Source organism: Triticum aestivum, chromosome 5D, assembly GCF_018294505.1.
Source record: "Triticum aestivum cultivar Chinese Spring chromosome 5D, IWGSC CS RefSeq v2.1, whole genome shotgun sequence".
NCBI classification, from domain to species: Eukaryota; Viridiplantae; Streptophyta; class Magnoliopsida; order Poales; family Poaceae; genus Triticum; species Triticum aestivum.
The window spans coordinates 43,571,231-43,643,035 of record NC_057808.1 but is presented as its reverse complement, the minus strand read 5'-3'; the positions used below and the strand labels follow the sequence as shown (position 1 = coordinate 43,643,035).

Here is a 71,805-nt window from a genome sequence, read left to right as displayed (position 1 = left end):
CTCTTGATCGGCGTAATGCCACAGCATCACTTGGGGGCTTGGTCGAACCCGAACCATAGCTACGCCTCTTGATCGGCGTAATGCCACAACATCACTTGGGGGCTTGGTCGAACCCGAACCATAGCTACGCCTCTTGATCGGCGTAATGCCACAGCATCACTTGGGGGCTTGGTCGAACCCGAACCATAGCAACACCTCTTGATCGGCGTAATGCCACAACATCACTTGGGGGCTTGGTCGAACCCGAACCATAGCAACACCTCTTGGTCGGCGTAATGCCACAGCATCACTTGGGGGCTTGGTCGAACCCGAACCACAGCAACACCTCTTGATCAAATTTGGGGCCTGGCAGCCCGTGAAAAGCCTCGACTACAACGGTTTTATTTGCCTTTTGCTAAGTTTCTTTTTCTTTTGCTAAGATTTGTGATGTTTTCAAATCGGTGTTTATCAACCCGGTTAGGCTGTCAACTACAAGTTGTCAGTACATGACCAATTTATAATCCGGAGACTATCAACCCGGTCTAGTTTTGACTCATAGTCACCAGTATGGAATAAACCGGTATTTATCACAACCCGGAACGGTTTTATTGTAAACCGGCATTATATAACAGGAGATACTTTTACTCCGGATTAGGGTTATTACCCTCATTACAAGGTTGGTCAGCCAACACTATGCCTAAAGGTCATAGGTATCATATATTTCCATATTTGGTTATCTTTTACAACCTTGGTCATATATATAGTTGGGTATCATGACCTGCCCGATGGTAAACCGCCAGGGCGCTTTAAGCTCCTTATCTGCAGGAACAGCTTGAATAAATAGCTATGGATTATGAACATCATATCTCAAGCATGGCGGATTAACACGCATCAGTTGCAGATAAATATGCACGAAGGCATAACAGACCAAGTGTTTTAACTAGCCTATTACAAGGCGTTTCAGTGCTCAAAGGAATAATTGTTTCTCAATAAACATTGCAGTATGGAAGATTAAACCGGCCCCCGGGTTATGATCGCTGAGCAGCTTGACCTGATGGCTGCGGATCATCTTGCGCCGGTTCATCTTCTTCGTCCCTACCCGGCGGCTAGAAGTCAACAGTTGTCCAGTCGATCCCAGTTAAAGCTTGGAACACAACTTCGTCGCTTATAAGGGTGGACGGTTCAATATCAGGGGCATAAGTGTGCTTACGGATTGGAGGGATCAGGTTTTGAGCCTCAGGAGTTGGTGCAGCAACCCGCTTGTTATTGGTATCATAGCTTGCCTGGTAAAATGAAAGATCAGCCTCTTCAGCAAGTTGACAAGCCAGTGGACGTACTTCCCGGTTTATGGCGCGAAGATCATTAGTGCCAAACTCTGATCCGTCTTCTTTTAAGCTTGGGTAGCCTTTAGCCACGTCCGTCGGATCAAGATCAGGCACCCATGCTTTTGCCCGGGTTAGTGCGGTCAGTGCGCCAGCCCTTGCAGCAGACCTCTTCAGCTCTTCTATCCGGGCAGGCAGCATAGATAGCCTGTCTAAGGTATCCTTGATCAACATCCGGGTCGGCTTATTGTGAGAAGTGGTGCAGATAATTCGTTGAGCGTCGGTATACAGTTGTTCTATCAGCGTGTAGGCAGCCTTCAGCTTCTTCTGAACATCAGAGCCCAGATGACTGATGCGAGTTCCTGCATCATTGCAAACATCAGTAAACCGGCATCGCATGGGAAGATATGTTAACAGTATTAAGGAAAAGATGCTTACCAAACACAGCAGCGGTCATCGCATGTACATGTCGCTTTACCCCAGTCAGCTCGTCTACCACCGGTTTGAGAGATGCTTCTGCGTCTTCGGCTCTTTTCCGCAAAGCGGATTTCTCTGTGTTCCAATCCGCCCGCTCCTTGGCAAAGCTCTCCTTTAGCTTTTACATAGCGGCTAAGGCGCTCGTCAGCTCATCTTTTGCTTTGGAAGTTTCGGCCTGTTGGGACTTGATGTTCTCTTGCAGATCAGCGGTTTGGCTTTCCTTCTTGCTCAGTTCAGCCTATAAAGAGACAGATACATAGTGAGTTGACAGTACATATTTGAAGTACCAAGCACATAACAAGTTATCCCCTTGATACTTGGGGGCTAATGTGTGTTTGCTCAAAAACTATTGGTATGAGAGTTCTTCTACAGTCCCGGTTCATCTTTATGAAGTTAAACTGGCCCTTGGGGGCTATACCGGCGAAAGAGCAGTATGGCAAAATTTACGGAACCGGTTCATCTTAAAAAGGTAATCCGGTCCCTGGAGGCTAAATATCAAAGTTAAGTTATGACGAAAGTCCCGGTTTAGGTTGGTATCATAAACCGTCACTTGGGGGCTACTAGGAGTTGATAAACTGCAATTGGACAAAAGAGAAAAACAGTAGTTACCTCATATCGCTCCTTCATCAAGTTTACCAAACTAGCTTCATAGTCACGGCTGGTATACAGACGGTTCAAGAAGCTAGAGTGAATATCTTGAGCATTGAGATGAGCGTAGCTTGATAAATCGGCATTCCATTTGCTTTTGCCGATAGCAGAGAGATCATCCTTGGCAGTATGCTTTGACAAAGCTACAGGATTGCCAGGAGTGGTGTGGCCAGTACCAGTAATCATAACGTCATCTTCTTGTTCATCAGCAGCCTTCACCGGAGTTGGCGGTTTATCAGTGTCCTTAGCTGGACTGACCGGTTTGTCATCAGTTCGGACAGGGCTGGTCGGCCGGTCTGCATGGCTTGTAGTGTCAACTTGCACTTGTTCAGCAAGGAAATCATGGTCTTGAAGCGGCGGATCGTGAAGCATGGCGTCAGCATCGGTTTCTTCCAGATCTGGAGTTTTCTCCGGTTCAGCAGCTACATTATCATCAGCCGGTTTGTTTAACCAAGCTTTCTTGCTGGGTCTTGGCTTGGCGCTGAGAAAAGATAGATATAAGGATCAAGTACAGTATGTAAAGATAACACATCAAGAATAAAGACATGTGCATAACTCACCCAGGAACTGTTTTGAGGGGTGGAAGCTGTGTGGCCGATGACTCGCCAGAGGATGAGTGAGAAGTGCCCTGATAATTTGAATCAGACGGGTTAAGAGGCTGGCGAAAACAACCTGCTTTTGGGCATGAAGTATCAATGGGATAAGAGACCTCTGATCGGTGTTTCCGAACCGGACTGTTCGGTAAACCGGCGGAGGTAACTACCTGGCCGCTGTGCCGGGTTGTACGGCGAGCTTTGTGCTGCTGCATCTTCAAAAGAAAGTTTGGGTCCAAGTAAGCAAGAGGGTGAGAAAAATTTACTTTCCGGTTTGCTTGACGGATTTTTGATGTTGGCAGAGGATCTGAATCGGAGGAAAGAATGGTTACCTCTACGTCCTCAGCATGACTGCCCTCATCGTCGTCCTGATAATAATCATTGTCAATGAGATGTATGAAAAATGAACCAAGAGAGTCAAGTTCTACCTCTGGTTCCGGATTACGCACATCGTCATCAGCTGGTAGATCGGAGGATGCGGTGGTCCTTTGTAACACCCTGAGAATCATGCTACAGTAACCCCCTGTGATTAAGCTAATCATATTGCTAAACAGGGCTAGATCACATTTGAACCACACCCTTGTCAAACTCCTAGTTCAAACTTCAATTAAATTTAAAAGTGGAAAATAAAAGTTTTCAAAAATTCAAACAAAAATGTTCAGTGGGTTCTAAATAATACACTGGTAATTATGGTGGAGAAATCACATTTTTATAAAATGTCTAAATACTCTTAAATGAAATAAAACAAATAAGGAAATAAACAAATAAGAGAAAACAGAAAACAAAACAGAAAAAGAAAGCAAAGGAAAAAAGGCCCGCTCCCCCCCCCACTGGAACCGCGGCCCACACCCCCCCCCCCTGGCCCAAGCTGGGCCGCCACCCGCAGCCGCGCCCCGGCCCAGCCCACCTCCCCCCCCCCCCCGCGTCCCCTTCCTGTTCCCCCGACCGGGTCGGAACGGGGCGCGTCGCCGCCGAACCCCCTCGCCGGCGGTGAACCCCGCGGGAGGATAAGGGCGCCAGCGGCCCCCCGCTCCCTCGGGCCTCTCTCCCACTCGCCCCCGCTCTCCCTCGGCCTCTGCGCCTTCTCCCCCGCCAGATCCCCCTCCCTCTCCCCTCCGTTCCCCTCTGCCCGAGCGCGCTCGCCGCCGTTCACCGTAGTTCCCGCGGCCACCGTGCCCAGATCGCCCCGACGACGTGCCCGAACGACTCCCCGCCGTCGACTACGCCGACTGCGCCATCGGGAACGAGCCGAGCGCCACTGCATCGACCTCCCCGAGCTCGTCTTCCCCGCACGTCCGCCGTCGATCGTCGCCGACTCCGGCTACCCCGCGCCCTCCCCGAGCTCGCTGCCACTCCCTACGGCTCCACTGTGAGCTCCTCTACCTCCTCCCCCTCTCCGCTAGCTCGCCCGCGCTCCGTAGCTGCTCCCCCACGCGCGCCCGAACGCCGCGCCGCGGAGCTCGCCGCCGGCGGGTCTCCGGTGACCAATTGGTCACGGGGTTAAGCCCGTTGCACTCCCCGCCGTACGTAGATGCCCCCCAGCCCATACGCTTGCCCGTTCGCGCGCTCTAGCGTAGCTTCCGTCGGGCACCCGTAGCACCTCGCCGCCGGCGAGCTCATAGCGGTCGACTCCGGCCGTTCCAGCCCCTCCGACCACCGCCGTTGGACGCGCGACGTCGAGCCGCGTCGAACGCGCCCAGCCACGCCTCCGGAGACCCCCTGTACGCGAAACCCGTACCCCTCCCGAGCCGCGCCGCCGTGCGTCTGGTCGCCGGCGTTGCTCCGGCGCCGGCCGCCGACGTGGCACACCTGGGGCCACCCCCTGGGTCACTGCCAGTGGCCCCCACGGGCCCTAGTTGACTGGGTTGACCCAGTCAACTGCTGACTGGGCAGGCCCAGTCACTGACATGCGGGCCCCGCCGCAATAATTAAAAAAGAAAAGAAAAAGAAAATGTTTTATAAATAAAATTAATTAGTTTAAATAATCTCTCACTGACAGGTGGGCCCAGTAGTTAATTAACTAAAAACTAATTAGTTTAATCCTCTGTTAACCCACTGTCTATGACAGGTGGGTCCCCCTTGTCAGTTTGACCAGTCAACCCGGACTGTTGACCGCTGACGTCACTCCTACGTCATGCTGACGTCATATCCCTTTTTCTGTTAATTAAATAATTCCAGAAATTCAAATAAACTTTGAAAATTCATATCTTTTAAACCGTAACTCGGATGAAAATGTTTTCTATATGAAAGTTGCTCAGAACGACGAGACGAATCCGATTACGCAGTCCGTTCGTCCACCACACCTCCCTAACCTATCGAACTAGCAACTTTCCCCCCTCCGGTCCGTCTGTCCGAAAACGCGAAACATCGGGAATACCTCCCGGATGTTCCCCCCCTTCACCGGTAACACCTACTGTCGCGTTAGGACACCCCTAGCACCGCTCATTGTCATGTCACGCATCGTCATGCTTATGTTTGCATTGTATTTACTGTTTCTTCCCCCTCTTCTCTCCGGTAGACTACGAGACCGACACTGCTGCTGCCCAGTTCGACTACGGAGTCGACGACCCCTCCTACTTGCCAGAGCAACCAGGCAAGCCCCCCCCTTTGATCACCAGATATCGCCTACTCTAATCTCTACTGCTTGCATTAGAGTAGTGTAGCATGTTACTGCTTTTCGATATCCTATTCTGATGCATAGCCTATCCTTGCTACTATTGTTACTACCTTTACCTGCAATCCTACATGCTTAGTATAGGATGCTAGATTTCCATCAGTGGCCCTACATTCTTGTCCGTCTGCTGTGCTATACTATCGGGCCGTGATCACCTGGGCGGTGATCACGGGCATATACTTATATACTATATACATGACACATGTGATGACTAAAGTCGGGTCGGCTCGTAGGAGTACCCGCAAGTGGATCTTTGTGGCGGAGCGACAGGGCAGGTTGAGACCGCCTAGGTGAGAGGTGGGCCTGGCCCTGGTCGGCGTTCGCGGATACTTAACACGCTTAACGAGATCTTGGTATTTGATCTGAGTCTGGCCATTTGGTCTATACGCACTAACCATCTACGTGGGAGTAGTTATGGGTATCCCAACGTCGTGGTATCAGCCGAAGCTCTTTTGACGTCAGCGACTGAGTGGCGCGCGCCGGATTGGACTGGAACGCCACTAGGCTAGGTCTGCTTCCGGCCGCGTACGCAACGTGCAGGTGTGCATAGGGCGATGGGCCCAGACCCCTGCGCGCATAGGGTTAGACCGGCGTGCTGACCTCTCTGTTGAGCCTAGGTGGGGCTGCGACGTGTTGATCTTACGAGGCCGGGCATGACCCAGAAAAGTGTGTCCGGCCAAATGGGATCGAGCGTGTTGGGTTATGTGGTGCACCCCTGCAGGGAAGTTTATCTATTCGAATAGCCGTGTCCCTCGGTAAAAGGACGACCCGGAGTTGTGCCTTGACCTTATGACAACTAGAACTGGATACTGAATAAAATACACCCTTCCAAGTGCCAGATACAACCCGGTGGTCGCTCTCTAACAGGGCGTCGAGGAGGGGATTGCCGGGTAGGATTATGCTATGCGATGCTACTTGGAGGACTTCAATCTACTCTCTTCTACCTGCTGCAAGATGGAGATGACCAGAAGCGTAGTCTTCGACAGGACTAGCTATCCCCCTTTTATTCTGGCATTCTGCAGTTCAGTCCACTGATATGCCCCTTTACACATATACCCATGCATATGTAGTGTAGCTCCTTGCTTGCGAGTACTTTGGATGAGTACTCACGGTTGCTTCTTTCCCTCTTTCCCCCCTTTTCTTTTCTATCTGGTTGTCACAACCAGATGTTGGAGTCCAGGAGCCAGACGCCACCGTCGACGACGACACCTACGACACTGGAGGTGCCTACTACTACGTGCAGCCCGCTGACGACGATCAGGAGTAGTTAGGAGGATCCCAGGCAGGAGGCCTGCGCCTCGTTCGATCTGTATCCCTGTTTGTGCTAGCCTTCTTAAGGCAAACTTGTTTAACTTATGTCTGTACTCAGATATCGTTGCTTCCGCTGACTCGTCTGTGATCGAGCACTTGTATTCGAGCCCTCGAGGCCCCTGGCTTGTATTATGATGCTTGTATGACTTATTTATGTTTTAGAGTTGTGTTGTGATATCTTCCCGTGAGTCCCTGATCTTGGTCGTACACATTTGCGTGCATGATTAGTGTACGGTCAAATCGGGGGCGTCACATCCTTCTTTTGGCAGGTTTCTTAACAACTTTGGTCTTTGGACGAACTGGCTTGACCGGTTTGTCTTGCGGCTTCGCCGGTTTGTCTTGTGATGGTTTCTTGTTCCAGAACGGATCATCACCCTGTCAGAAAATAATCACACTTTCAGAGAATATTTGGACAGAAGCAAATTCAGATACAAAGGATTATATAATTCTTACAGCTGGTGGTTTCTTGAAGGTGCAGAAGGAGAGTAGTCCAGTTTGGGCACAGACGGCCTCCGGTTCGTTCAATATTTTCTTTACAGCCTCAGTGACTTCTTCGTCTATAAGCTGAATGTCAATGTGCCGCTGAGCATCCTTCAAACTCCCCGTGTATTCACACATCAAACCGGGGCGCCAGCTTAAGGGCAGAATGTTCCAGCTTATCCAGCAACGAGCAAGATCAACTCCTGTCAAACCGTTCGCCATGAAGGCTCTAAGCTTTGATAATTGGGGAGCATAGTTGGCCCGTTCTCTTGCTGTCAACCTCTGAGGAAAAGGGTGTGTGTTGCTAACACGTTCAGGGCGGTAACCCGGCAAAGGATTTTCATCAGATGGAGATGTATCCATGCAGTAAAACCAAGTCTGGTTCCACTCTTTGGGGTGACTATGGAGTTTGGGATGAGGGAAGGTGACTTCCTTCCTTTTCTGAACCGCCATTCCGCCCAGTTCCGTATTGGGTCCATCTGAGAACTCTGTGCGACGGTTTAAGTGAAAGAAATCCCGAAACAGTTCAACTGAAGGTTCCTCTTGCAGATAAACCTCACAAAAGACTTGAAAGTGGCAGATGTTGGTTACAGAGTTAGGACCAATGTCTTGAGGGCGCAGTTGAAAATTAGCCAGTACATCCCGGAAATTTTTTGAACCAGGAGGGCTAAAACCTTGTCCGAGATGATCAGCGAACACGACTACCTCTCCATCCTTGGGTGTAGGAGGATTTTCCGGGCCAGGGACCGTCCAGTGGATGACATCTTTCTTGGCTAAAGCGCCCATTTTAACAAGGTTGTTTAACTGCTCCTCGGTTACTCGAGAGGGAGCCCAATTGCACTCATAGACTTGCTTAGCCATGACAAGGGAAATTTGAAACATGATTATTACCGGTTTAAGATTTACAGTGGACAACTATACAGCGGTATGAGGATACAATCATATTGGTAAACCGGATTTGGTTATTCGTAAACCGGAGTCTGACAATGGAACGGTGTAATGCATTGACGGTTCAACAGGGGACTAATGGTATCTACCGGGTCATCATTTTTTCTGTGAAGTTAAACCGGCCAATCTGGTATTCAAAGTGTGTAAGTGAAGGAAGAAACAAGTTTCACATCTTGCTATGGTAATTTCAGATCTACCGCGTGTAGGAAAAACAAAATATATTCTGACCTAAATTCCAGTGTACTAAAAGTTCACTAAGTTGAGATGAGTTGGATATCAAACAGGTGCTGAAACTACTACCGCGTGAGATCTATGTGGTTTAAACTACTACCGCGCGAGATCTATGTGGTTTCTGGATCTAATCCATGGATATAAATAAGGAAAAAGAAGGGCGGCGACGAACACTGATGAACGACAGAAACCCTAAGTGCAGATCTATGGTAAGAGAAGGGGGAAACTTACAGAGGCTGTTGAGCAGCGGCGACACGTGGAGGAGTTCTGGTACGTTCAGGTTGATGCAGCGGCCAAGGTTGGTGCAGCAGTCGGAGGTTGACGGCGGCGACCGAGGTCGAAGGGTCGGGCGTCGCGAGGATGACGATGAAGCAAAGAGGCACGAGGGGGAAAATGGAAAGACCCCCTGGCCCTATTTATAAGGGAGATAAACGACAGACGCGAAAATCGAGGAGCAAAATTTTTGGATATGAGGCGATGCTGTCTCCTCGATTGTCGGAGGCTCGTTAATGACAGGTGATGTCACGACGGTTTACCATGATCCTAGAAGATGATGTCATGGCGGTTTACAAGATTGTGTGAAGATGTTGAAGAAGAAATTTTCTTAAGTATTGAGGATTGACATGAACCAGTTCAAATCAATCTGGGGCCTAATGTTGGGGATATTACCACTGGGCGTAAACCGGCCAGGAGAGGCCGGGTTAACTTCATAAGTAGTTCATCTGTATCTGAAGCCCATGAAGACATGACGGTGACGCTTCATGAAGGCCCAGGTCCCAAATCCGGTTTAAGGCCCAGGTCCCAAACCGGTTTAAGGCCTCGGAGTCTGTAAACCGACGGGCGTCAACCCATGTATGTAAGGGGACGACCCGGCGGCGGTTCAGGGACAACAAACAACAACTCGAGACTCAGGCAAAGCGTATTCGCTCCCTGGTCATCGAAACCCCATCAATTCCATCACAACTAGACATAGGCTTTTACCTTCATCGTAAGGAGCCGAACTAGTATAAAACTCTCTTGCGTCGCTTGTCCGCTTTAACCCCTTTAAGCTAACCCGTAGCGATGGCTCCACGACTAAGTCCTTTCTCTAGGACATCTGCCGTGACAAAACCATGACAGTAGCGGTACTACTGCTTGCGAGCGGTACTAAAAAAATACATCCGTGCCTACCACCGCTGGACTTGTGACGAGTTTTTGGTCCGGAGCGGTACTACCGCTGTAGTAGCCATGGTAGTACCGCTCTAGAGCGGTAGTAAAAAAATTACATCCGCTCCTGTCCGCGGTAGTACCGCTGCAGCCTTTTCAGAACACCAAAACTGCCACAACTTCTGCAAACGGACTCCGAATTCAACGAAACCAAGTTTGTTGGAAAGCTAGCGACAAGGGCTAACACAATCTTGATAGAACTAACAATAAGAAGGAAATTAGAAAAGGCCCAAGAGAAAATGGTGAGAACCCTTCCTTAGAAAAGACCGGTAAAACCTCCAACACCGAAAACGCGATAGAAGAAGCATATGAAATCCGTTTTCGATGTACTAGAGCTTGTCATGAAGATAACCACAAGATCTAAAACCTCAAAATAAAATACAAATGAGAATCAAGAAATATGATGCAAGGATGCAATGGTTTGAGCTCTCGACAAACGATACGATCACACTACTCACTTGAGAGCCCCCCTTGATAGTACGGCTATCGATCCTATAACCCAGTCTCCAAACTATCACCATGAGACCGGTAAAATACAAAACCTATCAAGGGCAAACCTTTGCCTTGCATGAAGTCCACTTGAGCTAGATGATGACGATCTTGACTCCCTCAAGTTGGACCACCTGTCTTGGTTGCGTTGGGTCGATGAAGACTAGATGGTTGCTCCCCCATACTCCACTATGGGTGAGCCACTCTTCAGCACATCTTCACAAGTCCATTTACACCACAATGGATAGCAAGCATCAAGCACTTGATCTCTTTGTGATGCTCCACTTGAACTTGCGCACGGAATTCTTGATGACGATCCCACTTGATGTCATTGATGTCTACTACGCAACCTTCTTCTTGTAGACGTTGTTGGGCCTCCAAGTGCAGAGGTTTGTAGGACAGTAGCAAATTTCTCTCAAGTGGATGGCCTAAGGTTTATCAATCCGTGGGAGGCGTAGGTTGAAGATGGTCTCTCTCAAACAACCCTGCAACCAAATAACAAAGAGTCTCTTGTGTCCCCAACACACCCAATACAATGGTAAATTGTATAGGTGCACTAGTTCGGCGAAGAGATGGTGATACAAGTGCAATATGGATGGTAGATATAGGTTTTTGTAATCTGAAAATATAAAAACAGCAAGGTAACTAATGATAAAAGTGAGCGTAAACGGTATTGCAATGCATTGAAACAAGGCCTAGGGTTCATACTTTCACTAGTGCAAGTTCTCTCAACAATAATAACATAATTGGATCATATAACTATCCCTCAACATGCAACAAAGAGTCACTCCAAAGTCACTAATAGCGGAGAACAAACGAAGAGATTATTGTAGGGTACGAAACCACCTCAAAGTTATTCTTTTTGATCAATCCATTGGGCTATTCCTATAAGTGTCACAAACAGCCCTAGAGTTCGTAGTAAAATAACACCTTAAGACACACATCAACCAAAACCCTAATGTCACCTAGATACTCCAATGTCACCTCAAGTATCCGTGCGTATGATTATACGATACGCATCACACAATCTCAAATTCATCTATTCAACCAACACATAGAACCTCAAAGAGTGCCCAAAAGTTTCTACCGGAGAGTCAAGACGAAAACGTGTGCCAACCCCTATGCATAGGTTCATGGGCAGAACCCGCAAGTTGATCACCAAAACATACATCAAGTGGATCAATAGAATACCCCATTGTCACCATGGGTATCCCACCCAAGACATACATCAAGTGTTCTCAAATCCTTAAAGACTCAATCTGATAAGATAACTTCAAAGGGAAAACTCAATCCATTACAAGAGAGTAGAGGGGGGAGAAACATCATAAGATCCAACTATAATAGCAAAGCTCGCGATACATCAAGATCGTGCCGAATCAAGAACACGAGAGAGAGAGAGAGAGAGAGATCAAACACATAGCTACTGGTACATACCCTCAGCCCCGAGGGTGAACTAATCCCTCCTCGTCATGGAGATCGCCGGGATGATGAAGATGGCCACCGGTGATGGATCCCCCCTCCGGCAGGGTGCCGGAACAGGGTCCCGATTGGTTTTTGGTGGCTATAGAGGCTTGCGGCGGCGGAACTCCTGATCTATTATGTTCCCCGAAGGTTTTAGGGTATATGGGAATATATAGGCGAAAGAAGTCGGTAAGGGGAGCCACGAGGGGCCCACGAGGGTGGAGGGCGCGCCCAGGGGGGTGGGCGCGCCCCCCTGCCTCGTGCTCTCCTCGTTGACCCGCTGACGTGCACTCCAAATCTCCCGTATTGCTTTCTTTCCAAAAATAACTTTTCCGAAGGTTTCATTCCGTTTGGACTCCGTTTGATATTCCTTTTCCGCGAAACACTGAAACAAGGGAAAAAACAGAAACTGGCACTGAGCTCTGGGTCAATAGGTTAGTCCCAAATGTAATATAAAAGTGCATAGTAAAGCCCATAAAACATCCAAGATGGATAATATAATAGCATGAATACTTCATAAATTATAGATACGTTGGAGACGTATCAGCATCCCCAAGCTTAATTCCTGCTCGTCCTCGAGTAGGTAAATGATAAAAGAAATAATTTATGAAGTGTGAATGCTAGCAGGTGCACAAGTTTGATCAATGATAATTTCAATCACCTTTTCTGGCAGCATTCGATATCATAACAGTAACTCATCTCATAAAGCTTCTCATGATCAAGTAACAAGCTATTCACATGTTAAAGTATAGATCATAAAATTTCTTGAAAACTAACAAACCGTGTTATTAGTCATCAAACAATTACAATTCATCTTATTTTCAGGAAGAGTCTATGTCAGAGCTTTGATTTAGCAAACTCCACATACTCAACTATCATTTAGTCTTTCACAATTGCTAACACTCACGCGATATTTATGGGTTCAAAGTTTTAATCAGACACAGAGAAAGATAGGGTCTTATAGATTCGCCTCCCAACCTTTTACCTCAAGGGTAATGTCAACAATAATAGTTCATGATGCCTTACATCCAATTGGATATATATATCAGAATCTTTCCAACACGAGGTGCTTGCCAAAGGATAAAATGAAAAAAAGGAAAGGTGAAGATCACCATGACTCTTGCATAGAAGTAAAAGATAGGCCCTTCGCAGAGGGAAGCAGAGGTTGCCATGCGCTTTTATAGTTGGATGCACAAAATCTTAATGCGAGGGAACATCACTTTATATTGCCACTTGTGATAGGGACCTTTATTATGCAGTCCGTCGCTTTTATTTCTTCCATATCACAATGATCGTATAAAGCTTATTCTCTCCACATTGAAAGATCATACATATTCAGAGAGCAATTTTTATTGCATGCACCGATGACAACTTACTTGAAGGATCTTACTCAATCCATAGGTAGGTATGGTGGACTCTCATGGCAATACTGGTTTAAGGGATGTTTGGAAGCACAAGTAGTATCTCTACTTGGTGCAAGGAATTTGGCTAGCATGAGGGGGAAAGGCAAGCTCAATGTGTTAGGCGATCCATGACAATATACTTTATTTCAAATATAAGAAAACATAACCCATTACGTTGTGTTCCTTGTCCAACGTCAACATTTTATCATGTCATATTTTAATGAGTGCTCACAATTACAAAAGATGTCCATGATAGTATATTTATATGTGAAATCTCTCTTCCTTCAATATTCTTTCATGAATTGTTCAAGTGACCAATACAATGTTTGCTAACCTTCAATAAATTTACCACCTCTACTTATTATATGTGAAGTCATTACTCCCCATGGGATAAGCATATGAAACATATATAATTTCAGATTTATGATATTCAAACCATTCAACCATTTCCTCATAGGATATAAGTGAAGCACACGAGTAAATGACAAACTACTCCAAAAAGATATAAGTGAAGATCAATGAGTAGTTAAATAATTACGTAGCTATGTGAGGACTCTCTCTCATTTAAGAATTTCAGATCTTGGTATTTTATTCAAACAGCAAGCAAGGCTAAAGAAAATAAAATGACGCTCCAAGCAAAACACATATCATGTGGTGAATAAAAATATAGCTCCAAGTAAATTTACCGATGAACGAAGATGAAAGAGGGGATGCCTTCCGGGGCATCCCCAAGCTTAGGCTCTTGGTTATCCTTGAATATTACCTTGGGGTGCCTTGGGCATCCCAAAGCTTAGGCTCTTGCCACTCCTTATTCCATAGTCCATCGAATCTTTACCCAAAACTTGAAAACTTCACAACACAAAACTTAACAGAAAATCTCGTGAGCTCCGTTAGCGAAAGAAAACAAAACACCACTTCATGGTACTGTAATGAACTCATTCTTTATTTATATTGGTGTTAAACCTACTGTATTCCAACTTATCTATGGTTTATAAACTATTTTACTAGCCATAGAGTCATCAAAATAAGCAAACAACACACGAAAAACAGAATCTGTCAAAAATAGAACAGTCTGTAGTAATCTGTAACTAACGCAAACTTCTGGAACTCCAAAAATTCTAAAATAAATTGGTGGACCTGAGGAATTTGTCTAGTAATCATCTGCAAAAAGAATCAACTAAATATCACTCTCCAGTAAAAAAAATTATCTAATCTCGTGAGCGCTAATGTTTCTGTTTTTTACAGCATGATCATAAAGACTTCACCCAAGTCTTCCCAAAGGTTCTACTTGGCACAAACACTAATTAAAACATAAAACCACATCTAAACAGAAGCTAGATAGATTATTTATTTCTAAACAGGAGAAAAAAGCAAGGAACAAAAATAAGATAGGGTTGCCTCCCAACAAGCGCTAACGTTTAACGCCCCTTGCTAGGCATGATGATTTCAATGATGCTCACATAAAAGATAAGAATTAAAACATAAAGAGAGCATCATGAAGAATATGATTAGCACATTTAAGTCTAACCCACTTCCTATGCATAGGGATTTTGTGATAAAACAACTTATGGGAACAATAATCAACTAGCATAGGAAGGCAGAACAAGCATAGCTTCAAGATTTTAAGCACATAGAGAGGAAACTTGATATTATTGCAACTCCTACAAGCATATATTCCTCCCTCATAATAATTTTCAGTAGCATCATGAATGAATTAAACAATATAACCAGCACCTAAAGCATTCTTTTCATGATCTACTTGCATAGAAATTTTACTACTCTCCACATAAGCAAATTTCTTCTCAACAATAGTAGTGGGAGCAAACTCAACAAAATAACTATCATGTGATTGAAAATTAAGATCAAGATGACAAGTTTCATGGTTATCATTGTTCTTTAAAGCATACGTGTCATCACAATAATCATCATAGATAGGAGGCATGCTTTCATCATAGTAAATTTGCTCATCAAAGCTTGGGGGACAAAAAATATCATCTTCATAAAACATAGCTTTCCCAAGCTTGTGGCTTTGCATATCATTAGCATCATGGATATTCATAGAATTCATACTAACAACATTGCAATCATGCTCATCATTCAAAGATTTAGTGCCAAACTTAATGCATTCTTCTTCTAACACTTTGGCACAATTTTCCTTTCCATCATACTCACGAAAGATATTAAAAAGATGAAGCATATGAGGCACCCTTAATTCCATTTTTTTGTAGTTTTCTTTTATAAACTAAACTAGTGCTAAAACAACAAACAAAAAGATTCAATTGCAAGATCTAAAGATATACCTTCAAGCACTCACCTCCCCGGCAACGGCGCCAGAAAAGAGCTTAGTTAACGGGGTGTGAGTGCCGCTTACCTAGCCTCCCCGTCAATGGCGCCAGAAAAGAGCTTAGTTGACGGGGTGTGAGTGCCGCTTACCTAGCCTCCCCGCCCAAAAAAAACCCTTCTTTCTACCTCTTGAGCACTGCGTTGGTTTCCCCTTGAAGAGGAAAGGGTGATGCAGCAAAGTAGCGTAAGTATTTCCCTCAGTTTTTGAGAACCAAGGTATCAATCCAGTAGGAGGCCACGCACGAGTCCCTCGCACCTACACAAACAAATAAATCCTCGCAACCAACACGATAAGGGGTTGTCAATCCCTACACGGTCACTTACGAGAGTGAGATCTGATAGATATGATAAGACAATATTTTTGGTATTTTTATGATAAAGATGCAAAGTAAAATAAAAGCAAAATAAAAGGTAACGGAAATAGCTTGTTGATGGAAGATTAATATGATGTAAAATAGACCCGGGGGCCATAGGTTTCACTAGTGGCTTCTCTCATGAGCATAAGTATTTACGGTGGGTGAACAAATTACTGTTGAGCAATTGACAGAATTGAGCATAGTTATGAGAATATCTAGGTATGATCATGTATATAGGCATCACGTCCGAGACAAGTAGACTGACTTCTGCCTGCATCTACTACTATTACTCCACACATCAACCGCTATCCAGCATGCATCTAGAGTATTAAGTTCATAAGAACAGAGTAACGCTTTAAGCAAGATGACATGATGTAGAGGGATAAACTCATGCAATATGATATAAACCCCATCTTGTTATCCTCGATGGCAAAAATACTATATGTGCCTTGCTGCCCCTACTGTCACTGGGAAAGGACACCGCAAGATTGAACCCAAAGCTAAGCACTTCTCCCATTGCAAGAAAGATCAATCTAGTAGGCCAAACCAAACTGATAATTCGAAGAGACTTGCAAAGATAACCAATCATACATAAAAGAATTCAGAAGATTCAAATATTGTTCATAGATAAACTTGATCATAAACCCACAATTAATCGGTCTCAACAAACACACCGCAAAAGAAGATTACATCGAATAGATCTCCACGAGAGAGGGGGAGAACATTGTATTGAGATCCAAAAAGAGAGAAGAAGCCATCTAGATAATAACTATGGACCCGAAGGTCTGAGGTAAACTACTCACACATCATCGGAGAGGCTATGGTGTTGATGTAGAAGCCCTCCATGATCGATGCCCCCTCCGGCGGAGCTCCGGAACAGGCCCCAAGATGGGATCTCACGGGTACAGAAGGTTGCGGCGGTGGAATTAGGTTTTTGGCTCTGTATCTGGTAGTTTGGGGGTACATAGGTATATATAGGAGGAAGGAGTGCGTCGGTGGAGCAACAGGGGGCCCACGAGGGTGGAGGGCGCGCCCAGGGGGTAGGCGCGCCCCCTACCTCGTGCCCTCCTGGTTGATATCTTGACGTAGGGTCCAAGTCCTCTGGATCACGTTCGTTCCGAAAATCACGTTCCCGAAGGTTTCATTCCGTTTGGACTCCGTTTGATATTCTTTTTCTGCGAAACTCTGAAATAGGCAAAAAAACAGCAATTCTGGGCTGGGCCTCCGGTTAATAGGTTAGTCCCAAAAATAATATAAAAGTGTATAATAAAGCCTAATAATGTGCAAAACAGAATATAATATAGCATGGAACAATCAAAAATTATAGATACGTTGGAGACGTATCAAGCATCCCCAAGCTTAATTCCTGCTTGTCCTCGAGTAGGTAAATGATAAAAACAGAATTTTTGATGTGGAATGCTACTTGGCATAATTTCAATGTAATTCTTCTTAATTGTGGTAAGAATATTCAGATCCAAGAGATTCAAGATAAAAGTTCAATATTGACATAAAAAATAATAATACTTCAAGCATACTAACTAAGCAATTATGTTTTCTCAAAATAACATGGCCAAAGAAAGTTCATCCCTACAAAATCATATAGTTTAGTCATGCTCCATTTTCGTCACACAAGAATGCTCTCATCATGCACAACCCCGATGACAAGCCAAGCAATTGTTTCATACTTTAGTAATCTCAAACTTTTTCAACTTTCACGCAATATATGAGCGTGAGCCATGGATATAGCACTATGAGTGGAATAGAACATAATGATGGGGGTTATGTGGAGAAGACAAAAAGGGAGAAAGTCTCACATCAACGAGGCTAATCAATGAGCTATGGAGATGCCCATCGATTGATGTTAATGTAAGGAGTAGGGATTGCCATGCAACGGATGCACTAGAGCTAAATATAAGAAAGCTCAACAAAAGAAACTAAGTGGGTGTGCATCCAACTTGCTTGCTCACGAAGACCTAGGGCATTTGAGGAAGCCCATTGTTGGAATACACAAGCCAAGTTCTATAATGAAAAATTCCCACTAGTATATGAAAGTGACAAAACAAGAGACTCTCTATCATGAAGATTATGGTGCTACTTTGAAGCACAAGTGCACTCCTTGTTGATCCCCTGACGTGCACTCCAAGTCTCCCGTATTGCTTTCTTTCCAAAAATAACTTTTCCGAAGGTTTCATTCTGTTTGGACTCCGTTTGATATTCCTTTTCCGCGAAACACTGAAGCAAGGGAAAAACAGAAACTGGCACTGGGCTCTGGGTCAATAGGTTAGTCCCAAAAGTAATATAAAAGTGCATAGTAAAGCTCATAAAACATCCAAGATGGATAATATAATAGCATGAATACTTCATAAATTATAGATACGTTGGAGACGTATCAGTCATCCTCTCCATGGGTTGAGTGATATCTTCCTCTTGACGCAAGCCCATGAACACGTACCTAACCCCATATAGAACTCTCACATAGACCATGGGTTCATACACAAAGCACAATGGACAATGCTTACCATACCATGGGATCACTTGATCCCTCTCGGTACATCTTCTACGTTTTGTGAGTTGATCAACTTGATTCACTCTTGACTTAGTCTTGATCAACCTTGAATATTTCCAACTCTCTTCATTTGGATGATGTCTTGAAGGTAAACATGAATGATCACACAATCTTCTTCTTCAAGACATGCTTGCAATAAGCTCAACACTCACATAGCCAATCTTTGGACAATTCCTTAATAGCACCTTGGTCAACTCATAAACTCCTTGAAACCAACACATGGACTTCAAGAAGAGCCTATGGACAAATCATTCAAATATAACTCAATGAAACCATTAGTCCATAGAGAGTGTCATCAATTACCAAAACCACACATGGGGGCACCGCATGTCCTTTCACACGTTGTCAGCCCTTTTTGAAAAAACACCTTGCGGTAGTGTTGAATTAATTTTTAGGTCCCTATAGAATTAGTCAAGGCCCGCAAGTAAGTGACTTGCGAGAAAAATACACTAAATGAAAGAAACAGGGGAATTATTCTAGGTATACCTCTCGACCCTCTCGACCAATCCCGAAGGGGAGGAATTGGCGGGGCGGATGGCGGCGACGGAGCCGCCGGCGGAACAGATTTTCGGTGGTGATGTCTCCGGCGTGGATGGGAGGACATCAAATCGACCAATATTGGCGTCCATGCCAATTGAAAACCTACGTGCTACGGGCCGATCGTCCAGATCCAAGGTTCTATTCTTCATCTGCTTTGTTCTTTTGTCAGATATAAAAAGTGCATCCATAAGATGTTATGGTTCTTTTAGAACGTCGGTACAGAAACTGTCTAGATTATATAGACTAATGTAGTGGCAGTTGAGGGAAAATTATTGTTCTAAAAATCTACTACCGTTATATGTTGAATTCTGTGATGCATCTGAAAACATGGTGTCTATTTGTGGCTGCCTAGTGTAGAGTCAAACAGTGCATCATGAGATCGACAAACGCCTTAAACAGATGCGCTGTTTTGTAAACATACAAAGATGAAAGTACTAGTAGATCGTTGCGGAGGACAATTATATTTTGTAATGCTATTTGCCTCATAACTTGTCAGCTCGCTTCAGATAATAGCACCAACACATGAGTGACCTTCAAACATGTGTGTTAGAAAGAATGCAGAGTTAAAATTAGTTTCAATGAATCAGTTAACCAAATTATAAAACAAGTGTACTGCTAGGTAGCACCGTTTGTGCTCTGTAATTCAAAATCAAGGAAAAAATTCTGGTTTCACTCTGAATTGGAAAGGCAATTTATTGTTTGGTGAATTTGGAATTGAAGAAACCATGTTGTTATTTTGTTAAATTTAATTTGTTGCCACAAACAGAGGAACCATTAGTAATTTTCCTAGTGTATAATCTTTTACATGTCCAAAATAAATAAAATAAAGTGTTGTGTACTGAATATGTTTAATACCGATGATCTTCATTTTAATAAGAACAAGTCTTGTTGTTTTAAATTCAATTGGGGGTCGCCCTAGACAACGAATATATGGTATCCGCTGAGCTTTCTGAAAAGTATATTGTTTTTGTGTTAGGTGCCTTCAAGTGGAAGAACTAGAATAGTAAGTAACAAGAAACCAATGAAGAGCAAAGGAAAAGGAAAGATGCTAACAATGAGTGATCAAGTTGATAAAAGTTTGGGAGAAAAATTGTGGTATGTTTTTACACTAATATTTCAAATTAGCCAATCAGGTTGTTTCCATACACAGTTGTGAAAAAAAAAGTTTATTAATAATATATATGTTCTCCTTGATGCAGGGTGATGATGTTATGCTTGAATTTGACCAATATGTAATGCATCATGAAATGAAGAAGAAAACAGAGGTAAGAAAGTGAAGTTGGTGTGGACAACAATTTTTCTAGTGAAGTTCCTCCTTAGGGAGAAGTCATTGTTAAATAAAATTTTTAATATTGACTTGCTTGAATATTTCAGGAAGTACTAAGTAGTCAGGAATTGATGTTAAGTCAAGAAAAATTTAGCACGCAGAACAGATTGGAATCATTTGCGCAAACAGTTATTACTTCACAATGTGTTGTAGAACACATGACTGAGTGAGAGTATAATGAAGAAGATAAAGATGCATCAAATGGTCAAGGTATTGAAGAGGTATTTCGATGAAGACTAAAACAAGATGTTTGTAAAATCTGTTCTTTTTATCTACATGGTGTTTAATTGCATGTTTTTCTGCAAAAATTGTAGATAAATTTTGAACAACAACAAAAGTGTGTTGGAGTTTCTTCAGGTCCTTCTTCTAGTGTCATAAGTGGAAATCAAGATGCTGAACTAGCAGGAGATATAATATCTTCTCTTCAAAATGAAAATGCAGTGAGCGTGGTGCTTGGTTCTGATAAGGTTTGTACTATGTAATTTTATGTTTTCTGTTGTAACTTCATGAAAGTTATGCAAAGAAATTACAGACTTTCTGTTTTTCATTGCTCATGTTGTATTTTTAAAATGTGTAGGATGCACTTTCTTGTGAGAAGGTTGTTGAATACACAACGCAAGATATTGGTAATAGCAGTGGGGATTCTGATGAAGATGATGATGATAGTGTTTCCAAAGATGAAGAGTATATGTTTCCTACGCCAGATGAAATAGAGAAGACAAATGTACCTCAAGTTGGGAAGGTGTTCAGTACGCTGGATGATGCTAAAAGGTTTGTTAATGTATATGCTCTCGCGAATGGATTCGGAATAAAGAAAGGAAGAAATCATAAGAATAGAAAGATATCTTTTGTTTGCAACAAGAGTAGGAAGACTGTATCAACATATACAGGGGCGAGAAAAAGGAGGAGAAATGTTCTTCAAAGAACAAAATGCCAAATGCATGTTACAGTCAACTTGGAAGATGGAAAATGGCACATTCAATCCCAAGATTTGAAGCATAACCATGATTTGGTTTCTTCTCCATCTCTAACACAGTTCTTCCTTAGTCATAGAAGCATGAATGATGCTGAGAAATTATTGTCCAGGCTGATACAGGAACACAGAATAAAACCTAGGAAAATCATGAGCATATTTAGGAAGCTGTGTGGTGGAAAATTTGGGAATATAACTTTTGATGTGAATAAACATGACAATTTGAAGCAAGATGAGCGTGAGAAGAGAAGAAACACAGACATAGAACACACTTTGGATTATATCGAGAAGTTGCAAGTTGATAAGCCTGGTTTTGTATACAAAGCACAGAGAGATTCTTCCAATTCCATCCTTAGTTTGTTTTGGACAGATTCAAGGTCAAGGCTGGATTACCTGTTGTATGGAGATATTATTTCGTTTGACACAGCGTTCAGCACCAACAAATATAACATGCCTTTTGCGCCAATAATAGGAGTTAATGGCCACTCGAGAACAATTGTCTTTGGGTGGGCTCTTTTGCAGGATGAGAAAGCAGATACTTTCAAGTGCCTATTTGAGACATTTGTTGAATTGATGGGTGGAAAGAAGCCAAGAGTTGTGCTCACTGATCAAGATGCTGCTATGAAAGTAGCAGTTCCAAAGGTGTTTCCAGGTGCATTGCACAGATTTTGTATTTGGCATGTTTGGAGGAAAGCAAGGGAGAATCTGAAAGTTTACTTTCATTTGAAGAAAGGGATGGAGAAGGACCTGGATGAATGTATCATGCAGTCATTGACAGGTGAGGAGTTTGAAACAAAATGGCATGAAATGCTGGAGAAGCACAGCTGTGGGAAACATGCTCGCATCAAGCGGATGTGGGAGAATAGGGAGTACTATGTTCCTGCTTACTTCTAATGAGTGTTCTGTCCTTTCACTAGATCAACAAGCAGAAGTGAGAGTTTCAACTCTAACTTTAAGGATTATGTTTTGAGGAAAGACACAATTGAAACATTTATCCGTCAATATGAATTGTTCCAGGAGAATGTGATACATATAGAAAACAAAGATAGGTTCTTGTCTAATGAGAAAGTTCCTGTTATGTGGGGATATCAGCGGTTTGAACGACATGCAGCTGAGATATATACTAGAGCCATATACAGCAAGTTCCTGACAGAGATGATGAATGCCACCGCTTTTGGAGTGAGAGAGATTGAGAAAAATAAAAAATATATGAACTTAAAAGAAACTTTGAGTATGAGAACCCATAATTCGACAGGGAGATATTCACTGTGCATGTAGATCAAGCTGCTGAGCAATTTGACTATGAATGTGGAAAGTTTGACAGGGATGGAATTTTATGCTGCCACATTCTGAGACTGTTTACTCAGTTTGATTACCTCAAGATACCAGAAAAGTATATAGTGGCAAGATGGACAAGAGAATTCAGAGAGATTGAGCTAAGGAAGCACAAGTTTGATGTTCTTGGTGCACAAAGCCAAGACAAGTCGCACAATGTCGTGCAGTATGCAATTGTTATGAATACTGTTGGTGAGGTCTGTTCGGACATTAGTCATGATTCTGGGTATTGTCAAGAATTATTAGATGCAGTGAAGACTGCGCATAACAAGTATCTTGCTGGGAGAGAAGTAACAGAAGGGAACCAAGAAGTAAATGAGAATGAAAGGAACAAAAATAGTGACAAGGGTCTGAAAGATCCTGCTGTTAAAAAGAACAAGTTTGTCAAGAAAGGGAATAGAATGAAGCCTCGTTCAGAAACTGGAGCTCAAAAGTGTGCTGCCCGAAAGAGAAAAAAATCAATATGAAGGTGTGAGTACTAGTGCATAAAAACAGTTAAGAAAAGAAATTGTTGAAACACTTCAGGTTGAAGTTGGTATGCTGGATATAAAAACAGTGGCTATTTATGTAGGATGTAGCATAGATTGTGGTATTACTTTTTTAAGGGAAATATATAACAGAACATTAATTTTGCTGTAATTGGAAATGGTGTCCTTATTCCTTATTGAAAATATTAGTGTGCAACTAGAAATTATTTGGTAGTATGAGGAATAGTAAATGCCTCACTATTTGTGTTTAGAAAATATATTTTTTAGTTGGTGCCTTTGTGATGTATGAGATATTATTTTTTTCATTTCATACTCAAGATGATGCACTCGAATATAGACATGAATATACATTTTGCCTTGAAAATTTTGCTTTAGGAAAAACAAAATTGAGAAAAATAGTGAGACATGAAGAAGTACAAAAAAGGGTAGTAAAAAAGACATGTTTGTGTTCAAACAAAATGAATTTGTATTTTTCTGAAGTTTAATCCGATATTATTGACTTGAGTTTGGATTCAAGTAAAAGAAATTTTCGGTTTTAGTGAAGTAGTTTTCAAATTTGTATTTTAGTTAACTAAATTTGTAACATTCTAAAGTAGAATTACTTTGGTTTAGAATACAAATCAAGTGAATTACTTTGGTTTTGCATAAACTAAAATTGGAATTGCATTGAAGTTGGAAAAAGTGTGCTTATTTCGTATCGAAAAGAGCTAAATAAGAATACATTTTGAATATTGGATAACTGAATTATATAATGCAAATTCATTTCATCAATTTTGAATGTTGATGAAAAACGTTTTGAAGTGTAGTGAAATAATTTGGTGTTCCATGAATTGAATTTGATTTTTCTCAACTAAAATTAAAAACAACTGAACTACTTTTGAAAATTAGAAACAACTGAACTACTTTTGATTACAAATTTGATGAATTGAATTTGATTTTTGTGAACTAGATTTTTTATCCAAGCGAACTAATTTTGAAATTTGATGAACTGATTTCAAATTTAGATGATGTTGGTGAACTAGTTTTGAAATCAATAAAACTAATTTTATGAACTAAATTTTGAACACAAATTAGCTAAAATTCAAAATTTGATGATTTAGTGAATTAAAAAATAAATTTGATGAGTTGCATTTATATTTTTGTGGACTAAAATTTGAGTGTCGGTGAACTAGTTTTGAATTCAGGTGAATTAATTTGTTTTGTCATGAACCATATTTTAAAATTTGTGAACTAAATCATGAAATTACATCGACGAAAAACAAAGTAGTGAACTTATTTGTATCAAAGTGAACTAAAATATTAATGTCGCAGAACTGAATTTGAATATGGTTCACTATAGTTTGAATGTTGGTGAACTATAAGTTGATTTTCCATGAACTATAGTTTGGATTTAAAAAAATTGAACCAAAATTGGAAACAATTGAACTAGTTTTCAATAAAAATTTGATGAACAGAATTAGATTTGTGTGAACTAAAATTTGAATCCAAGTGAACTAATTTTCAAATTTGATGAAATGAATTTGAATAAAGTGAACTAAACTTTGAAATTCATGAGTATTGAAGTGAACTGAATATGAATATGAATTGTGGTTCACTATAATTTGAATGTTGGTGAGCTTTTGAATACGAGTGAATTGTAATTTGATTTTCCATGAACTATAGTTTGGACTAAAAAAAGTTGAACTAAAATTGGAAACAATTGAACTAGTTTACAATACAAAAATTTGATGAACAGAATTAGTTTTGCGTGAACTAAAATTTGAATCGAAGTGAAGTAATTTTAAAATTTGATGAAATGAATTTGAAGTCGGTGATCTAAAATTAAAAATTGAAGAGTATTGAAGTGAACTGAATATGAATTTAATGAACTAAATTGTGATTTGATGAGCCGAATTTAAACTTGGTGAACTAGAGTTTGAGTGTTGGAGAACTGAATTTGATTTTGGTTCACCATAATTTGAATGTTGGTGAAGTAGTTTTGAATTCTAGTGAACTAATTTCATTTTCCATGAGCTCTTGTTTGGATTAAAAAAATTGAACTAAAACTGGAAACAATTGAACTGGTTTTCAACACAAATTTGATGAACAGAATTAGTTTTGCATGAACTAAATTTTGAGTCCAAGAAAACTAATTTTAAAATTTGATGAAATGAATTTGAATTAAGTGAACTAAACTTTGAAATTGATGAGTATTGAAGTGAACTGAATATGAATTTAGTGAACTAAAATTGTGATTTGATGAACCAAATTTGAACTTGGTGAACTAGACTTTGAATGTTGGAGAACTGAATTTGATTTTGGTTCACTATAATTTGAATGTTGGTGAACTAGTTTTGAATTCTAGTGAACTAATTTGATTTTCCATGAACTATATTTTGGATTGAAAAATGAACTAAAAGCGGAAACAATTGAACTAATTTTCAATACAAATTTGATGAAGAGAATTAGATTTGCGTTAACTAAAATTTGAATCCAAGTGCACTAATTTCTAATTTGATGAAATGAATTTGAATTCAATGAACTAAACTTTGAAATTGATGAGTATTGAAGTGAACTGAATATGAATATGAATTTTGGTTCACTATAATTTGAATGTTGGTGAACTAGTTTTGAATTCGAGTGAACTAATCTTTTTCCATGAACTATAGTTTGGATTTTAAAAAATATTGAACTAAAATCGGAAACAATTGAACTAGTTTTCTATACTAATTTGATGAACAGAATTAGTTTTGCATGAACTAAAATTTGAATCCTACTTAACTAATTTTAAAATTTTGATGAAATGAATTTGAATTCGGTGAACTAAACTTTGAAATTGATGAGTATTGAAGTGAACTGAATATGAATTTAGTGAACTAAAATTGTGATTTGATGAACCGAATTTGAACTTGGTGAACTAGATTTTGAATGTTGGAGAACTGAATATGAATATTGGTTCACTATAATTTGAATGTTGATGAACTATTTTTGAATTCGAGTGAACTAATTTTATTTTCCATGAACTATATCTTGGACTTAAAAAAATGAACTAAAATCAGAAACAATTGAACTAGTTTTGAATACAAATTTCATGAATTGAATTAGATTTGTGTGAACTAAAATTTGAATCCAAGTGAACTAATTTTAATAATTGATGAAATGAATTTGAGTTCAGTGAACTAAACTTTGAAATTGATGAGTATTGAAGTGAACTGAATATGAATTTAGTGAACTAAAATTGTGACTTGATGAACCGAATTTGAACTTGGTGAACTAGACTTTGAATGTTGGAGAACTGAATTTGATTTTGGTTCACTATAATTTGAATGTTGGTGAACTAGTTTTGAATTCAAGTGAACTAATTTGATTTTTCATGAACTATAGTTTGGATTAAAAAATTGAACTAAAATCGGAAACAATTGAACTAGTTTTCAATACAAATTGGATGTATAGAATTAGATTTGCGTGAACTAAATTTTGAATCCAAGTGAACTAATTTTGAAATTTGATTAAATGAATTTGAAGTGAACTGAATATGAATATGAATGTTGGTGAGCTAGTTTTGAATAAAAGTAAAAAAAATTGATTTTCCATGAACTATAGTTTGGATTAAAAAAATTGAACTAAAATTGGAAACAACTGAACTAGTTTTGAATACAAATTTGATGAACTGAATTAGATTTGCGTGAACTAAAATTTGAATCCAAGTGAACTAATTTTGAAATTTGATGAAATTAATTTGAATTCAGTGAACTAAACTTTGAAATTATGATGAGTATTGAAGTGAATTGAAATTTAGTGAACTAAACTTTAAAATTAATTTGAATTCAGCGAACTAAACTAAAATTTAGTGAACTAAACTAGTATTGATATTAATTTGAATTTAGTGAACTGAACTTTAAAATTTGAATCCAAGTGAGCTAATTTTGAAATTTGATGTAATTAATTTGAATTTATTGAACTAAAATTTAAAATTGTTGAACTGTATTTGAATTCACTTGAAATAAAATTTGAATGTTGGTGAACTAGTTTGGAATTCAAGAGAACTAGTTTGGTTTTCCATGAAGTACATTTGAATAGTTGTCAACTCACAATTGAAAATGTCGTGAAGTACTTTTTAATACAAATTTGATGAAGTGAATTTGAATTTTTTGAACTATACTTTTAAAAAAGTTGAACTAAAATTTGAAATGACGGGAACTACTTTTGAATAAAATTTTGATGAACTGAATTTAAATTTTGTGAACTCAATTATGAATCCAAGTAAACTAAATTTGCAATTGATGAACTGGATTTGGAAAATGATGAATTGATCTTGGATTTAGTGTACTAAAATTGAAATTTGATGAATTGAATTTGAATTTTGTAAACTAAATTTTGAATGGTGGTGAAATAGCTCCAAAATCGATTGAAAATAATTCTGTTTTAAATTCTAGTGTATTTTTTTAGTAATTTTGAAAATTGATGGTATGGAAAATTAATTTTTATGAGATAAATTTTGAATTGTTCTTGAACTAGTTTTGAACTAATTTGCTTTCATGAACTAAACTTTTAATAATGTGAACTAATTTATCTGAATTATTTTTGAATACTAATGAACTGAATTTGGATTTGGTGAAATAAAGTTTCAATGTTGGTGAACTAGTATTGAATTCAAGTGAATTAATTTGGTTTTCCATGAACACCGTATTATTTTTCAACAAAAGCAGTTGTCCTTTCCCAACATTTCACAATTGTAGATGAAGAAAGCGCGAACCATGACAAAAACCAAAAAATTGACAAGTTGCAACCGCTTGTTACCTATCTCTCTTATAATTTGAGTGTCGATCGAAGAGTAAATTATGAAGGGCGGTCACTCGACAGAGATGCACAAAGAAATTGTACATTCGCACTTCATGAGCCATCACGCATTTTCATCACATGCGTGAGGCCATGTGTAAAAGTATCGCCAAACCCAAGCATGACCATCACTACCATGCTATTGACAACGAGGGGCACATTCTAAATCAGTTGTGCCGGGTAATTAACTCGATAGATAAAAAGAATAACTGTGAAACATGAAAAAGCTAAAACCGGCTTAAATCAAACATTGACATCTGTTTATATTTGAGGTGGCAAATATTTTAAAACACATGGAAGGGACAAAAAAATAAAGAAAAATACAGGAAATATAGTTCCACTTTTAGTAAAACAAATATACGCTTAGTATGCGCAGAGATTGCAACATAGATACTATATAGTTCACGAAGAAAATATAGTTCCACTTTTAGCAAAACAAAAGATACGCTTAGTACGCCCAGTAATTGCAACATAGATACTATATAGTTCCTGAAGAAGAGTAGATATCCAAAAGAGTATAGCAGTTGCTCGCGGGTGACATATGTTTAAACAACTAGTACTATCTACTACCATATGATTACAGATGAAACTATTGCAGACATGAAAATGCATGCTCTTCTCCGATCAATTACACATTCAAAATGTTTGCAGATGCATCTTGCGGAAAAAGTCAATTTGCTATTGGCAGATCTTCTTCCTTCAGCTTGTTCAAAGTGCTTTTGAATAACTTGAACACAGATATCATCCTGTACTTCAGAATGTTGGCCTGGGTATAAAGACACTATACACAAATTATGAGAGATAGAGGAACAAAACTTGAGAAAACATTTTAAAGTACTAGAAAAAAAGTACTACAGAACTAGATCACTGACTTATTACAGGAAGCTGCAGAGATAGTAAACACTAAAAAAAGCTTGACTAATCATATGAGCATGGTGAAAAAATTACTGCTGGGAGGACATGTGACAACACATAACAAGACCTAAGATATTGTCGGTAAAAGAAGGATCGATAGTAAACAAACTCACACTTCAAAAAAATGAATAATATCAATTCCACCCATGCATGCAATGTACATAGACAAGTCCTAGCTTTTAAACAAAATGGGCATATGATTGGGACTAGCATTTAGTCTTGCCACATGGAAAAGTACCCAAGAATTGTGCCACGATCGAACAAAATCAAGTCATGTCATCCCCTAGTAAGCTAAGAGAAAGCACATGTAGTTTAACGGACTTCATGGTGTTCATTTGGCAGAAAAATAGGGCCAGCAGATGTCTCCAACTTGCAACACATCAAATGGCCTACCTCACTAGTTTGTTTTGGATTCAGTTTTGCACATACAGAAAAAAAATTAATAAGGCAAAGAGTTTTCAAGATATACCACACTGAAAGTCTTCATAGCTTTGCCTTCAAAATTTTCGATGTACAAAGGCAGATAGTGGCCTGAGTCATGCCTGCATAAAGAATAGCAAACACAGAAAAAAAATGAGGATGAGTATCAAGTGTGATAACAGCAAGTAGGAGGGAAAAAAGTAATAAGTATGGAAAACAAAGGATATTATGTCTCAATAATTTCTTACCAAGTTGTAGACAAGTTCTTCTTGGGTAGTTCCCAGAATGGTGCCACAGGGATCAAAAAAGTGAGATCTCTCAAAGAGAGAGTTAATGGAAAGTATAACCCAATGGTTTGATTTTATAGCATGGAAGTATAATTGTTCAACAAGAAAAAGCAGAATGAGTATAAAAACAAATAGAATAGATCTTGCTTAACATTGAATAAGTTGAAAAAGATTTACCAAGTCTTGCTTCCAGAGGCTTTCTTCTTAATTAATCCTGTCAAATTCTCGTATGCACGAAACTGGATCAAATAACTCAGGGGGAACCAACAATTTATTCTGTGAACAACAAAATGCAAATTAGAAAATATCTCAGTTTGAGTGTAAGTAAAAAGAAAAATTGGTCAAAAGAGAAGCAAATAGGCAGTTTAGAAGGAAAACCCACAGTGAAGTACGAAGTGAAACAGTACTTCTTGACAGAAGGCTTTACTTCAGATGACATCTTTGATTCGTAGTTAAGAACTTGAATAAATGAGTTCATCACTTCATCTCCAATCTCACCCCTCGCTTTAAATGAATTTAAGTAATTCTCATAGCTTACAGGAAAACCCTCTATGTCAACAAAAAGAGTGCTGGACAGAATAAAGAAGCATAACTAATGTTAAAATGAGAAAATGGATCTTAAAAATATAGTTTAACAATTAATAAAATACATATGCAACACTACGGTGGCCAAAAGAAAAAGTTAAACATCCTTTTATAGGGGTATGAACATTGAGATGTAAACTAAATTAGTTTGGTATCCATATGATTTCTTTTTAGTCTAAAATTGTATGAACTACAAAGTTTTTCATCTCAACTACCTTTGGTTGATCCAGAAAATTGTTGGGATTACATAATACAAATATGAGGAAAAATGTCTACAACTAATTTAGTGCATAAAATTGCTTGCACATTAGAAAATGTCTACAATTATTTTTCTAGGTAGATGTCTAGACTAAAAAAGTTCTCATAAATTAATGAATAAGAAACGATAAAATAACTAAAGGAATAAGAGAATTAACTATTCTTGGAAGATAGGCTTCCTCAGATATTTGGAAAAGAAGATATCCACTTCACGAGAGATTTTGAGTTTCTTGGGTGGATCGGGGGATTGAAGTTTAGCTGCTCTTTTCTTTCTGTTCTTCTTTTCAATTGTATTAGTTCCTGTACTCGGTCCAGCTTCTGCATTATTCATTGTAGAATAGCCTGCATATCACAGATATAAAAAGTTTGAACATTAAATGATGCAATGCGCCCAGACTCATAATACAAGAAAATGAAGAACACAGAAAGGAAAAAACATAATAGGCAAGAATTATAACCTTGTTGGATAGCAAAGTCCATGTTCATTGGGATTCCTACACTTGTATCACAGTGAGAGGCTGGTATGTCTTCATTAGTCGCAGCAGCAGGAGTGATAGGAGAATCATCCTGAATAACGATTGGAGTCCCTTGGGAGCGCTTCACACTTTCATTTGGAGAAGAGGAACTAATCAATATAAAACTTCTTTTTGCATTAACTCCACTAGAAAATTTGATATCAGGTGCTTCAGTCGATAGAAAAATTTCTTCCTGCTGAGAAAGGAAGTTGAAATGTTGTTGTAAGTTCAACGAAATTAGGATTGGGAAAAAAATTGAAAAACTTCAAGCAGACCTTAGGTTGTGAAGTAGTTGGTTGCTCAACAGAGTTGGTATTCAGAGGTGTACCATTGATAGGAAAAAATGGTGTTTGGTACGTCGAATTCAGGACAGAAATGTTCTGGACATAAGGAAACACACAGAATTCAGGCAACCAGTTAACTAACCAAACGACAGTAAGCTACATGCAACATTTGTTTCAAATAGAAAGGTTCCACATAAGTTTACTTGCAAATCCAGTATTATAACTGCTTCTCATGATAAGTCATAAAAAAGACTGGATGGTATTATCAAATTACCAAAAAACTATAGTAAATTCATCTGCAATCAATACTACACTATTTATCCACTTAATCTATAATATATACTCCTGCCGCATTCAAATTGGGCATTTACAAAACCGACTGGGGATAATGAGCGAAGTCGATATGCTTAGAACCAGCGCTACTTGACCGAATATCCGTAGCGCACAATATGCTAAGCACCAGTGCTAATCTTAAGCTCTGACAAAAAACCTTAAAGTTATGGTATTCTAGAAAATTTGGTGTTTGGTACACCGAATTCAGGACAGACGTGTTCTGGACATAACGAAACACACAGAATTCAGGCCAAAAAATGAAAAGCATGAGAAAAACAAAAATAGCACACAAACATAATGAGCAATACAAAACAAATACCTCAAATTTTGGTCCGATTGGCTCGTTCTTAACTACATCATTGGAGGGGACCTGGATTATAAAAATGTTAGTAAACATGACACTCCTTTCAAGAAAACACTTAGATAGGAACTACAAAAGGCACAACACAAAAAAATACCTCTGATTTCAAATGTGGCTCTGGTTTAAATTTTACATCAGGTTCAACTTTTGCAGTGCAACTGGGACCTTCTGAAATGATATGAGGACTTTTTGAATCAATTGACGTGTTCTCATTGAGAGCTTCAGGAACACTATTGGCATTGTTGACCTACAATTGACATTGCGAATAAATGTTTAGCTATATAAGATAAAAAAGACAACAAAGAAGAAAACACACAAAAATGAATGATTCTACTCATAAGAAATACCTCCACAGAAGGAACTGAATTAAACACACCAGCAGCATCAGGAGCATTGTTAACATGCACCACATTTGCATATGGTGTGTGTGATATGTCTCGCAGCTACAAATTGCAGTTTAACAAATGATGAAAATAAATACTGGAATTAAAAAGATAACTCAAGAAACGATATACAGTATATGATGCTTACTGGTAAAACCCCGTAATTTTTCCTAGACTCATAATTCCTATCAACCATTGCGAGATACTTGAAATCTTCAGTCTTAACATGACATATCCGAGGAAGAGAATAATCCACAGTTGACTGATGATTCTCAATAACATCAAGATCAATAAAATCCAGATAAATGATCTGCCATTTAAAAAGTAAACAGGTCAGTAAAATAAAACGTGGAGACATAGAAAAATAGTGAAACTGAATATTGAACTTACTCCTCAAATAGGAAGACATCCCCCAATATATGAAGACTTGTTCATTTCCTCAACACTTGGTCTGTTCATGATCATTTCAAAATGACGCTCTGACTCCTCACGCATGAAATCCAGTGCCAGTTGCCCAAAGTCAAGTGAAGGGATAGCAGAAACATCTCTTAGAGAGTACAAGAACTTCATGTTACCAAAGCAGTATGATGCAGGGCACAAAATAGATGGTAGGAAATAAAATGCGAAGCTCCTGATAAATCCATCTTCTGTCTCATCACCAAGCATCACCTCCTCTATTTTGTTGATTGGCATTTTGTTCCGATGATCAACATACTTGTTCCTTAACTCTGTAACCTCTGCCTTCACTTGGGGATCGCCGCTACTGAATACAAAAGGCACGGTGCCACCAAGGAAATCGAAAATTTTGTCAACCATATCTTTAGTAATCTTGATAATTTTATTCTTATGCTTGAAACAGGGCTCTTTACTTCCAAACATATGTTGATCTATCCATTCAAGCAGATTCATTGGAATTTTAGGTTTCTTTGGCATATGAAGCAGAGTTTCCATTTTGTACTTTCTCACATGGCCTAACTGAATATCACTAAACTGCTTCACAGTTTTGTTCCAACGCTTGAAAGACAGTCTGGTAATGTATGTAGGATTGCATGACTTCCTAGGGACACTCGGGCTACGAAAAAAATATAACAACTGATAAGACGGTGCAAAAACTAGAGAATAAACCAACAAAGATGGAATATGAAGAAAGCATAGCCCGAGTATCACAAGAAACGCGAGAGGACCAGCAAAACAAAGCAGCTATATTGAACTATATGAGTACACACATAAAAACAAGCATTTAGATAAAAATGATTAGTTGAGCATGTACTTCAAGACAAATATGAGAAGAAAACATGTTACTACAAAGAAGGAAAAATATGTGATCGACATAAAAATTAAGAAAAGGCACAAACTAATCATTCAAACAGGACAACTTACAAATGAATAGACAAAACATCTGGTAAGACCAAGACCTGACATAAAAATAGTTTTTCCAGCAATTTGATCTACTTTGTACTATACCAAATTCGAAAGCTACAAACTGAAAAGAGAAAAACTAACATACCACCTGAGTCATTCCAGAGACCTCGTGGACGATATTCAGTTGGTTCGTCCCCTTCTGGTTCTTCAACTTGGCTAACCCCACCTCCTTCGTGTGCTGCAAATACAGGTTTAACAACAACTATTAACAAATGAGCACTACTTATGAATGTATGACATTGCAGGTAATATAGAAAACCATAACATACTAAAGGGATTGGACAAGAAACCATAGAAATAATAAGAGGAAATTTTCTGCAAATTCAATATCTAGTTCAAAAACAAAAACATTTGTGCTAAAGCTCATCTACATGTGTCGTAAGTATAGCACATTCTAATTCCTAGGCCACTAATTTTATGTGAAGATTTGAGCGGGCATTTTCTGTTATCTTTTTCTTTTTTCTTTTTGCTATGATTGAATAACTAAGATGTGCAATAACTAGGGCACATCTAGATGTGCCTTAGACAACAACTACTACAGACATAAACGCGAACTAACAAACAGTAATGTGCTAAGGAGAATTTGTCAACAAACCATGACAAACTAAATGTCTCAAGTTGAAGTTAACTAAGTAAAAACAAATGCACTACACCCTCAAAATTATTACATTACACCCCACAATCTACTATTGATTTATACTCCAATACATGTCTGATCACTCTCCAATCTCACAAGATTCCTACTCAGAGCCAACAACTTCTTAAGTATCACAAAACCCCTAGTAAATTTCAACTATGTTATGCATGCCGATGGGTACAAAAACAGACAGAACCACATAAGGGGAGATGAATTCGGATGCAACAAGACAATAAATCAAATAGCAGATTCATTTACACAGATGGCAGAGGCACATGCATCAACACATGGGAGATGCCATCCGTCACATGAGATGAATTCACACGCATCAACAGGATGCATTTATACACATGCAAACATCAGATCTAAAAAAGGGGGCGAAATTTTCTACCCCAAACCCTAGATACCAGAGACACCATCCATCATTGCACACGGCTAGATCCACGCTTAAACAACAGCAACACAAGAACGAGCACCACGAAAACACAAATCATAACCGAAGACCTAAGGGGAATTAGGGTTAGAAGAAGAACGAACCAGACGAATCCATCACGCGACGGAGGAAGAAGAACATAGGAGAAGTAGTCGATGCGCCAGACGTCGGATTAGGGTTCGTCGATGCGCCTGATTCACCTGAGGATCGAACTCAATCGTCAGGGGAGAAGAGAAGTCGTCGGGGGAGAAGGAGAAGAGGAAACAGGGGACGACCACGGGAAACAGAGGAAAACAGGGGGTCGGGGGAAAGAACTGGACGACCACGGGACGGGGGGGTGGGGGAAATCGGGTTTTAAACGGGCCGGCCCACCTAGCACCGCTGCAGGCGCCGGTTTGCGGAAACAACTAAAACCGGCGCCTGTGGCGCTAAATAGGAAATGCCGCGCTATATAGGAGCTCCCGTTTGTTGAACGAAAGCACACCCTATTTGAATTCGGGCCGGCCCAGGTAGCGCATGCTCCCTCTTCCGGTTTTGGGAACATTCCCAGACCTGCTTTTTTGTTTTTCTTTCATTTTTTTCATTTTCATTTTCGTTTTTATTTTATTTATTCTTTCTTTTCCTTTGTTCCTTTTATTTTTTTCATTTCTGTGAACATTTTTAAAATTTGTGAATAGAATTTGAAAAAGAAAATCATCAAATTCAAAATGTGGTCATTGAATTCAAAGTTTTTTTCATGATATTAATAAATGTTTGTCATATTCCAAAATCTTCATCCATCTCAAAATACGTCCATACATTTAAAAACTGCTCATACAATTCAGTAAATATTCTTGTATTTAAATTTATTCATAAAATTCAAAATAATGTTCACCAAAATAGAAAAAATATTCAAAGAAATGAAAATTCGTTCATCAAAATACAAAAACTGTCCGTCAAAGTCAAAAAAAATACATTTTTGGAGATCATAAACATTTTTGAATTCGTGAACATTTTTTGAAATGCGTAAGTATTTATCCCGAACTTTTTTGAAGAAGCAAAAGAAAGAAAACAGAAATGAAAAAATAAGCAAGGGAGCCCCGCACCTGGGCTGGGCCAAGTTACCTCGTTATCATTGCACGGGTCGGGGAATAGGTGGTCCCTATTCTATTGGCATGGGAGTATGGGCAATCCAGTTAAACGGAATATTTCAATCTATTAGGTTCAGTTTTTCAAATCTTTAGTGATCAAATTCAGGTTCCGTTCTTAGAAAACTGATATTGTTATAAACAGTATAAACTGAACCGAAATACACCGAATGCCACGAGAGAATTAGGCGTCAGCAGTACATTTCATCGGATGAGTGAACCTCAACCTATATCCCAAAACTGAGATCGTCTTCCCTGTGCTACATATGCACACCGCACACGCAGTTGCCACACGCTTTGCGCTGCCATGAGCCATGTGCCCAACCATGCACGCCTCAGGTCGGCTCACACGCTCACGAGCTTCTTGCCGAGGATCATGTCGTCCGTGGTGAAGTCGGCCTCCTTCCTGAAGGTCCCGCGGCCGAAGTCAAGGTTGTACGAGTCCGTCAAGCCGTCGAGGAGGTCGTACTCCGGCGTAACCCCGAGGTCCTTGCTGGCCTTCTCCACCGACGCGAAGAAATGCTGCCATCGTTGCATCGTTCAGTGTCAGTCAGCAACACTGTAATAGCTGTACTTTTTCAGGGCATGATGTAGAAGAAATACCTGGTCTCTGAAGGGGAAGGCCTTCTTCTTGCCGAAATCGAAGTCCTTGGGGTTGTAGTGGATGATCTCCGGCTCAGGGAACCCTCCAGCCTGCATTGCATATCAAGCACCATGCGGAAAATGATGTATAGTTAGAAACTAGGCGAATAACCCATGGATATAGAGTGGTTTGCATTGCAAACGAGGAACAGTTTGTTAATGACCTTAGCGCATGCCCGTGCTAGCCCGTCGAAGGTGACGTACTTGCTGCCGGAGATGTTGTACACCTGCTTGCTCGCCTTGGGGTTGCCGAGGACCTTGATGAACGCCGTCGCCAAATCCTGTTGCAAAACCAAGCTCAAGATACAGAAGATGGCTTAAGGCAGCAAACCCGATAGCAGCAATTCACCGCATGTCAATGCAACGACCTTGACGTGGCCGAGCTGGGTGATCTGGTTCCCAGCGTTAGGGATGGGGATCGGGCGACCAGCCTTGAGCCGGTGGAAGAACCACTCCTCCACGGGGTTGTAGTTGAGAGGGCCGTAGATGTAGACCGGCCTGATGGACGTCCAGTTCACGCCGCTCGTCTCTAGAAGGCTCTCTGTCTCCAGCTTTCCCTTATGCCGGCTTTTCGGGTCCACGGCGTCGGTCTACCAGATGGATGGGGATGGGCACGCTTGCCACGAGTCAGTAATGGTGACGACTTTATGTTCACATTCATGTGAGTGGTATGGAATTACCTCAAAGTGTGGGAGCAGGTCTGATTTAAGGTAGACTCCTGCCGATGAGCAATAGATAAACCTGAAAATAGAACCAGAATGCTAGATAGTTCAGGGCACAGAAATTTGCAAACGTTTTGCTTTGCATCCGATCAAGTAACTAGCTTACTGTTCCAGGTTCGGCAACGCTTCTAGTATGGGGGATACTTCGGTGGCCTCACGCCCTGAAACACCATGACACAAAAGAGTTACAACATTTGGGAGATATCAGATGATAGTTTCAGTTGGGGAAGTGCCATTTTGCATTTCAGAAGCAATCTTCCAGTGTTATAGTACTAATTGACAGGCTTATTTGCACCTGGTTAGTAGTTATGAACAAACATTAGTGTGGTACCCGAAAGATCTATTTAGTATGTTGTAGCCTGACAGCATTCAGGTCAATGTGATCGCATCTAATCAGCAAAAAGCTGCTCTTGGTGGTTGAAGGACCAGTTGCCTAGCCAAAGGGATCTAGGAGACTGTTGACCACGCTGACATCTTCAATATCAGGGAGGATAAAAATCACAGCATCATCGGCATAGAGCAAAGTTCTATGCTTAACCATCCACGAACCAAAGGGAACAAGGATGCCTTCAGACCGGCGAGCAAAGCAAATCCATGATGAGTATGAAAAGGAGAGGCAGGAGGGGATATCCTTGCCGAAGGTCCCTCCTATGAATGATGTACTCCGAGAAGGATCCGTTAACCAGGTTTTCAGTGCTCGCCGAGGATAACAGATTGTCGATCCAATTTCTCCATCGCAGACCCCTACTGCTGATCCTTACATGCTTGTAACTACTCCATGTAATTTAACTTCCCTGCTTAATCAATGAAATACGGTGCTGCTGTGTTCATAAAAAGAGTATATTGTAGCTCTCCGGTTTACCATTAATATCATAGACGACATTGAAGCCCTTAGCAGAAAGGCTGGTCTTGACGAAATCAAAGTCTTTCCTATCACCTTTCAAATGCAGCACCTATACGCAAAAACCATCCTAAATATCATGAGTGTTATGCAAATAAGGCTGAACAAGTGACACAAGGACAGGATAGTAGGAAACGCCATACCTTGGAAGAGAACTCTGCATACTCTGCATCTGATTCACCTGGCAACTGCTGGGTTATGGGTGCCTTTCCTCTGGTGAACAATGTGACCTGACAAAATTCATCTTTTCACTTCATGCATGCAGATTCTTAAAATTGATGTGCTGGTACCCTCAAAACATTACATGTCATAATAATAAAATAATTAGCCTAAGGAGCCATTCTTTGGATCAGAAATGTATGCACAGACTGACCTGGTGTCCCTCCTGGACAAGTTTCCTGGAGAGGAAGAGACCGATGAACCTGGTGCCCCCCATGATCAGAATGTTCTTGGAGTCTGCAGCTGCTGCCACCTGCATTCTCGCCCCCCTTGGCTGCCATGACCTTCTCCTATTCTGCCAAAGAGAAAACTCACCAGCCATTTTTAGTTTGATCATCTTATCCTCGAATCAAAGAAAGCTCGTGTGTTCTATTGATCACCTGGGCTGAGATGGAGATGGCTGCGCCGCCGAAGTCGGAAAGAGGGGAAGATAGGAAGAGGCTGCTCTTCAGGGAGACACTCGCCGCCGCCATTTCTCTTCCCTTCTGTCTCCCCTCTCCCTGAGCTTGTGCTACTAAAAAGATGAAGTGCAAACAAGAGGAGAGGGCTTTGTTTGCCTGTCCAGGATGGCGGCAGTATATCCCTTGTCTGAAACTTGTGGCTCGGTGCGTGCTAATAAGAATGAAAAATGAGTGCTAGAGATTGTCTTGGCTTGTGTGGAGGGGGGAGCCCGCCCTATCTATCCTCTGTTGGATCCTCTCCTCCCATCCTTTCTCGTGTCCACTTAATGGGCAGCAACATTCTGATCAACTGATGGCGACATTTGTTTTCCTCTTCTCTTCTTCTGATGTCAGTCAAACATAGGAGAAAGGCAGCTCCGGCACATACCTCATCCCCTCCGACGTGACCTCTCCCGCTCCACCCCCTCCGTTTCCGGCGAGATCCGCCATCTTCGCCGTCGCCAGCGAGCGACTCCTGCGTACATTGTTCGCATTTGAGCTCGATTGGTCAATGCCGAATCGAAAACAAAAAAAATGGATCGAACGGTTTATTAACTGATTACTTGCCTGCGCGCTGCCGGCGGCCTCCTCGGTCTTCCGCTCTCTCCGGATGGTTCGTCGGTGCAGCCAATCGGCGGAGAGGCCGCCGAGTTCGTCGGCCCAGAGCCACCCCTGCTGGACGGAGGAGGCGCTCGCGCATCCACCAGCCCAGCGTCGCCCCCGCGTCGCCGGTCTCTTCCCGGGCCTCGCGCAGACGGCGACCCTGCCTCGCCACCATCACCGCAGAGGGAGAGCCGCTCGTCGTACACATTGGGGGCGCCAGCAGCCGAAGACTGCGCCGGCGTCTCGCGGCCGCCGGAATCGTGGGAGAACTTGCGGTGCGAGGAGCACGTGGACTGCTAAGCTAGATGGGAAAACTGACCGGTGGGTCCCTCGCTCGGTGCTAATCGCTCGAGCCCTTCGGTTTTTGCTAGAGCCAAGCCAACGCGCATCCACACCCCGGGCTCCGTACACCTGACGGCGGCGGGCGCGGCCGCCGGAATAGTGTCAGGACTTGAGAATGGATGCGAAGAGCGCGTGGGCCTGTTGATGGTATAATTTGGCTAGTTAATATATGAACAGCCAAATTGATTCAATGATTTATCAAGCTGATCGGTTGATGCATTTTTTAAGTATTGCAACAGGAATTTTCATGGACAACGAAGATGCAAGTTCTAAGAAGGATCGGATGCTAAGCTAAACAATGGGCGTGGAGTGCATGGTCTATATATCTACGTGTGCGGAGAAGTATGCTTAGTGTTGATGGCTATTATCCACGTTGATTTGCGACATTGCCGGAGTATTTTATTATGTTTTTTTGAAGGTTCAAGGTATTTGTACGAGTATGCTTAGAACTTGGGCTACTATATTATCTGGTGAGAGCGACGTGGCCGGAATATTTAATTGATAAGGTAAGGTGTGTATACGGTCAGAAGGGATCGCCATGCAGGTTAGCCTAATGTAAAACGTCAAGTACTATACATGGTAGCCCAATTAGGATGACCTGATTAGATTCTAATCGGTTTGATTTTGGAATTCAACTCGTGTACGCCAAGTCCTGCCTTGTATACGTCCAAGTCCAGCGTGCCTTATATATAAGGCCATGGCCGATTGGAAACGCCCCCAACAATCGATTTATCAATACAAACACTACTTTTTTACGTACGTTTTATCTATTGTTTTTTTTCTGCTGAGCCCTAGCGGCCCTACGGTTTGGTTCAACTTTGCCATTTTGCGCTGAAAAGCGGCCGTCTCTCCTCTACGAAAGCGAGGGATCTTTGTTGCTTTGCTCGGAAAGCAATCGTTCGTCGTCACGAAAGTACGACGGTTATCTTGGTGTTGCGCGGCGATTTCCCGTGCCAACAGGGCCGAGTGGGGCCTAGGGGGAGCTAAGGTTAGCTGACCGGTGGGTCCCCCACCCGGTGCTCATGTCACAGGCGGGATTTGATCATCCACCTAGCCAGCCGTACAATTTGGCGCAGCACGGGGAGGGGGAAGCCGTGGGGTGCTGTCCACGGCAACATAGAGGGCAGCCGCCCACACCCCGTCCTCCCCGATGAAGCTCCATTGCAACCCCAGCTGCGAGACAAAGCTGCAACGTAGCACCGACGGTGTCGGCGAAGCTTCATTGCAGTACCAACGACGCTCCAATGCCGCACTGGCGGAGCTCCATTGTAGCCTAACGATCCGGCGATGTGCCGACTAAGCTCTATTGAAGCACAACCAACGCTCCATTGCAGCCTCGAGCGACCCTCATTGCAGCTCCGACAGCGCGGTGAAGCTCCAACGCAGCACCAATGGCACGCCGGTGAAGCTCCATTGCAACCAAAGCCGAGGGAGGTGTATGGGTGATGCGTCGGCGAAGCTCCAATTGAAGCACCACTGACGCTCCATTGCAGCTCGGGTGACACTTCATTGCAGCCCCGACAGCGTGACGAAGCTCCAATGCAGCACCGTCGGCACGTGAGTGAAGCTCCATTGCAACCGGAGTTGAGGGAGGTGCCCCGTCACAACAATGGTGTTGCTGCAAAACACATGGGTTGCAGCGTGGGAGTGATAGTGGCGAGCGTGAGCCTTTCATGTGTGGTGCTCGGAGTCGCCCTCCCCCCAACCTTGCTGCAACCGCATCATTCCGGTGTCGGTGTCGCCCCCTCTCCGGGGCATGGCGAGAATGCAACAATAGCGGCCATGGTGAGGGTGCAAACAACGGCGGCTGTTCACCCCTATCATTGCAACATTGATGGTCTTGGGATAGAGTAGCGTCATCTGTCGTCGACAGCGCCCCTCACTATTCCTAGTGTGGTCGTGGTGCTCCCCATGGGACCCTAGGCCTCTCCTCTAGTACTGACGAATGAGGAAAAGGAGAAAAGAGAAAAGCCGTGTGGAGTAGAGAGATGTGCCGGAAGATAAGGTTGGAGGAGGAGGCGCACACAACAGATGGCTTACGCGAGCAAGAAATCATCCGAATGAAATGGACCGAGCTCCTATTTGATGCGCATTGTCAGCACGCCCTTTTGGGGCAGCCAATACGCGGGGCATGACGCACCCTGTTTTTTCCATTTCGTTTTACTATTTTTTATTTTCTGTTTTTGTTTTTTCTTCTTTAAAACAATGCATGATTTCAAAAAATCTCAATTTTTAAAAAATTGAGTTTTGAAAAAATGTTCAAGAAATCATAAAATATTCGTGGCTTCAAAAAATGTTTGTGATTTAAAAAAAGGTTGCATTAAACATTCTCATGAACTTGATCAAAATATTAACGAATTCAAAAAGTATTCATTAATTTTGAAAAAAGTTCATACAAATCAACTAATGATTGTGAACTTCAGAACAAGTTCATGAATTCAAACAAAATATTCATGCATTTTGAGAAAATGTTTGTCAAAGAAAAAATGCTCATGAATTTAAAAAATTGTGCCTAGATTTTTAAAAATGATCTTTGATTCAGAAAATGTTCGTTGATGTAAAAGATGTTCACGAGTTTTAAAAAATGTTAACAATTAGGAAAATGTTGGCGAATTTGTAAAAAATGTTCACAATTTCATAAAAAATGTTTGCGAAATTAAAAAATGTTCACAAGTTCCAGAAAAGTTAACGAATTTGGAAATATGTATGCAAAATGGAAAACAGAAAAATGAAATGTAAAGAAAAAGAAAAGGGAAAAAAGGAAAGGAAATTGAACAATAAAGTAGAAAAACTAACATGAAAAACAGAAAGAGAATAAATTTAAAAAGGAAGAAAATAACAAAAAGAAAAAAGAAAAAAAAACGAAAATGAGCTAGTTGGGTTGGCCCAAAATGTGTACTTTGTAGGAGAGCGCGCAGGAGTGGGGTGGGGAGGAGGGGGGGGGGTACACTCTAGGTCGCTAACCATCAACCTGCACGCTGAATAGGGTTGGTTGTTATAGACCTGGACATCTGGGACGACACAACAAAGCCTGACGCACGCTTAAACGTGCATGCGACGACATGGCCCACCACGACACATTTACACGTCGTGTCGTGATAGCCCTGCGTGCTCCGCTCAAGGCCGACACATCACATAAGGTAAATGTGTCCGCCTGACCCAACACGCGTGCTTTTAGATCAATTTGGGCTGTTTTTAAGAATTTGGTTTGTTTTTTGGATCTATATATCAACAAAAATAAAAAACCAATTACAAAAACAAACAGATTGTGTTGTGCTGGCACGCGGAATGTGGGTCTCGCCCAGGAGTCCAAGCATAGCCCATGCGTGTCATGGACCAGGCACGACCCGTTCAGCCGCGTGCCGAGCCAGACATATCACGGGTCAAGCATGTGTACTAAGGGCCCGGCTCGTGAGATTCGACCCAACTGGCCAGCTATAGTCTTTTTTTTAGGCCAAACTGGCCAGCTAAAGTCGGTCACTATGAAATATATCATCGCGAATGCACTCCAGGGGGCCATCAGCCATGTACAACAAGTCAACAACTAGAGGATGACTCACGCTTTGTTGCGCCATAGTTTGGTTTTGGAATTTATTCTGTTTTTTCTCTCAAAGCTTATTATTGTAATTCACATTCCGTGTGTACTGCGAAGACGGGTGAGCAAACACGGACCCCAAGTGTGGCATTTGATTGTTTTTTTAGGGGTGGGCGGTATTTGGTTGGTCCTTACGATTTTGGGAATGCTTCGTTTCTTTTTCTTTTTTTTCTCTATCTATTTTTTTCATGTTTCATTTTCCTGTCTGTTTTTATATTTGTTTTATTTTTATTTTGCAATTCATGAATATTTTTCAAATTTATGAATATTTGTGAAATTGAGAAACATAATTTTAACTCTTAAACATTTTTTCAGGTCAAATGTTTCTTCAAAATTGTGAGCATTTTACAAAAACCCGTGATTTTCTTTAAATATTTGTGAACATTTTGTAAATTTACAAACACTATTACACGTCACAAACAATATATCTGTCTCAGTAGGTAGCATACCCATGCACACAACTCTTGTAGTTGCTCATCAATCAGCTCACCCAGGTTAACTACAAGAGTTGTCACAGCACGCAAGTTTACTACCATTCAGACGACTGACGCGCAAACCTCTAATCAAGAGACTCCCCGGGTACAAGAGCCCAACATAAATTCTACCATGTTCCTTTTACAAACTCCAAATTTCAACTTCGTCTTGGCTCCATTTTGTACACGCATAACTGAACTGAGCTCGACGTCAGTTTCTCTTTCCCTCGTATCCTTGCATTCAGTGAGTATCATCCGGCAAAACATGGCATGCCGTGATCTTGTCAGAAAGACAAGCCGAAATGTCTGATGAACAAGGAGACAACTTGAAGTAAATTAAGAGTCTGAAAAACCTTTCAGATGGCACTGTCTGAAGCTTCTTGTCAGCATTTTTTTTTAGCAACAACAGGCTTGGGAGATAGAACCGTTTCTTCCACTAGTGCAGCCATGACTCGGACACAAGTCTGTTGTGGTCACTGTCACTGATAACCAAAAAAAGAAGTTTCAGTTTTCAGGAACAAAGATACGAGTATTTCTTTGCGACAAAGGAACATAACTTGTATTTTAACAATAACACGCAGTTGGAGTGTTACGTACTACTCTCTCCATAAAGAAATATAAGAGCGTTTGGATTACTAAAGCGGAGGGCGTATAAATGTAACCATATCCAAAGATAGAAATAAGGATGGGTACACTTCAGCAGCGTGATTGCTGTGGCAATAAAAATGGTGCTCAAAGGTTTTCCTACGTGTTGGACACTGTACATGGATATGTTCGGGTGGATCAATCATATTTTCGCCCCCCCCCCCCCCCCCCCCGCCCCGACTCTTTTTCATTGTCTTATATAGTTTGCAGTGAAAAACTAATGAAAAATGGGTTACACAGTTTGGAAAAAAGAAACAAAAAAAAAAGACTTTGACAGTGCACATTGTTCATGCATTCAAGCAAAACAGACTTCATATTTATTAAGGCAAGACATAGAGATGATATCAAGAAGCAACATTATTCAGAGAAACAGGTCAAACTTATATCCATATTCCTTTTACACACTAACCATTATTCAGGGGAAGAAAGAGGAAGCGTCGACTATCTTTCTCATGAGATTGTTAATTACCTTAGTTGGATGTGATCAAAGCCCCTTCCCTGAATTTCTTGTCCATGACGAAATACCAATCTCCTATCATTGGTTTGCAGTAAGATATCAGTAGGTTCCCGCAGTACAGAGATCCAAGCAGTAAATTAAGCAAGTGAGGACGGGAGAGTGGAAAGTGGAGCTACCTATTGTCGCATAAGGGATGTGGGAGATCTTGTTCCATTCAGGGCTTCCATGTGTTATGATCTCCTTCTCCAGCTCCGGATGACATCCCGTAATGTTCAGCTTTTTCAAGGAGGAGGGCAGATATGGAAGTGACCGGAGTTGCCCAGCACCAAATAGCCATAGTTCCTTGAGAGAGCAGAGGTCTTGCATGCTCGGTGGGAGCGATCTCAAGGAATCTGCTTTGGTTATATCCAGGCCTTGGAGGGATGTGCGGTTCTGTAGCAGCCATCGCTCAGGTAAGCTCTCCATCTCTGACCCATTACTAATGTCTAAATATTCAGTGTGGCACAGACTCTTGAGCGGCTCAAGAAGCAGCAAGGACGGCAAATCAATTTTAAGAGAACATATCTGCAGTGAGCTGCCGGTCTCCACCAGTTGCTCTTCCTCACCACCAGAACCAAAACCAGATGCAACTCGAGTTAGTGAGGTCCCAACAGCCTCCGTGAGTTTACTGCACCCGACGATACTTAACCAGATGAGAAATGGAAGTGATCCGAGTCCTCCCAGGGATGAGAGGTTCTCGCATCCATCTATGTAAATGATCCGCAGGGATCCGAGACTCTTGAACACATCCATGGAGGGGAGAGATACCAGGCTCGAGCAGTTCTCCAGCTCGAGCCGAGATAAGTTGGTGAGCAGCTGTAGTGACCCAAGTAGTGAAAGTTCCAGATCACCACACTGGGCAATTGTTAATTCCCGGAGTGACAATGGCACGAGCTTATCTCTTGCATCTCTCGTCGTCCTCAACTTTGGACATGTCTTTACTTTCAGCTCCTTAAGTTCTTTCATTTCTTCAAATGGTATGGACGCAGACTCCAGCTGTATACAATCATCAACTTTTAGGACACGGAGAGCTCCCATGTACAGTTTTTGCTCCAAAAGGCTCCCTTCCAGCGAAGTTAAACATGGACAGCCGGTGATAATTATCTCTGTCAACTTAGATGATTTGGACTCAATGCTCTCACTTGATATCTTGCCAATCATAGGAAGTTTGGTCAGCCAAACATGTCGTATTTGCAATGATACTAGGCTTGGAGGTAGAATAGGTAATTCCCTCAATTTTCGGCACTCAATTACTACCAAAGTATCAAGGCTCTGAGGTAACAACAACTCCATGGAGTTACTGGACATATCAGATGGTCGACCAATCTGCCGTAGCTTAGGAAGGTGGTCCAACATTAGAAGCTTCAACAATTCTAACTCACCGAGAGAGGGAAGGTATTCCCAATTTATACAGCTTATCAACCTGAGAGATACCAGGTTTTTGACAGAGCGATTCTCAATCCAAAATGGAACCCTGGGACCCTCATAACCCTGAATTTGCAATACCTTTATATTAGCATGTGGCTCAAGGTGGTCAAGAATCAAGCCATCTGTCATGATTTGCTCAGATTTCGACCACTCTAGATATAACTCGTCAAGATGTTGTTTCTCCTTCAACTTGGCATTCTTAGCTTCTTCATAATTCCTAACATTCTCAAGACCCTGAACACCCAATTCACGGAGATCTCTTAAGCTCCCAATTGCACTTATTTCATTGCATATTCTTCCTCCTACCTGGTAGTCATGTAATTCCTGAAGAGAAGTGAGCCTGCTTATGCCGAAACAACCAAATCCATGCACTCCATATGATACATATCTCAAGCGTTCAAGGTTCCCTAAGTATCTCACTTCATATGTTTCAGTCTCCAAACCCATACCACATCGAAGTACCATCAAGTGATATAGTTTGGCAACCCCACATATTGTGTCTGGTGATATTTGATGCAAGTAGATATAACGAAGATGTTTCAGGCTAGCAAACTTGTCAGCAAAAGAGAATGTGTTTCTCAATTCTGAATGAAATAGACGCAAAGATTTTGAGCTCTCAACAACCATTTCAACAGCACAAACAACGTCATTTCCAACCTCGCATTCATTATAAATGATAATAGTGCGCAGATTCTTAAAATGCGAGAATCTTTTGATCTCATCAGCAGAGAAACTATGAATATTGACAATGCATAGGTGACGGAGTGTATCCTTTTCATCTTTAAGCTGGACAGGATCATCTATTTTTGCACATTCACCAATGGACACATTCTTTGCTAATTCATGCATCAAATCATGCATTACATAACTTTCTTGTTTCAACGCACTAGATTTGGATTTCAGATCAAAAAATGACTTTCTAGTTAGCTGAGACAAGAACAATTCTGCAGTAACCTCCAAAGTTTGAGTGTCACTTGCAAACTCTGAGATCAATCCTGAACCAATCCACAATTGCACTAGTTCTTTCTTTTCAAATTCATAGTCTCGCGGAAAGATGCAACAATATCGAAAGCAAATTTGTAGCTCTGTTGGCAGGTGGTAGTAGCTTAATCTAAGAACCTTCATAATGTCTTCTTCGGCTCCTTTGAAATGTTCCAGTCCTTGATGCAAGAATCTGCTCCAGTATTCAAGTGATATGTTATCTTGCAAATGCTCCCCGACAACCTTTGTTACCAATGGACATCCTCTTAGTTTCTTTGAAATTCGTTCTCCAATTAATTTTGCATATACATGGTCTCCCGCATTCAACCTGGAAAAAGCATGATGAATGAAGAGCTCAAGATTTTCATCTTCTTCCAATCCTTTTAATGTCAAACACTGATCCATTTTGACTCCCATCACTATTGCTGCCATGTACGCTACAGATTGCATTCGGGTTGTCAACAAAATTTTGCTCCCAGCGGTGTTCAGTTTTCTCATAGGAGCAAATAACTTCTCCCATTCATCTCTTTTCTTATCTTCCCAAACGTCATCCAAAACTAGCAAAAACTTAATAGACTTGAGTTTCTCTTTGAGATACTGTTGTAGTGGTTCCAAATTATCAGTGTTTGGTTTTGCGCCTGTAACACATTCCAGTATTTTACTTGTCACTGATGTCGCATCAAAGCTAGCAGACACAGTAATCCAAATGATCTTAAGATGCTTCCGTACCTCATCTTGTTCGCATATACTCTGAGCCAAAGTAGTCTTCCCCATGCCACCATGACCGACCACTGAAATAATGGGAATATTGTTGATCATTGTCACCCCAGTCTCAGTTTCTGCTAATTGAACTGGCGTGTTCATCAACCATCCAATAATCTTTTCTTTCTCCTTTTCTCGTCCAACAAATTTGGTTGCACTTAATGTCGAACCCGTCTGGCGATCATTTTTCACCAGCTTCGGCACTTGTTGTTGGCTGCTGGTGCTAGAAGAGCGCCCACTGAGATGGTCTGTGAGAGTGAGGAAACTGACCACACCTGCAGCGGCCTTGTCTAATTCATGCACAAATTTCATCAATCTCTTGACGGTGTCACCATGAGTAGATTTCTTGTGAGTCTTGTTGAAGACAGGTCCAATCTGAACGGATCTAACAAGCTTGTGGTTCATCTTATCAAAAGGAGAACCCCACTCACTAACCTTTCGGTCCTTGGCCTTGGCCTCGAGCTCGTAGTATTCAAGCTCGTCGATGGCGTCTTCTGCAGCCTCGACTACATCCCTGAGCTGCCAGAGCCATGCCTCTAGGGCGCTGCTTTGCTCCCTGACAAGTTCCGGCTTGACGACATCAAACACCGCTTGGATGTGTGGCATGGCCAGCAGGAGCCGGTTCTTCAACTCATCCATGTCTTCGGATTTGAAGTATTCATTGATGTAGCTGAAAGCCTTGCTGACCAAGAAAGATATAGCCGGAGTGGCCACATACTTTCCTGCAAAAGCGAGTGGAGCAGAGACAGGTATGTCCATGGATGGATGGTTTTCTCTCTGTGTGTTCGTGTGTGTGTGTTCGTGTGAGATGAGAGCCACCAATGAGCAAATGATAAATTCTGCTCACCCTGGTGCTGGAGTAGGGGACATGTGGTGTTTAAACCGAAATTTCGATTGCTATTGTTCCATAAACAAAACATGGCACCGTTAGGCAGTCACAGTCAAAGGAAGTTTCCACGATGGTCCAGCGAAGCCGGCAGCCCGCCGGCATTGACCAAATTGCCGGCGAAAGACTCCCTCCAATGAAGTAATAACCATCCCGCTCGGCAGAAAACATCAGTCTCCAAACCTCCTCGCGCGCCGCCGTGCCTCGTAGTCGCTCCACTCTCCTTCTTCATGTTGTTGCTGGCTCGCATCGCGAGGCTACCACACAACAAGGACAACGCCGCCAGAGCTCGGGCAGAGGACGCGAGGGCCGGGGGAGGAAGATGGTTACCCGACCGACCGCACTCCGGTCTCCGGAATCGGCCCCGCGCTGGATCTGGAGGGCTAGTCGGCGACGACGCGAGGAGAATCGGACTCTCCTGCAACTGCAACCCCCGTCGGTGGTGCTAGTGCTGACACACCCGCTCGATCGGCCGCCACATCTGCTGCTATTGCTGCGGGATGACAGCAGAGGGAAGGCGCTTGAGGGGCGCGAGGAGGGAGAGGCGTGGCGGCCGTGCCGGGCGTCCATCTGCTGCCGTGTGGTGTTGTCCTGACCTGGCCATGGGCAGCCCTTACTGGGCGTCCCGAAAATCCCGGGCCGGGCTCAGGCCTGCACAAAGCGAGTTTTTAGCCGTAGTTGGACCGGGCAGTGTCGGGCTTTCTCAAGCTTGGGCTGGGCTCAGGCTTGATTTTGTAGGCCCGGTGGCCGGGCCGGGCTCAGGCCTGCACAAAGCGAGTTTTTAGCCGTAGTCGGGCCGGGCCGACCGGGTCATGTCGGGCTTTCTCGGGCTCGGGTGGGGCTCGGGCCCTATTTTGTAGGCCTGGTGGCCGGGCCAGGCCGGGCTCGGTCCTGGGTTTTTAGCATCGGGCTTTTTTGGCCCGGCCCAGCCCGAGATATGCCCAGGTATAGGTGTTGTCCTCTCGTGGAGTTCTGCACTTCTGCTACGTCTCGTATTGTGTGTGACTGATATTGCATTTAATTACGAGTAGTTTATTTAGGGATCATATTTGCATGGAAAAGTCTGGAAAAAAAAACCCTTTGACCTCGTACTTCAAGTTTGAGTCGAACTTTGAACTCGAAATCCCTGAAACTGGCACACTAAGCTCTCAGATATAAGAGTGTGTTCCATGGCTTGATGATGTTCCTTCTAGGTGTAGTTGCAGCAAATGTGCTACTCCCTCCCTCCCTAAATATTTGTCTTTTTACAGATTTCAACAAGTGACTACATATGAAGCAAAAATAAGTAAATTTACATTCTAAAATATGTCTATATACATCCGTATGCGGTTCTCCATTTGAAATCTCTAAAAGACTAATATTTAAAAACGGAGGGAGTAGGTAATTAGCAAGATCAGTGAATGTAACGGCCTGGTGCCATATAACAGTGAATGTAATGTGAGATTTTGTAACACTGAATTAGCAAGTTTGCGTTGCATTTGACACCCTTTTGCAAGATCAGCTAGCAGACGTAACACTGACAGCATGGCAATTTATAAGATCAGTGAACTTTTGATGCATTTGACAACTACTTATAAGATCAGTGCATTTGATAGCAACCAACAAAACGTAACAGCAGGTACATGGTAGTTGCACCAGACAGCAAATTCTAAGATTTTTTTTCGAATAACAGCAAATTCTAACATACAAGGCAAGTAAGCAGCAGAGATTTGACGGTGCCATTTCGCACCCATTGTCCACATAAGTATCACGCAAATAGCATCAAGTCACAGTGACATAAACTGTTCGTCTAGAGTCTAGACAAACCAAAATGATAAACACTGGTACATGACCATGCCGACATAAGAATTTAAATCAAAAGGACATAACCAAAAGTTCAATAGTATTGAAATCTCTTTTAACATACTAATAATACCATAGAAACACTAGTCAAGCAGGCTCAATTCTTTGATTTGTTTTCCTTGGCTTAGACAAATTTTTTTTCTGGTAGCCTTCCGCTTCGATCCACTTGTTCCTGCTTCTGCTTGATCTTTTCTTTTGCTCTTAGCCTCCTGGCTTACTCTGATCTGAGCATCAATTTTTGCTTCCTGGTGTAAGAAATAACAGTACATAAGAATCTCAAACAATACACAAGCAATTTAAATAATGCACAAGTAAATGGAAAGTGAACAAGTATTTACCTTGGTTGCCTTAATTTTCTTTCTTGTTTTCTTCAGGAATGCATTTTTCTTCTTCCCTTTTTCAGGATTCTTGTTGCAGCGTGTCTTGTTGTGCTCCTTTGTGGCCACACATGCTCCAAGTAATCTTAATGCCATGCTTTGACTTTTTCTTGCCTTTTGGTGCTCCCCCCTCTTCCTGTTGGAATTATGCCCTCGAGGCAATAATAAATGGTTATTATTATATTTCTTTGTTCATGGTAATTGTCTATTATTCATGCTATAATTGTATTGTCCGGAAATCGTAATACATGTGTGAATACATAGACCACAACGTGTCCCTAGTAAGCCTCTAGTTGACTAGCTCGTTGATCAACAGATAGTCGTGGTTTCCTGACTATGGACATTGGATGTCATTGATAACGGGATCACATCATTAGGAGAATGATGTGATGGACAGGACCCAATCCTAAGCATAGCATAAAAGATCGTGTAGTTTCGTTTGCTAGAGCTTTTCCAATGTCAAGTATCTTTTCCTTAGACCATGAGATCGTGCAACTCCCGGACCGTAGGAGTGCTTTGGGTGTGCCAAACGTCACAAGTAACTGGGTGACTATAAAGGTGCACTATGGGTATCTCCGAAAGTGTCTGTTGGGTTGGCACGGATCGAGACTGGGATTTGTCACTCCGTGTGACGGAGAGGTATCTCTGGGCCCACTCGGTAATGCATCATCATAATGAGCTCTATGTGACTAAGGCGTTAGTCACGGGATCATGCATTGCGGTACGAGTAAAGAGACTTGCCGGTAACGAGATTGAACAAGGTATTGGGATACCGACGATCGAATCTCGGGCAAGTAACATACCGATTGACAAAGGGAATTGTATACGGGATTGATTGAATCCTCGACACCGTGGTTCATCCGATGAGATCATCGTGGAACATGTGGGAGCCAACATGGGTATCCAGATCCCGCTGTTGGTTATTGACCGGAGAGGCGTCTCGGTCATGTCTGCATGTCTCCCGAACCCGTAGGGTCTACACACTTAAGGTTCGGTGACGCTAGGGTTGTAGAGATATGTGTATGCGGAAACCCGAAAGTTGTTCGGAGTCCCGGATGAGATCCCGGACGTCACGAGGAGTTCCGGAATGGTCCGGAGGTGAAGAATTATATATAGGAAGTCAAGTTTCGGCCACCGGGAAAGTTTCGGGGGTTACCGGTATTGTACCGGGACCACCGGAAGGGTCCCGGGGGTCCATCGGGTGGGGCCACCTATCCCGGAGGGCCCCATGGGCTGAAGTGGGAAGGGAACCAGCCCCTAGTGGGCTGGGCGCCCCCCATGGGCCTCCCCCCATGCGCCTAGGGTTGGGAACCCTAGGGTGGGGGGCTTCCCACTTGCCTTGGGGGGCAAGGCACCCCCCTTGGCCGCCGCCCCCCACCCTAGATGGGTTTGGCCGGCGCCCCCCTCCCAAGGGGGCCTATATAAAGGGGGGGGAGGGAGGGCAGCAACATCTCAGCCTTGGGCGCCTCCCTCCTCCCCTGCAACACCTCCCTCTCTCGTATAAGCTCGGCGAAGCCCTGCCGGCATCCCGCTACATCCACCACCACGCCGTCGTGCTGCTGGATCTCCATCAACCTCTCCTCCCCCCTTGCTGGATCAAGAAGGAGGAGACGTCGCTGCACCGTACGTGTGTTGAACGCGGAGGTGCCGTCCGTTCGGCACTCGGTCATCGGTGATTTGGATCACGGCGAGTACGACTCCGTCATCCACGTTCATTGGAACGCTTCCGCTCGCGATCTACAAGGGTATATAGATGCACTCCTTTCCCCTCGTTGCTAGTATACTCCATAGATGCATCTTGGTGAGCGTAGGAAAATTTTAAAATTATGCTACGATTCCCAACAGTGGCATCATGAGCCAGGCCTATGCGTAGTTACTATGCACGAGTAGAACACAAAGCAGTTGTGGGCGTTGAGTTTGCCAATTCTTCTTGCCGCTACTAGTCTTTTCTTGTTTCGGCGGCATTGTAGGATGAAGCGGCCCGGACCGACCTTACACGTACGCTTACGTGAGACAGGTTCCACCGATTGACATGCACTAGTTGCATAAGGTGGCTAGCGGGTGTCTGTCTCTCCTACTTTAGTCGGAACGGATTCGATGAAAAGGGTCCTTATGAAGGGTAAATAGAAATTGGCAAATCACGTTGTGGTCATACGTAGGTAAGAAACGTTCTTGCTAGAAACCTACAAACCACGTAAAAACTTGCAACAACAATTAGAGGACGTCTAACTTGTTTTTGCAGCATGTGTTATGTGATGTGATATGGCCAGAAGATGTGATGAATGATATATGTGATGTATGAGATTGATCATATTCTTGTAATAGGAATCACGACTTGCATGTCGATGAGTATGACAACCGGCAGGAGCCATAGGAGTTGTCTTTATTATTTTGCATGACCTGCGTGTCATTGAATAACGCCATGTAAATTACTTTACTTTGTTGCTAAACGCGTTAGCCATAGAAGTAGAAGTAATCGTTGGCGTGACGACTTCATGAAGACACAATGATGGAGATCATGATGATGGAGATCATGGTGTCATGCCGGTGACGAAGATGATCATGGTGCCCCGAAGATGGAGATCAAAGGAGCATAATGATATTGGCCATATCATGTCACTATTTGATTGCATGTGATGTTTATCATGTTTTTGCATCTTATTTGCTTAGAACGACGGTAGTAAGTAAGATGATCCCTTATAATAATTTCAAGAAAGTGTTCACCCTAACTGTGCACCGTTGCGAAGGTTCGTTGTTTCGAAGCACCACGTGATGATCGGGTGTGATAGATTCTAACGTTCGAATACAACGGGTGTTGACGAGCCTAGCATGTACAGACATGGCCTCGAAACACACGCAATACACTTAGGTTGACTTGACGAGCCTAGCATGTACAGACATGGCCTCGGAACACGGAGGACCGAAAGGTCGAGCATGAGTCGTATAGAAGATACGATCAACATGGAGATGTTCACCGATCTTGACTAGTCCGTCTCACGTGATGATCGGACACGGCCTAGTTAACTCGGATCATGTTTCACTTAGATGACTAGAGGGATGTCTATCTGAGTGGGAGTTCATTAAATAATTGATTATGAACTTATTATCATGAACTTAGTCTAAAATCTTTACACTATGTCTTGTAGATCAAATGGCCAACGTTGTCCTCAATTTCAACGCGTTCCTAGAGAAAACCAAGCTGAAAGATGATGGCAGCAACTATACGGACTGGGTCCGGAACCTGAGGATCATCCTCATAGTAGCCAAGAAAGATTATGTCCTAGAAGCACCGCTAGGTGAAGCACCAATCCCAGAAAACCAAGACGTTATGAACGCTTGGCAGCAGCGTGCTGATGATTACTCCCTCGTTCAGTGCGGCATGCTTTACAGCTTAGAACCGGGTCTCCAAAAGCGTTTTGAGAAACATGGAGCATATGAGATGTTCGAGGAGCTGAAATTGGTTTTCCAAGCTCATGCCCGGGTCGAGAGATATGATGTCTCCGACAAGTTCTTCAGCTGTAAAATGGAGGAGAATAGTTCTGTTAGTGAGCACATACTCAGAATGTCTGGGTTGCACAACCGCTTGTCTCAGCTGGGAGTTAATCTCCCGGATGACGCGGTCATTGACAGAATCCTCCAGTCGCTTCCACCAAGCTACAAGAGCTTTGTGATGAACTTCAATATGCAGGGGATGGAAAAGACCATTCCTGAGGTATATTCAATGCTGAAATCAGCTGAGGTAGAGATCAGAAAAGAACATCAAGTGTTGATGGTGAATAAAACCACTAAGTTCAAGAAGGGCAAGGGTAAGAAGAACTTCAAGAAGGACGGCAAGGGAGTTGCCGCGCCCGGTAAACCAGTTACTGGGAAGAAGTCAAAGAATGGACCCAAGCCCGAGACTGAGTGCTTTTATTGCAAGGGAAGTGGTCACTGGAAGCGGAACTGCCCCAAATACTTAGCGGACAAGAAGAAGGCCGGCAACACCAAAGGTATATGTGATATACATGTAATTGATGTGTACCTTACCAGTACTCGTAGTAGCTCCTGGGTATTTGATACCGGTGCGGTTGCTCATATTTGTAACTCAAAACAGGAACTACGGAATAAACGGAGACTGGCGAAGGACGAGGTGACGATGCGCGTCGGGAATGGTTCCAAGGTCGATGTGATCGCCGTCGGCACGCTACCTCTGCAACTACCCACGGGATTAGTTTTAAACCTCAATAATTGTTATTTAGTGCCAGCTTTGAGCATGAACATTGTATCTGGATCTCGTTTAATTCGAGATGGCTACTCATTTAAATCCGAGAATAATGGTTGTTCTATTTATTTGAGAGATATGTTTTATGGTCATGCCCCGCTGGTCAATGGTTTATTTTTGATGAATCTCGAACGTGATGTTACACATGTTCATAGTGTGAATACCAAAAGATGTAAAGTTGATAACGATAGTCCCACATACTTGTGGCACTGCCGCCTTGGTCACATTGGTGTCAAGCACATGAAGAAGCTCCATGCAGATGGACTTTTGGAGTCTCTTGATTATGAATCATTTGACACGTGCGAACCATGCCTCATGGGTAAGATGACCAAGACTCCGTTCTCCGGAACAATGGAGCGAGCAACCAACTTATTGGAAATCATACATACCGATGTGTGCGGTCCAATGAGTGTTGAGGCTCACGGAGGATATCTTTATGTTCTCACTCTCACTGATGACTTAAGTAGATATGGGTATGTCTACCTAATGAAACACAAGTCTGAAACCTTTGAAAAGTTCAAGGAATTTCAAAGTGAAGTTGAGAATCAACGTGACAGGAAAATAAAATTCTTACGATCAAATCGTGGTGGAGAATATTTAAGTCACGAGTTTGGTGCACACTTAAGGAAATATGGAATAGTTTCACAACTCACGCCGCCTGGAACACCTCAGAGAAATGGTGTGTCCGAACATCGTAATCGCACTCTATTGGATATGGTGCGATCTATGATGTCTCTTACCGATTTACCGCTCTCATTTTGGGGCTATGCTTTAGAGACTGCCGCATTCACTTTAAATAGGGCTCCGTCGAAATCCGTTGAGACGACACCGTATGAATTATGGTTTGGGAAGAAACCTAAGCTGTCGTTTCTAAAAGTTTGGGGATGCGATGCTTATGTCAAGAAACTTCAACCTGAAAAGCTCGAACCCAAGTCGGAAAAATGCGTCTTCATAGGATACCCTAAGGAAACTATTGGGTATACCTTCTACCTCAGATCCGAAGGCAAGATCTTCGTTGCCAAGAACGGGTCCTTTCTGGAGAAGGAGTTTCTCTCGAAAGAATTGAGTGGGAGGAAAGTGGAACTTGATGAGGTGATAGTCACCCCTTCCGAACCGGAAAGTAGCGCAGCGCAGGAAAATGTTCCTGTGGTGCCTACACCGACTGGGGAGGAAGTTAATGATGATGATCATGAAGCTTCGGATCAAGTTACTGAACTTCGTAGGTCCACAAGGACACGTTCCGCACCAGAGTGGTACGGCAACCCTGTCCTGGAAATCATGTTGTTAGACAACGGTGAACCTTCGAACTATGAAGAAGCGATGGCGGGCCCGGATTCCGACAAATGGCTAGAAGCCATGAAATCCGAGATAGAATCCATGTATGAAAACAAAGTATGGACTTTGACTGACTTGCCCGATGAGCGGCGAGCCATAGAAAACAAATGGATCTTTAAGAAGAAGACGGACGCGGATGGTAATGTGACCATCTACAAAGCTCGACTTGTCGCTAAGGGTTATCGACAAGTTCAAGGGGTTGACTACGATGAGACTTTCTCACCCGTAGCGAAGCTGAAGTCCGTCCGAATCATGTTAGCAATTGCCGCATACTATGATTATGAGATATGGCAGATGGACGTCAAAACGGCATTCCTTAACGGCTTCCTTAAGGAAGAGTTGTATATGATGCAGCCGGAAGGTTTTGTCGATCCTAAGAATGCTAACAAAGTATGCAAGCTCCAGCGCTCAATCTATGGGCTGGTGCAAGCATCTCGGAGTTGGAACATTCGCTTTGATGAGATGATCAAAGCGTTTGGGTTTACACAGACTTATGGAGAAGCCTGTGTTTACAAGAAAGTGAGTGGGAGCTCTGTAGCATTTCTCTTATTATATGTGGATGACATATTATTGATGGGAAATGATATAGAATTCTTGGAAAGTATAAAGGCCTATTTGAATAAGTGTTTTTCAATGAAGGACCTTGGAGAAGCTGCTTATATATTAGGCATCAAGATCTATAGAGATAGATCAAGACGCCTCATTGGTCTTTCACAGAGTACATACCTTGACAAGATATTGAAGAAGTTCAGTATGGATCAGTCCAAGAAGGGGTTCTTGCCTGTATTGCAAGGTGTGCAATTGAGCACGGCTCAATGCCCGACCACGGCAGAAGATATAGAAAAGATGAGTGTCATCCCCTATGCCTCGGCCATAGGGTCTATTATGTATGCCATGCTGTGTACCAGACCTGATGTAAACCTTGCCGTAAGTTTGGTAGGAAGGTACCAAAGTAATCCCGGCATGGAACACTGGACAGCGGTCAAGAATATCCTGAAGTACCTGAAGAGGACTAAGGATATGTTTCTCGTTTATGGAGGTGACGAAGAGCTCGTCGTAAAGGGTTACGTCGACGCTAGCTTCGACACAGATCTGGATGACTCGAAGTCACAGACCGGATACGTGTATATTTTGAATGGAGGAGCAGTAAGCTGGTGCAGTTGCAAGCAAAGCATCGTGGCGGGATCTACATGTGAAGCGGAGTACATGGCAGCCTCGGAGGCAGCAGGAAGCAGTCTGGATGAAGGAGTTCATTACCGACCTAGGGGTGATTCCCAATGCGTCGGGCCCGATGACTCTCTTCTGTGACAACACTGGAGCCATTGCCCTTGCGAAGGAGCCCAGGTTTCACAGGAAGACCAGGCATATCAAGCGTCGCTTCAACTCCATTCGTGAAAGTGTTCAAAATGGAGACATAGATATTTGTAAAGTACATACGGACCTGAATGTAGCAGATCCGTTGACTAAACCTCTCCCTAGGGCAAAACATGATCAACACCAGGACGCAACGGGTGTTCGATTCATCACAATGTAACTAGATTATTGACTCTAGTGCAAGTGGGAGACTGTTGGAAATATGCCCTAGAGGCAATAATAAATGGTTATTATTATATTTCTTTGTTCATGATAATTGTCTATTGTTCATGCTATAATTGTATTGTCCGGAAATCGTAATACATGTGTGAATGCATAGACCACAACGTGTCCCTAGTAAGCCTCTAGTTGACTAGCTCGTTGATCAACAGATAGGCATGGTTTCCTGACTATGGACATTGGATGTCATTGATAACGGGATCACATCATTAGGAGAATGATGTGATGGACAAGACCCAATCCTAAGCATAGCATAAAAGATCGTGTAGTTTCATTTGCTAGAGCTTTTCCAATGTCAAGTATCTTTTCCTTAGACCATGAGATCGTGCAACTCTCGGATACTGTAGGAGTGCTTTGGGTGTGCCAAACGTCACAACGTAACTGGGTGACTATAAAGGTGCACTACGGGTATCTCCGAAAGTGTCTGTTGGGTTGGCACGGATCGAGACTGGGATTTGTCACTCCATGTGACGGAGAGGTATCTCTGGGCCCACTCGGTAATGCATCATCATAATGAGCTCAATGTGACTAAGGCGTTAGTCACGGGATCATGCATTGCGGTACGAGTAAAGAGACTTGCCGGTAACGAGATTGAACAAGGTATTGGGATACCGACGATCGAATCTCGGGCAAGTAACATACCGATTGACAAAGGGAATTGCATACGGATTGATTGAATCCTCGACACCGTGGTTCATCCGATGAGATCATCGTGGAACATGTGGGAGCCAACATGGGTATCCAGATCCCGCTGTTGGTTATTGACCGGAGAGGCGTCTCGGTCATGTCTGCATGTCTCCCGAACCCGTAGGGTCTACACACTTAAGGTTCGGTGACGCTAGGGTTGTAGAGATATGTGTATGCGGAAACCCGAAAGTTGTTCGGAGTCCCGGATGAGATCCCGGACGTCACGAGAGGTTCCGGAATGGTCCGGAGGTGAAGAATTATATATAGGAAGTCAAGTTTCGGCCACCGGGAAAGTTTCGGGGGTTACCGGTATTGTACCGGGACCACCGGAAGGGTCCCGGGGGTCCACCGGGTGGGGCCACCTATCCCGGAGGGCCCCATGGGCTGAAGTGGGAAGGGAGCCAGCCCCTAGTGGGCTGGGCGCCCCCCCATGGGCCTTTCCCCCTGCGCCTAGGGTTGCAAACCCTAGGGTGGGGGGTTTCCCACTTGCCTTGGGGGGCAAGGAACCCCCCTGGCCGCGGCCCCTTGCCCTAGATGGGCTTTGGCCGCCGCCCCCCCTCCCAGGGGGCCTATATAAAGGGGGGGAGGGAGGGCAGCAACCTACAGCCTTGGGCGCCTCCCTCCTCCCCTGCAACCTCTCTCTCTCTCTCGTATAAGCTCGGCGAAGCCCTGCCGGCATCCCGCTACATCCACCACCACGCCGTCGTGCTACTGGATCTCCATCAACCTCTCCTCCCCCCTTGCTGGATCAAGAAGGAGGAGACGTCGCTGCACCGTACGTGTGTTGAACGCGGAGGTGCCGCCCGTTCGGCACTCGGTCATCGGTGATTTGGATCACGGCGAGTACGACTCCGTCATCCACGTTCATTGGAACGCTTCCGCTCGCGATCTACAAGGGTATGTAGATGCACTCCTTTCCCCTCGTTGCTAGTATACTCCATAGATGCATCTTGGTGAGCGTAGGAAAATTTTAAAATTATGCTACGATTCCCAACACTTCCCTCTTCTTGTCATTTTTCTTAGGCCTGCCTGGCATACTCACATAACCAAGTGCTTGTGGTCTAGGCTTGTCAGAGATATGACATCTTTCCTCTCCCTCATCTGGCTCCAAACAGTGATCATATATCTTCTTAAGCTTCTCAACTAAATAGCATTTGTGACCATGTGCTTCAATAATCAACTTTGGTTGCTATGTATCTCTTCAAGCAAATTTTTTATAGATGGCGCTCCAATGTACCTGCATTAGTTTTCTTTTCCTTTTTTCAAGTCCATGTTTATTTTTAGTTCTAATGTTATTTTACCATTTGAAAAAAGAAATGTAAGAAAGAATTACAACAACCATAAACTTAAAGAAAGTGTTGGTGCGTTTGAAAAATGCTGAACATGTTTTTGGAAAATATTTCACATGTATTAAAAATTATAACATGTTTTTGAAAAATGTTCATCATGCATTCAAATAATTGACAATTGTATTTAAAAAAACTGTTCAAGATGTTTTTAGAAAATGTTCGGCGTGTATTAAAAAATTTGTTGTGTAAAATTATCTTTACATTTCTACAAACATGGTTGAATGTGTTTTTACACATTTCTATAATTTAATATTGTTACGCAATAATTTTTAGTGCATGTTGAATAGTTTACAAAATATATTGTTACCAATATTTAGTAACTGGGCATTTTAGAAAAATAAGGAAGATATACAATGATTGTATTTGCTTGTGGTCCAGACGAAGATACATCAATTTATGCAATAATTTATAGAGGTTGAAGCATTTAAATCCACTTAAATTTTTCGATTTACCTCTTCAAAGTACACAATAATGAAAATAGAAAAAGATTTCAAATACACAATAATTGCATATTGATAATTATTGTACTTTTCATATGGGATAACTTATGTGTCATGAGACTAAACAGGAATTTGGAGAAAAATAAAAATAAAACAGGTAGGCAATGCATTAGAAAAATTGCAGAGCGATACGATGGAACTACATAGCTTTCAAGCTAAAAGAATTTTGCACAAAGCATAGTTCTGTCGGGTGGCCAAATTGTGCAGGTAGTTAACCAGGTGGCAGTTTCGAAACCCCTCCTCCAAGTTTTTTTTCATGTTATTATTTACATTGTATTTCAGGGTTTCGTACGTATTAAATAAAATATGAGGCTGGTTTCTGTGAAAAAATCCTTGCGTGTGGGGCACCCTGCGCCTCCCCTGCTCTTAGCCACTGACATGTGGGCCATGCCACGCGGCAGGGTGTACGTCCGAATAAGGAACGAGAAAGGAACGAGACACTGTATGTACACGGTCGGACAAGTTTAAGCACCAGTCTTTTGTAACTTTAGACACCAAAATGACTACACAGATAAGTTTAGCAACTCCGGTGTATTTAACTTGTAAAAAATAGGAGTACGGAACGAAGAAAAAAGTGACTTACACCAGAAAAAATAGTCATGCGACTTGTGAATACCCATAATTTTCACTTAAGCTGGATCTGGTGGCTTACGTTGTTATCTCTTAGGATTAATGTGAGGGCTAATGATAATTGTAACAATTTTGTTTTTTGTTGAACTGCAATTAAGAAACTTGCAAATGTACAACTTATCAACAAACTAAGCAAGCTGACACTGGGGCCCAGTGCCTGGGCGCACATGCAAAGACATGAAACGAAAGGAGTTCTGGGCATACTACTAGTGCATGAGTAATGCTACATGGCCAAATCATCTGACGCGTTAGTCCAGCTCCGACAGCGGCAGCACGTCGTTCGCGGGCATGTCGTCGCGCTCCCGCGCCGGCAGCACCCACCGGCCGGACCCGTCGCGTTCGAGCCCCTTGTTCGCCGTCTGGCACCACTTCTCCGGAATGCCCTCCGTGTCGCGCAGCATCGCCGAACGCTTGTTCACCAGCGCGACGTCACGCCGCGGCGCACCGTCCTCTCGCCGGAACGCGCCGGCGGCGCTCTCGTGGCCGTCCAGCAGGTGCAAGCACAGCTCCAGGTTGTGGGACCCCACCGGGTCGTGAGAGTCCTTGAGGTGCGGCGACTTGGAGACGTTCAGCGCGAGCTCGTGGCCGACGTGCACGTACTCGAACGCCTGCCGGAGTCCAGCCAGCGCCCACAGGCCGCCCAGCACCCCGGAGACGGAGGTCTCGAGCGCCGTCCGGGGGACGGTCGGCACGAGGTCGGTCTTGACGACGACGCGCAGGACGCTGACGTTGCGCGACGTGAGGCCGTCGCAGAAGGCCCTGTTGCCGACGCGCGGCGCGGAGAAGGTGACGGCGCGGACGGGGACGTCCGGGTGCGCGGCCGCGGCGTCCCTGGCGGAGAGCAGGGCCAGCGCGCCGCCGAGGCTGTGCCCTGTGAAGGTGACGTGGACCTCCTCGCCGCGCTTCCCGAAGTGGTCCACCAGCCGCTTGAGCTCGTCGGCGACCTGGTCACGTGCGCTGCGCGCGCCGTACTTGTTCCCGGCGTTGCTGGACGTGTACAAGGTATGGAACCCCTCGGCCACCATGGCGCCGTCGCCGTCGGCGGCGTGGAACGGCACGAGGCCCGTCCTCAGGTCCATGAACCACTCCTCCGCGGCCATCGTGCCGCGCCACACGACGACGACGTCCCGGTGCCCGACGCGGCTGGCCTCCTCGGCGCCGGCGACCGCGACGTACCCGGCCCAGTTGGCGTGGTCGTCCCAGGCGTCGGCGTGGAGCCGCGCCATGAGCCACCGGGGGATATCGACGTCGCAGGTTGTGTAGATGAACGCGGTGGCGACGTACCCGTGGCCGGCGAGCCCGAGGGCCGGGAGCATGCGACGGAGGCCGTGGAGGCAGGTGCCGCAGTTCTTGGACCAGTGGCGGCCGTCGAAGGCGTCGTAGGTGGCCTGCGCGAGGTCGCCGTACCTGAGTATCTCCGCGCGGAGGCCGGCGTCGAGCGGGTCGAGGAGCGCCGCATCCCACCCGCCGCCACGGGCGAGCTTAGCGTGAGGGTCGACCGGAGGCGGCAGCGAGGACGTCAGAGGCTGCACGGCAACAGCTATGGCAACAGAGATGACACTGAACTGGAGGAGGCGCTTGAAGATCGACATCTACGGGCAGAGCTCGCTCGCCGGCGCTCAAGATCGGCCGTGTTGAGTTGTATTGCATTCGCAGCTCTGCCTGTGCATGGTCGTGGTACGGAAGTAGATATAGGCATATACTAGGTGGCCAGTGGTGATCACCTACCGGCGGGGTGAGTCGTCGCTCGATCCACTTGGTCCCGAGTTCAACGGAACGACGGCCCAGAAAGAAGACGGCCGGCGATGAGAAGGTCACAAAAAATAATGGACGAAACGCAGAGGGGAAGCTTCCTATGGTTCGCACTCCTACGCCATGTAGCATCATACCACTTGGCATATTTGTTGTTTGGACAACGGTAACGCCCACACGTGTGGTGGGAACGAAACCCGCCCACACGCTAACACACAGACTGCGCCACGTCATCGTATGCATGCATGTGAGATTTTTTTTTGGATTTTCAGTTTTTTAAATGTTTTATCTCTTAAATGAAAAATCCGATTGAAGATCTGTTTTCACCATTAAATCCCTCGCGACAAGATCTTCGAAACTATATCTCATATCAATATAGTTTGACGATTTTTTTTGTTATAAGTTGCCATGTATATTGCACTTGAATTGACATGGTGTTTACACTGAAGTTGCCATGATATGTTTTAGCTATTTTTTTTTACATTTAAAAGTAAATTTTGACATCTATAAAATGAGAAATTAAGAAACTAGACTTGCCATGAACCATAAACTAAAATTGCCATGATACATGCACTTAAAATTGCCATGGTTCATATAAAAATTAATTTTCATGGTCAAAGTACTAGAGTTTCCATCATCAAAATACTAAAAATTGCCATGCTCTACAAACTGAAATTGCCACATGGCAACTTTACTTTAAGCACTGTGGCAACTATAGTGTAAACATCATGGCGACTTTTGAGGAAAAAAAATTCGTCGAAACATATCAACATGGGGTCTAGTTTTGAATATCTCGTCGAGACGGATTTAATGGTAAAAACGTATTTTTAATTCGATTTTTTAATTAGAAGATAAAACATTTTTAAGCCGAAAACCAAAAAGATTCCTGCTGATGTCATCTGTTCACATGTGGCAAAATGAGTGGTAATGGAGGCGTGTGAGCGATGTGCAAGATGGCACACGTGTGGGCGTTAAATTTTTCCTCGTTATTTTATTTACCAAGTTCAGCGACCAAGCTGCACGGTTTTCAAGTTTTTTTTGAGAATCATGATTTTCAAGTTCGGTGACAAACGGACAATCATGGGTGGATTACAGGGATCTTCACACTAATTAACCTCCCCCTCAACCCCCCCCCCCCCCCCCCCAATTTCACGGGGGTGGGCCTTGCTTCCCCCTTAATCTCCAATCGAACTATGCGAGCTAATCAGAGACCGTTGAATCCGCATTCATCAGCCCATGTGTCTAGCATTACTTGAACTCAATATACCTCTCTTTGGACATAGAGCATTACTGCTAGCACTAACTGTAAATTCTTTAAACCTCAATCCGTGAAAGATATAACTTACAGTCCATTAACATGAACGAGCAAAAAGAAGAAAGGCGCAGCTTCGCCGATGACCTCGCTGGTACAAAGGAGGAGAAACAATGTCGTTTTAAGATAAAGTGGTTGGTTCATGGAGAGGGGAACAAGCCTTCGTCGCCTACGACAATGTTAGTGCAATTGTCGTACCGTCGCCGAACTCTATGGCCAAGGGGGACCTCTTATCCTCATCCAGAATCAAAGGACGCCCACACATTGGTGAGCATAGGAAGAGCTTAACTCGAGAGTCAAATTGGATAGCATACGACTACTCAACAAATTAATGCGATGACGACATGGTGGTGTCGTCTCCGCGTAGATGAGTGATACCCACAAGTATAGGATGTACATTTGTCTTTTCAATGAGCGTTGAACACATTGAGGAGGGGGGATTGGTGTGTAGAAATAGCTTGGAATGAACTGCAATTGCTCAGACCGTATGAGTACTCTTTTGCTTGAGGCAGAGTTGCAAATAAATAAATAACGATCAAAGATATGCTAGCACTCAAGATCAACTCAATAACAAGCTAGAAAGTGCACTTAGGAAATACTCCCTCCGTAAAGAAATATATGAGTGTTTAGATCACTACTTTAATGAGTGAACTAAACACTCTTATATTTCTTTACAGAGGGAGTACAAGTGTTCTCGAGGGTGTAGGAATACATGTCTAATTAATGGATTTCATACTTGTTTGATTTCCATACATGATTCGTTTGCTTTTGCGTGGGTGGAGGCAAAGCTTATCATACCACGATACACATGTCTACAATTATATTTACCTCTACGATTATACCTCCAAAATAGCATACCCAACTTATATGGGAGATAATAAGGTAAAATCTAATCACAGTTTTATGTTCTAGGGTCCTCATCTTCCCCTTATGACATGAATGGAAGATTTGGAAAACAAACTCTTACCACTCCGGCCATCCCTCCTCAACTCTTCAAGATATAGTGCTCTCATCAAAGCCCAAATATGTTGTAATGACATACAAGTGATGTAACAATATCATTAGGAATTACAGCACAAGTGGTTAAAGCAACCTGTAATTAATTGCAAATTGATGAAGCGGGTCAATTAGGGTCCTCCCATGTTTCTGAGGACTACATGAACTATGCATAATCCACACACAAAATTATCAGCTAGGGCATAATGATTTTGTTCATGGTTTGAATAGACAAATATATAGCCCACCAATAAAACACATGTAAAGTATCAATCAATTAGTATAAAAGAAGCAACACTCTGAATGGGTATGGGTACAAAGATTGCACGACGCTGGTCAATGGAGTCGAGGGAGACGATTGTGTAGATGGCACTGACACTCCCTTCAGTGTCTTAGTGATGACAATAATAGTTACACCAAATGCCTCCCACCCCACCAACACAGAACTGGTGGAGGAGGAAGATTCCAGCCTTCCCATGAGGATCTTTCGTTCGAGCTTTGTCTCAAACATTGCGGTCAAAAATCAAGATATGTCATGAGAGTTGGGAGATCGTATTGTAAAAAATGGCATCCAAGGCAAACTCCTATGCGAGCTGCACAACATGGGCACCTCATGCCACCAACCCAAATGCTCCCATTAGCAACCCCCTTATCCTTCTAGGACACCACCTTGTGCCAGTATTTCATATTACTTTTATGTTTTTTGGAATATTTTGAAACTTCCTAACATTTTTTTCTGTAATTGCAGTGCCTGACCAGTGTAATTCTACTAAAACAATGGATACTTGATAAGATATGATCAAAACAAGTAGAATAACAAGTGAAAATGGCATCATTACTTGTTATATGATGCAAAATTTAGTATTAATGACATTATACTATCATGTGGGCTATGCCTACCATTTGATCGAATAATTTGATAGTTTTTGGTGCCTAGACTATATAATTTGAAGATGGGTGTGTTGAGGGAATAGCTAAATTATACTCGGGTCCCGCTTGAGTCCTACATGGCATCCACATGGACAGTTAACACAAGTCAAATATGGTCAATAGAAGTTCAAGCAAGATTTCATGGGCCCAAGCAGTCCACCTCGGTCAAAAAGAAAAAAAAAGGTCAAAGATGAAGGCAATGAAACCCAAGTCCAATGGAAAGCCTTCATATGATGTAGGGAATTCCCCTTCCCATGGGCCATAATTTCCGTCCTAGCCCACCATGGGCCCATATACCCATTGACTAAAAATTATCATGTTTTTGTTGGGGAACGCAGTAATTTCAAAAAAATTCCTACGCACACGCAAGATCCATCTAGGTGATGCATAGCAACGAGCGGGGAGAGTGTTGTCCACGTACCCTCGTAGACCGAAAGCGGAAGCGTTATGACAACGCGGTTGATGTATTCGTACGTCTTCACGATTCGACCGATCCTAGTACCGAAAGTACGGCACCTTTGCGATCTGCACACGTTCAGCTCGATGACGTCCCACGAACTCTAGATCCAGCTGAGTGTCGAGGGAGAGCTTCGCCAGCACGACAGCATGATGACGGTGATGATGAAGTTACCTAGGCATGGCTTCGCCTAAGCACTACAACGATATGACCGAGGTGGAAATCTGTGGAGGGGGCACAACACACGGCTAAACAATCAACTTGTGGGTCTATGGGGTGCCCAAATTCCTACGATCACGCAAGATCTATCTAGGAGATGCATAGCAACGAGCGGGGAGAGTGTGTCCACCTACCCTCGTAGACCGAAAGCGGAAGCGTTAAGTAACGCGGTTGATGTAGTCAAACGTCTTCGCGATCCAACCGATCAAGTACCGAATGCACGGCACCTCTGCGATCTGCACACGTTCAACTCGGTGACGTCCCTCGTACTCTTGATCCAGTTGAGGCCGAGGGAGAGTTTCGTCAGCACGACGGCGTGGCGACGGTGATGATGAAGTTACCGGCGCAGGGCTTCGCCTAAGCACTACGACGATATGACTGAGGTGTTACCTGTGGAGGGGGGCGCCGCGCACAGCTAGGAACAATTGATGTGTGTTCTAGGGGTGCCCTCCCCACGTATATAAAGGAGGGAGAGGGAGGGAGGCAGCCTAGGGAGCGCCCAAGTAGGAGGAATCCTACTTGGGCCCCTAGTCCAATTCGGCCCCCCTTACCATATTTGGACAAGGGGGAAAGGAAGGAGGGGGGAGGAGAAGGAAGTAGGAGTACTACTTCATACTTTCCTTTTCCTCCTCTCCTTTCCCTTTCTCCCCACATGGCTGGCCCTATAGGGGGCACACCAGCCCCTTGTGCGTTGGTGTGTTCCCTTACTTGGCCCATAAAGCCCATATCTTTGCCGGGGTTTGCCCAGAACCCCTTCTGGTGACCCGGTATCACCCGAAACACTTCCGATGCCCGAATATAGCCTTCCAATATATGAATCTTTACCTCTCGACCATTTCGAGACTCCTCGTCATGTCCTTGATCTCATCCGGGACTCCGAACAAACTTCGGTCATCAAATCACATAACTCATAATTCAAATCGTCATCGAACGTTAAGCGTGCGGACCCTACAGGTTCGAGAACTATGTAGACATGACCGAGACACATCTCCAGTCCATAACCAATAGCGGAACCTAGATGCTCATATTGGCTCCTACATATTCTATGAAGATCTTTATCGGTCAAACCGCATAACAACATACGTTGTTCCCTTTGTCATCGGTATGTTACTTGCCCAAGATTCGATCGTCGGTATCCTCATACCTAGTTCAATCTCGTTACCGGCAAGTCTCTTTACTCGTTCTATAATGCATCATCCCACAACTAACTCAGTAGTCACATTGCTTGCAAGGCTTATAGTGATGTGCACTACCTAGAGGGCCCGGAGATACCTCTCCGATACACGGAGTGACAAATCCTAATCTCGATCTATGCCAACCCAACAAACACCTTCTTAGACACCTGTAGAGCATATTTATAATCACCCAGTTGCGTTGTGACGTTTAATAGCACAGAAGGTGTTCCTCCGGTATTCGGGATTTGCATAATCTCATAGTCAGAGGAACATGTATAAGTCATGAAGAAAGCAATAGCAATAAAACTTAACGATCATAATGCTAAGCTAACGGATGGGTCTTGTCCATCACATCATTCTCCTAATGATGTGACCCCGTTCATCAAATGACAACACATGTCTATGGTTAGGAAACATAACCATCTTTGATAAACAAGCTAGCCAAGTAGAGGCATACTAGGGACACTTATGTTTTGTCTATGTATTCACACATGTACTAAGTTTCCGGTTAATACAATTCTAACATGAATAATAAACATTTATCATGAAATAAGGTAATAAATAATAACTTTATTATAGCCTATAGGGCATATTTCCTTCAGTCTCCCACTTTCAGTAGAGTCAATAATGTAGTTCACATCGCCATGTGATTTAGCACCAATAGTTCACATCACCATGTGATTAACACCCATAGTTCACATCGTCATGTGACCAACACTCAAAGGGTTTACTAGAGTCAATAATGTAGTTCACATCGCTATGTGATTAATACCCAAGAGCACTAAGGTGTGATCATGTTTTGCTTGTGAGATAAATTTTAGTCTACAGGTCTGCAACATTCAGATCTGTATGTATTTTGCAAATTTCTATGTCTACAATGCTCTGCACGGAGCTACTCTAGCTAATTGCTCCCACTTTCAATATGTATCTAGATCGAGACTCAGAGTCATCCAGATCGGTGTCAAAGCTTGCATCGACGTAACTCTTTACGACGAACTCTTTATTACCTCCATAACCGAGAAATATTTCCTTAGTTCTCTAAGGATAATTTTGACCGTTGTCCAGTGATCTACTCCTATATCACTATTGTACTCCCTTGCCGAACTCAGGGTAGGGTATACTATAGGTCTGGTACACATCATGGCATACTTTATAGAACCTATGGCTGAGGCATAGGGAATGACTTTCATTCTTTCTCTATCTTCTGTCATGGTCGGGCTTTGAGTTTTACTCAACTTCACACCTTGCAATACAGGCAAGAACTCCTTTGACTGTTCCAATTTGAACTACTTCAAAATCTTGTCAAGGCATGTACTCATTGAAAAAACTTATCAAGCGTTTTGATCTATCTCTATAGATTTTGATGCTCAATATGTAAGCAGCTTTACCAAGGTCTTTCTTTGAAAAACTCCTTTCAAACACTCCTTTATGCTTTCCAGAAAATTCTACATCATTTCCGATCAAAAATATGTCTTTCACATATACTTATCAGAAAACTGTAGTGCTCCTACTCACTTTCTTGTAAATACAGGCTTCACCGCAAGTCTGTATAAATCTATATGCTTTGATCAACTTATCAAAGCGTATATTCCAACTCTGAGATGCTTACACCAGTCCATAGATGGATCGCTGGAGCTTGCACACTTTGTTAGCACCTTTAGGATTGACAAAACCTTCTTGTTGTATCATATACAACTCTTCTTTAAGAAATCCATTAAGTAATGCAGTTCTGACATCCATTTCCAGATTTCATCAAATGTGGCAATTGCTAACATGATTCGGACAGACTTAAGCATCGCTACGAGTGAGAAAATCTCATCGTAGTCAACACCTTGAACTTGTCAAAAACTTTTTGCGACAATTCGAGCTTTGTAGATAGTAACACTACTATCAACGTCCGTCTTCCTCTTGAATATCCATTTATTCTTACTGGCTCGCCGATCATCGGGCAAGTCAATCAAAGTCCATACTTTGTTCTCACACATGGATCCCATCTCAGATTTTATGGCCTCAAGCCATTTTGTCGGGGGTTGGGTGCGACATATGCCAATGGATGGCTTATCATGGTGGGAGCGAGTAGAATGTCGCCGGTGCCTGGAAGCGTGATAAGGCGTAGACACGAACGCCAGCGCACTTTACCCAGGTTCGGGGCTCTCCTAGGAGATAACACCCCTAGTCCTGCTCTACGGGGTCTCCGCGGGGTCTCCGCAGGGACCTGCTAGACGAAGATGCGGGGGAAGTCGCCCCGCGCCACCAGTCAGGGTCCGGCCAGCCAGGCACAAGCTCGTCTGCCACGCCGGATGCCCAAGGTGGCGCGAAGAAACGCTGGGCCGTGCCGAGCTTGTTCGGCAGCCGGCCGAAGAAGCCCAAGGGCTCGGCCGCGGCGACCAAGCGGGGTGAAGCGGCCGCGAAGGCCATCCGCTTCTACAAGGCGGTGAAGGAGCCGCAGCTGGTTTCTGCGTAAGTACCGCCTTCATCTCGTACTTTCTCCTTCCTTGCCGATCTTGTCTGAGTTTCTTTGTTTTGTTTCCTTTGATCTAGGGCTCCGCTCTCTCTCTCGAAATCGGCCGCCGCCTCCATCGTGGGGTCGGTGGAGATCTCCACCACCACTCGACCGATCGATCCGGCCGCCGACCTCCGAGAGGCGAGGGAGCAGAACGCGCAGGAAGCGCACGAGGAGCAGGAAGCCGCCCGCCTGGAGAAGGCGGAAGCAGAGAAGGCGGAGGCCGCCGCCTTGAAGAAACTGGCGGAGGCTGAGGCAGCCGACGCGGCGAAGAAGCAGGCTGAGGAGACCGCGCACCGCCAGTCGGCGATATTCATCACTCCCCTGAACTCTGCGCCGCCCCCAGTTCATGCGCAGACTGGGGAAGTCGGTGACGAGCACCCAATCATGGAGAGGGCCGGCGGCGATGTCGCCATGCCAGACGTGATCGTGCCTCCTCCGCCGCCGTCCAGGAGCGCGCAAGGCGAGCAGCCGGCGGATCCGCCGGTGCCGCCAACCAGAAACGAGGTGGTGACTAGCCCGACTCCTGAGGTCGGCACACCGACGCGCCGCCGACTTGCAAAGGCGGCTTCGGCGCCACGCCCGCTAGAGATCGGCGCCGCGAGCTCCTCGATCCTAGACACCGAGGCGACCAGCACCGCGCCCACTGGGTGGGTGCGGGGAGGCGGGACGTGCCCTCTGAACAAGGCTATCCTGGATGTCAAGCCAAACTCCGCGCCGAGGCTGACGCCATCAAGCACTGCAACAAGACATTCCTCACATCGCGAGAGGCCATCTGGGTACGCTTCTTGCTTCTTCGTTTTTGACTCTCGTATTGCTTCGTG

The 71,805-nt window shown here is 43.3% G+C and overlaps 4 protein-coding genes across 19 annotated transcripts; all 4 read right to left on the bottom strand.

Moving 5' to 3' along the window:
- Nucleotides 1-28,298: 28,298 nt before the first annotated feature.
- On the bottom strand, nt 28,299-35,113 carry LOC123119324 (uncharacterized). Of its 16 annotated transcripts, none has more exons than XM_044539095.1 (15): nt 34,906-35,113; nt 33,817-33,909; nt 32,979-33,072; nt 32,700-32,856; nt 32,458-32,619; nt 32,274-32,369; nt 32,024-32,173; nt 31,885-31,935; nt 31,224-31,328; nt 30,892-31,144; nt 30,592-30,775; nt 29,973-30,159; nt 29,552-29,866; nt 29,353-29,425; nt 28,299-28,749 (listed from the first exon to the last, which is right to left on the bottom strand). In XM_044539095.1, the coding sequence occupies exons 5-13, from the start codon at nt 32,503-32,505 to the stop codon at nt 29,795-29,797; spliced, it is 1,146 nt and encodes a 381-aa protein (XP_044395030.1). In that variant the 5' UTR covers nt 32,506-32,619; nt 32,700-32,856; nt 32,979-33,072; nt 33,817-33,909; nt 34,906-35,113; the 3' UTR covers nt 28,299-28,749; nt 29,353-29,425; nt 29,552-29,794. The 16 variants fall into 16 exon arrangements, with proteins under 16 accessions (XP_044395030.1, XP_044395032.1, XP_044395025.1 ...); XM_044539097.1 differs by having other exon boundaries at nt 32,979-33,069; XM_044539090.1 differs by having other exon boundaries at nt 32,979-33,381; nt 33,820-33,909.
- Nucleotides 35,114-36,043: 930 nt separating this feature from the next.
- On the bottom strand, nt 36,044-39,191 carry LOC123119323 (chloroplast stem-loop binding protein of 41 kDa b, chloroplastic). The gene is made up of 10 exons (XM_044539082.1): nt 38,793-39,191; nt 38,567-38,707; nt 38,337-38,423; nt 38,155-38,245; nt 37,399-37,453; nt 37,251-37,311; nt 36,939-37,160; nt 36,735-36,851; nt 36,532-36,621; nt 36,044-36,450 (listed from the first exon to the last, which is right to left on the bottom strand). The coding sequence occupies exons 1-10, from the start codon at nt 38,883-38,885 to the stop codon at nt 36,274-36,276; spliced, it is 1,134 nt and encodes a 377-aa protein (XP_044395017.1). The 5' UTR covers nt 38,886-39,191; the 3' UTR covers nt 36,044-36,273.
- A 4,562-nt stretch (nt 39,192-43,753) lies between these two features.
- Nucleotides 43,754-49,766, bottom strand: LOC123119322 (putative disease resistance RPP13-like protein 1). The gene is made up of 3 exons (XM_044539081.1): nt 45,144-49,766; nt 44,980-45,042; nt 43,754-44,347 (listed from the first exon to the last, which is right to left on the bottom strand). Exons 1-2 carry the CDS (start codon nt 48,934-48,936, stop codon nt 44,981-44,983), a joined length of 3,855 nt encoding a protein of 1,284 aa, XP_044395016.1. The 5' UTR covers nt 48,937-49,766; the 3' UTR covers nt 43,754-44,347; nt 44,980.
- A 12,119-nt stretch (nt 49,767-61,885) lies between these two features.
- LOC123120210 (phospholipase A1-Igamma1, chloroplastic-like) lies at nt 61,886-63,229 on the bottom strand. The gene has a single exon (XM_044540203.1). It carries the CDS (start codon nt 63,227-63,229, stop codon nt 61,886-61,888), a length of 1,344 nt encoding a protein of 447 aa, XP_044396138.1.
- Nucleotides 63,230-71,805: the final 8,576 nt, after the last annotated feature.

Bases quoted from the DNA above. Each gene is read 5' to 3' on its own strand.
- LOC123119324 (XM_044539083.1), bottom strand. From the start codon at position 32,505: ATGGTTGATAGGAATTATGAGTCTAGGAAAAATTACGGGGTTTTACCA. The intron at 30,776-30,891 runs GTTATAATTCTT...TGTGATATGCAG, and splicing joins GGACTTTGCTATCCAACAAG to GCTATTCTACAATGAATAAT. The intron at 29,867-29,972 runs GTGGGTTTTCCT...TGTTGTTCACAG, and splicing joins GTTTCACTTCGTACTTCACT to AATAAATTGTTGGTTCCCCC.
- LOC123119323 (XM_044539082.1), bottom strand. From the start codon at position 38,885: ATGGCGGCGGCGAGTGTCTCCCTGAAGAGCAGCCTCTTCCTATCTTCC. The intron at 38,708-38,792 runs GTGATCAATAGA...TCTCTTTGGCAG, and splicing joins CCATCTCCATCTCAGCCCAG to AATAGGAGAAGGTCATGGCA. The intron at 36,852-36,938 runs GTCGTTGCATTG...GTTTTGCAACAG, and splicing joins CCCAGCTCGGCCACGTCAAG to GATTTGGCGACGGCGTTCAT.
- LOC123119322 (XM_044539081.1), bottom strand. From the start codon at position 48,936: ATGGACATACCTGTCTCTGCTCCACTCGCTTTTGCAGGAAAGTATGTG. The intron at 45,043-45,143 runs GTAGCTCCACTT...AACCAATGATAG, and splicing joins CATCCCTTATGCGACAATAG to GAGATTGGTATTTCGTCATG.
- LOC123120210 (XM_044540203.1), bottom strand. From the start codon at position 63,229: ATGTCGATCTTCAAGCGCCTCCTCCAGTTCAGTGTCATCTCTGTTGCC.